General features: G+C 55.1%; 3 protein-coding genes across 4 annotated transcripts; 1 reads left to right on the top strand and 2 right to left on the bottom strand.

The window, feature by feature from the left end:
- The first annotated feature begins 326 nt into the window (after positions 1-326).
- ERN2 (endoplasmic reticulum to nucleus signaling 2) lies at positions 327-30,033 on the top strand. Of its 2 annotated transcripts, XM_030577033.1 has the most exons (22): positions 327-432; positions 6,458-6,575; positions 6,998-7,031; positions 8,309-8,381; positions 8,706-8,778; positions 9,206-9,328; positions 9,793-9,894; positions 10,501-10,762; positions 11,133-11,211; positions 11,326-11,476; positions 12,264-12,385; positions 12,648-12,824; positions 13,414-13,633; positions 14,030-14,120; positions 14,891-15,080; positions 15,802-15,901; positions 16,185-16,384; positions 17,165-17,312; positions 18,171-18,298; positions 26,041-26,164; positions 26,515-26,582; positions 26,668-30,033. In XM_030577033.1, the coding sequence occupies exons 1-22, from the start codon at positions 352-354 to the stop codon at positions 26,887-26,889; spliced, it is 2,886 nt and encodes a 961-aa protein (XP_030432893.1). In that variant the 5' UTR covers positions 327-351; the 3' UTR covers positions 26,890-30,033. The 2 variants fall into 2 exon arrangements, with proteins under 2 accessions (XP_030432893.1, XP_030432894.1); XM_030577034.1 differs by lacking the exons at positions 327-432; positions 6,458-6,575; positions 6,998-7,031 and having other exon boundaries at positions 9,793-9,883.
- Positions 30,034-30,120: 87 nt separating this feature from the next.
- Positions 30,121-42,096, bottom strand: PLK1 (polo like kinase 1). The gene is made up of 10 exons (XM_030577036.1): positions 41,779-42,096; positions 41,192-41,360; positions 40,626-40,770; positions 39,472-39,565; positions 38,604-38,823; positions 37,666-37,824; positions 37,373-37,450; positions 36,172-36,326; positions 33,684-33,866; positions 30,121-33,200 (listed from the first exon to the last, which is right to left on the bottom strand). The coding sequence occupies exons 1-10, from the start codon at positions 42,025-42,027 to the stop codon at positions 32,994-32,996; spliced, it is 1,659 nt and encodes a 552-aa protein (XP_030432896.1). The 5' UTR covers positions 42,028-42,096; the 3' UTR covers positions 30,121-32,993.
- Positions 42,097-45,063: 2,967 nt separating this feature from the next.
- Positions 45,064-46,807, bottom strand: LOC115658328 (ras-related protein Rap-2a-like). Its single transcript, XM_030577037.1, has one exon. It carries the CDS (start codon positions 46,805-46,807, stop codon positions 46,181-46,183), a length of 627 nt encoding a protein of 208 aa, XP_030432897.1. The 3' UTR covers positions 45,064-46,180.
- Between the last annotated feature and the right edge of the window lie 14,141 nt (positions 46,808-60,948).

Genomic DNA, 60,948 nt, shown 5'->3' with positions numbered 1-60,948 from the left:
GGTGGCGGAGCAGGAAACCCGCATCCTGGTTCCGCCGCCAGCGGTGAATCATTAACCAGCCGCTGGCCGGGGCGGAGGGCGCTGCCGCGAGCAGCCGGCGGCCTGTGCACCGCGCCCGCGGGCCCCACGCGACCCCCGGGGCTGGGGCTGCCGCAGGCCGCTGCCCACCAGGGCGGCCCAGGGGAGGCGCCGCTCGGCGGCCGGGCCCAGATCCGCCCCCCGGACGGTGCCAGCCGGAGCCCGCGGAGCGGCCGGGCGGGATGCGGGGCGGCCGGCGGCGCTAGCGGCCTCGGGGCATGGGGCGGGCGAGCAGCATGTCAGCCCCTGCCCCCGCCGAGCTCGGCCACCACGATGGGCGGCGGGAGAGCCGGGCCGGCCCTGCCCGGGCGGCTCCTGCTGGGGCTCTGGGCACTGGCGGCTCCCCTGGCGCAGGTAAAGGCCGCCCCCGCGGGGGGGCTGTCAGCGTGTGTGGGGCGGGCCCCGGGGTCACCCCCAGCAGGCGGGGGAGGCTGTCAGCGTGTGTGGGGCGGGCCCCGGGGTCACCCCCAGCAGGCGGGGGGGGGGGAGCTGTCAGTGTGTGTGAGGCGGCCCCGGGGTCACCCCCAGCAGGCGGGGGGGGCTGTCAGCGTGTGTGGGGCGGGCCCCGGGGTCACCCCCAGCAGGCGGGGGGGAGCTGTCAGCGTGTGTGGGGCGGGCCCTGGGGTCACCCCCAGCAGGCGGGGGAGGGCTGTCAACGTGTGTGGGGCGGGCCCTGGGGTCACCCCCAGCAGGCGGCGGGGGGGGCTGTCAGCGTGTGTGGGGCGGGCCCCGGGGTCACCCCCAGCAGGCGGCGGGGGGGCTGTCAGCGTGTGTGGGGCGGGCTCTGGGGTCACCCCCAGCAGGCGGCGGGGGGGGAGCTGTCAGCGTGTGTGAGGCGGGCCCTGGGGTCACCCCCAGCAGGCGGGGGGGGGGAGCTGTCAGCGTGTGTGGGGCGGGCCCTGGGGTCACCCCCAGCAGGCGGCGGGGGGGCTGTCAGCGTGTGTGGGGCGGGCCCTGGGGTCACCCCCAGCAGGGGGGGGGGGGGCTGTCAGCGTGTGTGGGGCGGGCCCTGGGGTCACCCCCAGCAGGCGGCGGGGGGGCTGTCAGCGTGTGTGGGGCGGGCCCCGGGGTCACCCCCAGCAGGCGGCGGGGGGGCTGTCAGCGTGTGTGGGGCGGGCCCCGGGGTCACCCCCAGCAGGGGGGGGGGGCTGTCAGCGTGTGTGGGGCGGGCCCCGGGGTCACCCCCAGCAGGCGGGGGGGAGCTGTCAGCGTGTGTGGGGCGGGCCCTGGGGTCACCCCCAGCAGGCGGGGGAGGGCTGTCAGCGTGTGTGAGGCGGGCCCTGGGGTCACCCCCAGCAGGCGGGGGGGGGAGCTGTCAGCGTGTGTGGGGCGGGCCCTGGGGTCACCCCCAGCAGGCAGGGGGGCTGTCAGCGTGTGTGGGGCGGGCTCTGGGGTCACCCCCAGCAGGCGGCGGGGGGGGGGCTGTCAGCGTGTGTGGGGCGGGCCCCGGGGTCACCCCCAGCAGGCGGGGGGGAGCTGTCAGCGTGTGTGGGGCGGGCCCTGGGGTCACCCCCAGCAGGCGGGGGAGGGCTGTCAGCGTGTGTGGGGCGGGCCCTGGGGTCACCCCCAGCAGGCGGCGGGGGGGGAGCTGTCAGCGTGTGTGAGGCGGGCCCTGGGGTCACCCCCAGCAGGCGGGGGGGGAGCTGTCAGCGTGTGTGGGGCGGGCCCTGGGGTCACCCCCAGCAGGCAGGGGGGCCCTGTCGGTGTGTGTGGGGCGGGCCCCGGGGTCACCCCCAGCAGGCGGCGGGGGGGCTGTCAGCGTGTGTGGGGCGGGCCCCGGGGTCACCCCCAGCAGGCGGCGGGGGGGCTGTCAGCGTGTGTGGGGCGGGCCCCGGGGTCACCCCCAGCAGGCGGCGGGGGGGCTGTCAGCGTGTGTGGGGCGGGCCCTGGGGTCACCCCCAGCAGGCGGAGGGGGAGCTGTCAGCGTGTGTGGGGCGGGCCCTGGGGTCACCCCCAGCAGGCAGGGGGGCCCTGTCGGTGTGTGTGGGGCGGGCTCTGGGTTCACCCCCAGCAGGCAGGGGGGAGTCTGGGAGAGCTCAGGGGTCATCCCCACCAGGAAGGGGTCTGACAGAGTGAGGAGTCTGTGAGGGGGAAGCTTCAGGATAAAGCTACTCTGCACTCAGGGGTAGCTCACCCAGCTTCCAGTGGTAAAAGTGACAATGGCCAGAATACAAGTTGTCGCCAGGTAGTTTTGACAAACACCTTTTGTTCATGACTCTTTACTGCCGGGGCAGGCTGAAGTGAGCTTGGCCGCTCTGTGGTTCTGTTAGGGTTTGTCTACACTGCTGTGGAACACCAGTGGCTGGCCTGTATCTGCTGACTCGGGCTGTGGGGCTGTAGAATTGCTTGTGTAGATGTCGGGACTCATGCTGTAGCCCAAGCTCTGGTTCCTGTGAGCCGGAGTCAGCTGACGTGGGCCAGTGGCAAGTATTTTATTGCAGTGTAGATGTACCCAGAGTCTGGAGAGATGTGTCCTGGAGTTGCCTTCACTCGTCCTGTTCCCTGAGAAGCTGTAGTTCAGCTGCAGCAATGGCTGTAAGGTAAAGTCTATTAAGGATATATCTCCAGGGCTCTGGTAGAAACCTCCAGCCATTTGACCCCCGAGGGTAAATAGAAGCCTGCATAAAATCTGGTTTAGTAACTGGTGGGCAGTCTAGCCTTTCAGTGCCTGGTATAAGATTGGCCAGAACATCTCTGTCATGCATGGCAGCCTGAGAATTGCTGGATGTAAAGAGAGAACCACCCTATTTAACAATGAAACTAACAGGCTTAGCAGCTACTGGGATTGACAGGTTGACGATGATGATTTTGCAGTTGTATGAGCCTGTCTCTAAGGCATGTGCAGGCGCTTGGGGCTGTGTGCTGGGCTTGGGCAGCTCCTTAGTTTGGGCATCCTTCACAGAAGAGAAGAGAAGGGCTTTGGAGGAGAGGTCAGAAACTCCAGAGTGCCTAGGGAGGGAAGAAAGGGGCAGAGAATGTTATAGTGACTGCCTGCTCAGGGGCCTTTGTGAAATGAGTTTGTTGACAGCCCAGTTTCCATCAGACAGGTGGCTTCACCACAAAAGCCACCTTCTCCATTAGCCCTCCATTAGCTCTCATCTGCATTCTCAGCAGAGACCAAGGGCTGAACAGTCCATGAAGACTGACCACTGCCTGCTGGCACCTACAGCACAGTGGGTGGGTGGGTGGAGGCCTATTGTTGAGGGACAGTGAGGGGGAGCTTGCCCTGCTTCTGCCTGCGCTTAACTTGTCCTGTTGATAAAGTGAGGGCTACCAACCCAGCACTAAATGTACTTAAGATTAAACAAGAAGGAATGATAGACGTGGGGGAGAGAGAGAGATGGCTGGCAGGGGAGTGAGCACGGAAGCATCTCTGCTAGGTGGGTTGGATGAGAGTAATCTATGGGGATAGAAGGGAGAGAACCAGTGGGTTGACCGAATGGCTTTTGAGCTGTGCTGGGTGATGATGGCTTTTATTTATATAGTTACTGCTGGGTGAGTTTCAGCAAACAATGGCCCAAGTCCCTCTCTGGTTTGGTGCTCCCATGGATAGCCTGCACAGCCATCCCCACAGAGGCTACTGGAGGCTGTTGGCTAGTTCCTGTTCTTGTTCTCTTCACCTTGCCCAGGGTTGGATTTTCTTTTCAGTCTGGGTTTCTCTGCCCTGTCTGGGCTGTACTCTGGCTTCTAGTTGTATTTAGCAGACCTTAGGGAGTGAGAGGTGGGAGCTGGGCCACCAAGTGACAGCATCCAGAATCCAAGGCAGATACATGGCCCAGTGAGCCCTCTGGGCTGGTGATCCACTAGATAAAAGACAACCGACTTTACCACCACCAGTGTAATCTCCTGGCAGTGCCCAAGAGCCAAGCAGGGGTCACCTCCAGATCCCAGGCCACTGTCACCCTTTTTCCTGTAATGCGGTGCCGAACACAGCTGCTGTTCCTGCCTTAGTCAACGGAGGCAGTGAGGATGGCAGAATGGCCTGTTAACTGAAGCCTGTACAGGAACTGGAAGCAGTGTGATCTGGTGCTCTGAGCAGGTGGGCTGATTGGCAGGAATTCAAATCCTAATTCTGATTCCTGAGCAGCAGGAAAGAGCAGGTGGTTCACTCCTCAGCCTAAAGTGCCTTCTGCCCCTCCCCCCGCGTGCCCTAGTGCTGTTTGCTCAGCCTCCGTCCTGTTTGCCGATGGGTGTGGCTGGTTTGTGTTGGAAAGCGCAGTGTTGCCATTGGCAGTGCGAGTAATGCACACAGAGCATTGTTTCTGTGGGGATTTGAACTTACTGTCTCAACGTCAGGGTCACTAAAATCCGTGTCATTAAAGTCCTGAGCCAGGATCACTGGCATTTCTGGCAGGAAAAGCAGCCCAGCCAGTTTGCTTCTGGGAGAGGCCAGTATATGGGTGAGCTTGTGTCACCCTTTAGCAAAGCATCCAGGAAAACAGCCACTCCATTCTATAGCTCATCCCCAGCACAGCAGCAGGAGGAGGAGGAGCATGCTGGTGTTGATTGCCCGTTAGCCCCATGTTAAATTATGTTCTATTCAGAAGGGCAGAAAATAGGGTTCAAACTACTGTGTGTTTTTGTTAGTACCATTTGTAGTGTGAGTAAATAGAAAGCATTTTACAAATTCAGTAGGCAGTTCTGCAAGGAACCACTTCACCCACTGTTGAATTGCAGCCAATCCTGGGGTAGATCATGACAGCTACCGACATAGCGCAACAAAGCTACACACAGTTGAGGACAGGAAATTGAGAGGAATCCCATATCCAAATGCAACTGCAGGGGGAGATTTTGGGAAGTGAAATGTAAATATCCAAACTGGAATTTGGCTAAAAAAAAATATTGGGGTCTACATCCTGACTCTTAGGAAAACTACAAGATTTCTAATACATTCAGATTAAGGAAGTAAGGGAGAGGGCATTTTGTGTTTGATTCTTGTGCTGTATAACTATGTAAACACACTAAGCTCTACTGATAGCTATTTTCAACAAATCTCAATAAAGAGTGGACTGAGAGTCAGGACTCCTAGGCTCGGTTCCCAGCTCTGGAGTGGCAGAGTAGGCTGGCTCCTAAGCTCAGTTCCCAGCTCTGAAGGGGGAGGGTAGGCTGGCTCCTAGGCTCAGTTCTCAGCTCTGGAGGGGGAAAGTAGGCCGGCTCCTAGGCTCACTTCCCAGCTCTGGAATGGGAGGTTAGATTGGCTCCTAGGCTCAGTTCCCAACCCTGGAGAGGCAGGGTAGGCCGACTGTTAGAGCAGGGGACTGGGAGACAGGAGCTTTTGCTTCTGCTGCTGGCATTACCACTGACTGTTAAATAGTCCGTTCCTTCAGCACCACAGTGCCTTGTCACACTGGGATGGGGCTACTGGGGACATGTCTGCTGCTGGCCTGTCTTCCCAGCACAGGAAGGACTAATGCTATAGCCAGAGTCTGTTCAGACCATGCCTTCAGGGCACAGTTTATTCGTCAAATGTGACACTCACAAAGTAACACAAAGCAGGCTGCAGAGGGCCCCTTGCATCTCTGCAGCTCCCTTTTCAAATGAGCTCTTTCAGCCCTGACCCCTTCCAGCACTGTCTGATTATCCCCTCTGTTCTTCAGAGGGCTCTGACTCCAAATAGGGCTGGCTAGCCTGAAGACCAGGGCTTCCGGGAGGGGCGGGGCAAGTGGGGCAATTTGCCCTGGGCCCCGCAGGGGCCCCCACAAGAGTTGTTTGGGGCCCTTGGAGCAGGGTCCTTCACTTGCTCCGGGGGCCCCAGAAAACTATCAAGGGGCCTGGGCCCCCGGAGCTTCTTCCTCTCCCAGTCTTCGCTGGTGGGGGGTCCTTCTGCTCCAGGGCGGAAGGACTCCCCGCCACCGAATTACCACCGAAGCAGGACCCGCCGCCGAAGTGCAGCAGGGTCTTCGGGGCACTTCGGCTGCGGGTCCCGGAGTGGAAGAACCCCCCACCTCCAAATTACTGCTGAAGCGGGGTCCCCCGCCACCGAACACCCCAGGCCCCTGCAATCCTCTGGGCAGCCCTGCTGAAGACCCTGGCCAGTAAAGAGGCAGACACCCTGTCACAAAGTAGCACAAACTCAGTAAGGAGAACACCCTCTATAGCACCAGTTCCTGTATTTGTTTTTTTTTCCGTGTTTTCCTCCCAAGGGGTGACCCATCCTGACTCTGCTTCAGTTATGAGACTTGATGGGATTACAGTACAGGGTGGTATCAATTTAGGGGGGAACCTTCCGCCGCCCATTTCTTGACCCATTGGACACTTTCTCAGTGACACAGTGGAGTGGTTAGCTGGTGTACCGGGGGATGCGGTTGGCAGGCCCATTAAATGGATCTTGTTGTCTTGGTGAGGCACTGTATTATTTTTGCCATGTTTCTGCCTTCAGTGTCTCGCTGGCAGCACAGTGACTGTCCCAGAAACACTGCTGTTTGTGTCCACCCTTGATGGGAACCTTCACGCTGTGAGTAAGAAGACAGGCGACATCAAGTGGACTCTGAAGGATGGTGAGCAATGACTCTGGAGGGTGTTTATTTGGGGGTCAGGTCCACTGGGATTGCCATTGTCTGTGGGGGTACCCCATCCCAGAGACTCTCCTCCTGGCTGAGAAGGGCTGGAGACACTCCCTCCAGTTCAGATCCTGCCAGTGCTGCTCTGAGCAGGGGACACTGGAGAATCACACCTTGTGCACATCCCAGTCCCAGGGGTCTTGCTGTTTTAAGGGGAGTACATGCACCACACTGGGCAGCTTCACACAAGCAGCTGTGACTGTTTGGGGCTCCCCGCTGGGTCTGAAATGCAAATAGGTAAATGATCTGAGCTTGTAACCATGTGATTGCAAATCCTGCTGTGAATGCTGCCACGTGGCCACCTCTGGCAGGGACTTTAGAGGAGGCACCTGACGTGTCTCTTTCACTCTCTCTTTCAGATCCCATTCTTCAGGTGCCTATTTATGTGGCAGAGTAAGTATCATCTCCCCTCACCTCCCCAGGGTGTGCCTTGCAATAAATAGGTTTCAGAAGGAGCCCTGTTAGTCTGTATCAGCAAAAACAATGAGGAGTCCTTGTGGCACCTTTAGAGGCTAACAAATTTATTTGGGCATAAGCTTTCAAAGTGGTTTCTAGCCCATGAAAGCTTATGCCCAAATACCTTTGTTAGTCTCTGAGGTGCCACAAGGACTTCTCGTTGTCTTTGCAATAAAGCCTCCCACTTGTCATCCACCCAGACCTTTGCAGTAACTGACTAAGGAGCCCTCGCTGCTCCCCAGGGAGGTACAAAATGAGGAAATGGAGGCTGAGAGGTTGAGCACCCTGCCCAGGCCAGGGCTTTTTCTTAAAGTCTTTCCCCTTTTGCTAGCACTGGTGCCACTTTGCCACTGCAAGCTCTGTCGTAGACAAGTCCGGCAGCTGTGTCGTCATGTAACCTTGCTCACAACTGGGCTAAACAACATGCTGGCAGCCCCCGAGCCCTGTCTAATCTTGTGCTTCTACCAGTGGAAGCAACAGTAGTAAACTTACTGAGAGACCCTAATGCAGCCAAAGCCTGTGTGAGTGCAAAAGCAGGCATTTGCTGGTCGGATTCTCTGCAGGGTCTTCAGAAACTTGCCATCAAAGCCAGAGCTCACCTCCTCTGGGAGGGGGTGTTTATCTGAGGGGCCTTTGCTAATGGATCACTCACTGGCTCTCTAGTACTGGGCTGCTTGTGTCTCTGAGGGCATCTCCCAAGCTGATAGTCCAGGCTTCATTCACTCTTAGTTATGATTCCTGATTGACTTTCCTCCCCAAGGAACCCTAAACTGCTACAAATACCAGCAGCATAGGGCTCTCTTCCTCCACTGCTGAATGTGCAGCCACCTCTAGGGTGGACACAGCAGCTGTCTAACAGCGCACTGAAACACACCACACAAGTTTAGGATGAGAAATGAGGAAAAATTCTGCATCCACTTGAAACTGAAGGGGGAATTCATGGAGACAAATAGAATGACTCCAGCTGGGATGTGCCAGGACATCAGAATGGGGTAGATGTGGAGTGACTGTAGGAATTGCTGTGTATTGGACAGACCAGTAGTTCATCTGGTTGGTATCCCATGCCAGGAGATCCACCAGAAGGCCTACCTGCCCGCCGTAGCGAACAATCATGGAATAACCTGCGGAGGGGGATCCTTGCCATAACCCCTGTGCGTAGCTGGCTTGTGCCCTGAAGCAGGACATGGCTGGCATTTCGTTCTCCTTCCTTTCAGACCGGCATTTCTTCCAGACCCCAATGATGGCAGCCTGTACATCCTGGGAGGCAAAAACAAAGAAGGCCTGATGGTCAGTACCTGGGGCTAAAGAGTGCTGCCCTCCATCCTTCCTGGTGGGGGTACATGGAAACAAGGCAGGAGTTGGCGGCTCATGTTCTTCCTGCTAACCCTCGCCACCTTAGGAATGGCCTCTGGGAGAGACAGCAAAGCCATGTGGGTCTCCTCTCTGTCTGCTTTGGCTGGTCAGCCTCACCCAGGACTACTCCTGTGGCTGGCTTGTTTCTCTGCGTCGCAGGAGGAGGACCCCCTTCTTGGGGGATGGGCCATGATGCATGTGGCTGTCTCCCCTGGCTGTTTGTCACTCACAGGCCGCTGCACTTTCTGTTTGTTACAGAAACTCCCATTCACCATCCCAGAGCTGGTCCAGTCCTCACCATGTCGCAGTTCGGATGGTGTCCTCTACACGGGTATGAGCAACCCCCTCCTGTGGGAGAGAGGAGGGGCTTTCTCTGTGCATAAGGCAGCCATTCCCACTCCCTTCTCCAGACTGCCATGGAGATGACTCTGGGACAGCCTGGCACCACAGGGGTTTAAATTAGTGGGATGTGGATCTGTGTGCAGGAGCCATAGTCAGTTCCCTTTTAGAGCCAAGAGTTAGGCAAGATCTGAATTTGAGTATGAACGTGCCAACCCCTCTGGGACAGGGGAGCTCTCTGGAGGTGGGTGGGGTAACCCTGTCTGGGGGCAGGTGGGAGTGACTGGAGATTGACCTGAGGGGAAGATGGGTTGATGTTGTATGGGAGAGGGCCTAAGGAACCTGGAGAAGCGGTGGCTTCTGAGAGAAGGGTGCCAGGCACATGGGAGATTGAGAGAGAGGCATTTCTGACTTTCCAGGGAAGAAACAGGACACATGGTTCGTCGTGGATCCCAAGTCGGGAGAGAAGCAGACGACGCTGTCGACAGAGGCCTGGGATGGCCTGTGTCCCTCGACTCCTCTCCTCTACATTGGCCGCACCCGTAAGCCAACCCCCCTTTCTGCTGGTTGCAGGCGCAGAGCCACAAGGCTGAGGAGCCGTTTCCTGTGTTGAGTCAGGCTACCATTCATCCTTACTGTTGGAGGAGGTTCCCGGTTCTGCTGTGCTCGAGCAAAAAGCCCTGCTTTCCCATTACAAATGGGGAGTGGAGACCTTTGGTTACCCAATGGAAAGGGATAATCCCTGTAGATCTTCTGATGCTCCTTGACCTCCTGGCAGTGCTTCTCCTGGGGGCGGCTCTCCTCTGCTTTCCTGACTATGTAATATTATTAGTTCACTGTTGTCTAGCAACATTGTGGGGTGGTTCCCTTCTGAAGTAGTTAGCTGAATGATCAGCATCCCATTCCTGTTCCTCTGGACCATCCCTTTGGAAGGCCCCTCATTCTGGATAGAGTAGCTGCCTGAGTTCCAGCATGGTGATTGTAGCTGTTATTGTCTGATCCCCAGAATATGTCATCACCATGTACGACACCAAGTCACGGGAGCTGCGTTGGAATGCCACCTACCATGACTACTCAGCGGAGCTCTACGACGAGGCGTACGAGTACAGTGAGTCCTGGGCACTGCAGCATGTGTGCAGAGGCAGTCCCAGCTTTCCAAAGGGAGAATGGCCCCCCTCACCTCCATCGTTATTAGCTCCTCTCCAGCTTTGCTTGCACATGGAGCCTTGAAGCAATGTTATGCCTGCATGGGAGGCCCCCATTTCCAGAAGGATTGATCTGAAATCAGTGCTGCCTCCAGGAGCCGTTTCCCCCCACAATAGCATGCAGGGGGCAGTGGGTGTGTGGGCAGCCTTCAGGACTAGAGCTTGCCTGACTGGAGAGAGTGGGATGCTGTGACAGGACATGTCTGTCACAAGCGCTGTGCCAGCTGATCAGTGCTCCAAGCTGTGTGCAGCTCTCCTGGGTTGGGGGAGAGTCACTGACACTTCTGAAGGGCAGACTAAAGGGCACACGTGTCTTGGAAAACCCCCTTCCTCCCAGCTTTGTTCCTTGCAGTGACCCAGCTAATGGTGCATGCACCAATAGCATTAATGAACAGCATCCCCAACCTGTGTGTAACTGGGGAGACTAAAGAGTCTGTGAGAGGCGGTGTGGGGGAGGTAACCTTCCCCAGGAAATGTTGTGGCACTAGCTGCCTTGTGTCTCTGGCTAGAGATGGCTCACTTTGCATCGAGTGGGGACGGCCTGGTAGTGACTGTGGACAAGGAGAGCGGTGATGTCCTGTGGATGCAGAACTACGGCTCCCCTGTGGTGGGGCTGTACATGTGGCACCAAGACAGTCTGCGCCGGGTCCCCCACCTCAACGTGGCCATGGAGACATTGCGCTACCTGACCTTCCACTCACAGGACATCCGCCTCATCAGGTGGAACTACCCGTCCATGAAGGACTTCTCCACCACCAAGACCCAGCTGCTGTAGGTGTTTCAGGGGCCTTCCAGATCGGGGCAGGAGGGTAGCAGCATGCTGGGGGCTGCACCTGGGTACCTACGGGTGGGGATGAGGGTGGCAACGCACTGAGGAGTGCTCTGGAGATGCAGTCGATGCTCTCTTGGGTAAGAGGACAGGGGCTCCCCAGGAACAGGCTACGGTTGGAATTTAAGTTAAGATAGATCAAATGCTTTCCTGCCCCTCTCCACCTTGGAAGGAGCTGGCCATGTCTCAGAACTGGGGGTGTGGCTGGGGTCCCCCAAGCCTGTTTCATTGGGAGGTCTCACTCCATTTATGTTGCTCAGTTTATCCCATGCAGTGGCACAGGCTGGGACTGACACTGTCTCTGCACCACAGGCCGACGCTCTACGTAGGGAAGCATGCAGCCAGCTTCTATGCCCTGACCTCCTTGGTCCATGAGAGCGTGGCACTTGTGGTAAGTGTCTCATATCTCCTCCTGCCCCCTATGTGCCCTGGACTGGCAAGGCGAGTGGGTGTGAGTGCCATGCCTGCCCTGCCTGGTACTTACTGATCTGTCTGATTCTTCTAGCCCCAGGGGATTACGCTGGCCAGGATCGATGGCCCCACCACAGATGATGTGACAGTGAGAGAGTCCGGCGAGTGTGAGATCACACCAAGCACAGATGTCAAGTATCCGCAGGGCAGCATGAGCTCCCTGCACAACGAGTGGCTCCTCGTAGGTGAGGGCTCCAGGGCAGGACAGGGCATTCCCTGTCCTGTTGCTCTTGGAGACTGTCCCAGTGAGGGGGAGCCAGGCTTGGGGATGTTCTTTACTGTGTCAGAGTAACCTGCTTGGCATGGTACTTTAAATAAAACCTGTGCTGTGATCTGCACCTGCAAGACACTGCAGTGACTTAGGGCTGGATTCCCTTTCCCAGGAGCTAGTGTCACTGCATCTCTGGCTCCTGGCCAAGAACAGCTTCCTGTGCAGGCATGGGGGGCAGAGTCTCACCAAAGTGAGGCTCACAAACGTACATTCAAGTGAATGCATCATCGCACCCGATTTGCGTGCACAGAGATTGTGCCTGGGGAATAGCAGTTGCAAACAGTAGGTGCATGTTCTTGCCCCGATACAGCAGCATGTTTGAAACTTTGGCCCATGTTGTGAAACAGCAGCAGGGTAACCGCAGGTAGTCACACCAGGCGAATGGGGTCAGGCCCTTGGGCTGAGGAGTTTCCAAAGAGGTCACTGCCTAAGCTGCCACTAAAGGTAATCTTGTGTGGGCCACTCCTCCTCCGTGGTCTGAGGCCATAGCCTTCTGGGGCCCTTGCCCACTCCCAGGGATTGAGTCAACAGGATGTTGCTCTGATTCCCTTCATGCATGAGCCGGGATGTTTCCCATCCTGGCAGACATCCCCATGCTGTGTGTCTGGCTGGGGTCCCTGCTGGGCTCAGTTTGGAGCTGTGAGCAGATAAGCAGACTGAGGTGTGACTGTAGTCAGGTGAGCGTTTTCTGCATCCGACAGGGCACCATGAGCTGCCTCCTGTGGTCCATACCACAATGCTGAGAGCCTTTCCAGAGACCCTGAGGAAGACTACAGAAGCCATCATCCCCAAGAGCTCCCCTCCCAGGACTCTGTTTGATGACGTGAGTAGTGTGACTGTCTGAGGGGCTGCCCAAAGGTCTGTGGCACATGGGGGGCACCCAGAGGGGCAAGGAGAGATGTCTCGTGTGCAAAGCAAGCTGGTGTATCCTGGCATGTGGGGTCTACCAGGGGAGCGAGGAATTGGAGGCATGCTCCATGTGCATTCCTGCATGGAGGTGGGTAGCTGTTGGGGATGGCGTCTAGAGCACAGATTGCCTGGGGGTCCCCATTGGTGTAACCCGTTACCCTGGCTCTGTATTGCAGTTTCTGACCCCGAACGGTATGGAGGATCAGGCCAGGATGGAGAGCGATGGGCGATATCGTTGGGATTCCTCCCAGGCAGAGCAAATGGAAATCTACCCAGAGTCAGGCAGCTGGGACCTTGTGGTCACTGCAGTGCTACTGGGCGGGGTCATTCTGCTCCTGAGCTTCGGTCTCAGGGTGAATCAGTGTTTCTTCTCTCTGTGGTGCCCCTTGCTGGCAGCTGCAGGAACTGATTGCTGCAGCAGTCCCCCTGGTTTGGGGGCTAGAAGTTCCCTCTGGTCCCTGCTTGCCCTATTCCTTGGTACACACAGTGTCCTGCTTAGCATCGCCATACAAGGTGCTATGCCGTTCCTGTCACCAGCCCTCCCCATGCTGCCCCAGAGGAATCGGCAGCCATCAATTAACCCTGCAGGCCTCTCCAGGGTCATATTAAGTACCTCTAAGAACCGCCTATATTACAGCTCTGCCATTGTCCTGAGTCATGGCCTCCAGCACTCCCTGCTGCCTTAGCCCTGACTCTTCCTGCCCCCCACAGCTCTGCTGGTTCAAGGGTCCGGGAGAGAAAAGCTCATTTTCCCATCACTGCGCAGAGCCCACCCCCACTGGAGCTGTTTGACCCCAGGAGGGGGTTTGCCAGTTTCCTTCACTGTAATGTGAGAGGGATAATTTTCGCGTTGCTGCCCTCAGGGTGGTAATGCCTCAGAAGCTTCATCTGCTTCACCTCCTTTTCCAAGAAACTGAGACATCCATGCTGTTTGTGCACCAGAAACTGCTGGAGCAGCAACTGCAGCTCTTGCCACAGCAGGGACTGCTTTCCCCAGGCCGGGCCTCTGGGGAGAGTCTTCCCCCAAGCTCTGAGGAATCGCTGAGTGGGAGCCAGCGAACATCTTTACAGCCGTCACGGAGCTCAGGCCCATCCTCCTCACAGAAGGACCTGCCCAACGGAATGGCCGACCAGGATCTGGCTGTGTCTGGAGCTGCTGAAGGTCTGTGCTGGTGGGCAATGGGGAGGTGTCTTCTGTTCTGTGGTCCAGCTTATGGGAGGCAGGTTGCCCGTGTCCCCTTCCCCAGAGTGCAAAGGGGGCCGTGTTAGGAGGGAAAAGCCAAGGCTCGGAGGCAGCACTAGGTTCTAGAGCTCAGGTCAGGATGATGTTTTCCCCAAGGCATTCCAGAGCAGGGCATCAGGAGAGATGGTGCCATCCACAGTAGGACCAGGGGGTGCAGAGAGGAAGGCTCTAACATCACTGGGGAGACAGGGGAGGCTGGGGTGCTAGACTAGCACAGGGAAGAGGAAGGAAAGTAGAGATGGGGCCTGAGAGTGATAAGTGGGCAGTGAGTGAGGGGATGGTGAGCGATGTTAATCCAGTTTGCCCTCTCTGCAGATTTGGAGCCTGATGTGATTGTAGTTGGGAAGGTTTCCTTTAACCCCAAGGAAGTGCTGGGCCATGGAGCCAGGGGAACCTTTGTATTCAGGTGAGTAGTTCCTCCCCGCACCCCCCCCGAATGCCCTGCTTTTTGCTAATGCTGTGTCTGGTTTGGAGGAGTCATGACTGTTTCCTCCCTGGAGCTGAGAGCCATGGCAGTAACTTGGAAGGACCTTATAGGGTGGAACTGGCTGGCTGTGTGGCCATCTGGTAATGGGGTATCGAGCTGTCCTGTCTCACCCACATAGATCAAATCAGATGGTTCCTGTTGGACTGGAGTTCAGTGGCCTTTGTAGAAAACAAAGCTGGCAGCTACCAGCCCTGCCCCCCTCACACTTGGCACAGCAGGCCCCCCAGCTGGCAATCACAGCCAAGGACTGACATCCCCTCTTGGCTGGCATCTAGACACACTGGAGGAAGCCTGCACTGCACTGTGCTGCCCTGCCCATGCTGTATCTGCTCTGGTGCACAGAAGGGCTTTGTTGCTTGGTCTGCCTGACGCCGAGCAGAATTCTGCAGGCTATGGCTACAGCACCTTTCCCCAGGACTGAACTCACTCTGAAGGCCAGGGGGACTTTATTTCTCTGAGAAAAGGCTCAACCAAACCTGGTCCTTCCCGGTGGCTGCAGAGATTTCAGCCTAGGCCCAGTTGTCCTCGTGTTCATGGTGCATCTCCTGATGTCCCACTGGGGAGCCCTCGGGGACTAGTTCTTGGGCGAGGCCAGAACCTGGGTGGATCTCTTTGAGAGCCTCTTGTGTGTCTGGGCTGGCTGGCCTGTGGGCAGGGTGTGATGGTGGCTCTCTCTCTCCTGATCCCAGGGGGCAGTTTGATGGCCGGAATGTGGCTGTTAAGCGCCTTCTGCCCGAGTGCTTTCACCTCATCGACCGGGAGGTCCAGCTGCTTCGGGAGTCAGATGAGCATCCCAATGTCGTGCGCTACTTCTGTACAGAGAAGGACAAGCAGTTCCATTACATTGCCATTGAGCTCTGTTCTGCCACGCTGCAAGAGGTGAGCCAGCGGCTGCTGCTGCAAGGAGGCTATTAGCTCTGTGTCGGTTCTGCTCTGTGTTTGTGATGCAGTCCAGGTGAAGGGGTCCTCGTGGAACTATTTCATCGCTTGTTTGTCATGGGTTACTAATGGCCCAGCCTGCCATATTGTCACAGGAGGCAGCATGTTCTAAAGGTGTGAGTGTGGGGATGGGACCCAGGAATTCCTAACTTCCTGTGTGGCTTAGGGTAGGTTGTTCCACCTCTTTACACCTGTTCGCACACCTGCAGAACAAGAGAGAATTGATAATGGGATAATGTTTGCATCACTCCCGGGGGTGTTGCAAGGCACACTGAAGATATAAATTTATACATTAGGCACCTGTCTTCATTCACTTGCTTATTCGATCCCCTTTGCACTAGGTGGCAGTGCAGCTAGTGCTTCATCATGCTTCCTGTGCACACCGGGCAGCTAATTGGGCATGCTCCTGTTCCCTTCTGTAAGGCCTGCAGTGAAGTATGGTGCTGCTGCTGCTTCTGTCTGCGTATGAACAGAGAGGTTCTGCCAGGGGAATGCAGATCTCAAACCCTAGCTTGGTCCTTTTCTTTGACATCTCAGGATTTAAGCTGGGAAAAGATGTGGTTTATGGTTGCAGAAGAAAAAGTCCTTATGAATCTCTTACTCTGGTAAATGCAGACCTGGGTGAACTTTCTCTTTTGGTTTTTCTCTCACCTGTTGTTAGTATGTGGAAAGCCCCAGCTTTGATCGTCGGAACCTGGATCCAGTGTCCCTGTTGTATCAGACCACATCAGGCCTGGCACACCTGCACTCCTTGAACATAGGTAAGGGAGCTCTTTGCCCTCAGCTTTGGTTGGGATGCCTGTTGCCTTAGAGCAATCGGTTCAGTTCTAGTGAATTGTCTGGAAGGGAATTCTCCAGCCCAAAATGCTGGGTCAGGACTTGAACCCACAGCCGTCAGCTTCAGAGGCAGGAATGCTGCTCACTGACCAACGCTGTGCGGTGGCATTGGCGGCATGCATGATGCTCTAGCTTCACCCCCGCCCTCCAGCTGCACAGCCTTTTCTGCAGGTAACTCCAGCTCACTTTGGACAATGTTTCTTTCAGTTCACCGTGACCTGAAACCCTGCAACATCCTCATCTCTGTCCCGAACAGCCATGGGCAGATCCGAGCTGTCATCTCAGACTTCGGCCTGTGCAAGAAACTGCAGGGAGGACGGCACAGCTTCAGCCTTCGCTCTGGAATCCCAGGCACGGAGGGCTGGATCGCACCGGAGGTGCTGCGAGAGAACCCCCAAGAGAACCCCGTGAGTGTGCTGTTGCCATGTCCTCTCAGCACTGCTTGCTGAGCTCATTTTCTGTCCCTGCAGCTTCCTCCCCTGCACCTGCAGCGGATTGCTCATTCTGCCCACACCTGAGGCTCCAACTCTCAGCTTTGCTGAAAGGCAGCGACTGTGCTGGGCATCCTGGAGGGAGGGAGGGAGGCAGATGCCCTCAGAGCTGGTGCCTCAGTCACTGCTAGAGGATCAGAGAGTTTGACATTAAGATTTGGAAGTGCTTGTGTTGGCCCCTGTGCTACTGGTCTGTGTGGGTGTCTCTGAGGGCCAGAAGCCTGTTTCCTAAAACCCTGCACCTGTTGCTGTTAACCTGAAATCCCCACGACAGACAAATGGCAGCTAGGGGCCCTACTCCCATCTGAGCCTTTGAAAATCTCCTCTCAGTATTTCTACTGCAGTGTCAGCCGAAGGCTCCAGTCAGGATCAGGTTCCCATTGCTCTGGGGGCTGCACAGACACAGAGAAAGGGACAGTCCCTGCTCCGAAGAGCTTCCAGAGAGAGCTATTTGCATACATCCAGGAGTTCTGTTAAACACCCTTCCGCAGAGAAGAGTCTGGTCCCAGCAGGCAGCTCGTGCCTATCAGAAGAGAGACCACTAGGTGGTCATTCTTGGAGCTCAAACTAAGCAGGTGCCTGGCTAAATCTTTAGTCAATCAAGTGTTCGCTTTCGGAAGTTGAGACAAGGGGGAAGTTCGAAGGCCCTCCCCCACCAACGCCGAGTGCTCCCATGGCCCTGGTTGTGTTTTGCAGACGTGTGCGGTGGACATCTTCTCAGCTGGCTGCGTGTTTTACTACGTGGTGTCAAGTGGGGAGCACCCCTTTGGGGACAGCTTACGGCGACAGGCTAATATACTGTTGGGCACTTACCAGCTGGCATGTCTGTTGGAAGACACTCATGGTAAGGACCCTTCTCTGAGGCTGTCTGAATGTTTATAGAGCTCCCAGCCCTGTAGAATCTGGATGCTGCAGAACTGCTCTGGCCAGGCTCCTCTGCGGCATCTTCCATCTGAGGATCTCAAATCGCTTTGCAGATGTTGATTTATTCTCGCCTCGCTAGCGCGTGCAAGGAAAGCCAACAGGTCAGTACTGCTAACCCTGTTTTACAGTTAGGGAACCTGAGGCACAGGGAGATGAAATGACCTGCCTGAGGTCACCCAGGAAGTCATGACGGAGCCTGGTTTCCTGATTCTGTCCCATGCTGCAGCCACAGGACCAGCATTTTAGATGCCCAGAGGACAGAGGCTGCATGTCGAGCAGCAGCTCTAGAATCCGAGAACTATGGGAGAGGCCTGTTAGGTCATGTCTAGTCCATTCTCTAATGGCCAGCAGTGGATTATCCTCAGCAGTGTAATCTCTGGGGCTGTAGCTAGTTGAGTTGTAAATGTCTCAAGCAGTGGGGTTCTTCCTTGGCAGATGACTCCACAGCCTACTAGACCTCACTACTATTTCCAGCTACTTGTCTGAAATGTTTCTTTGCCCCCTTACTTGCCTATGGGGCGCTGTCAGTGAGTCTGGTGTATAGAAGGAGCCAGACATATTTTGTTTTATTTCATGGTCTTGCAATGATCTGGGATTCAGTCCTGCACATGCACGTTCCCTTTTTGGGAAGCTACTGGGACTATGCAGGACGGAGAGAGTTAGTAACCTGAGTTGAGCTGTGACTTGTAGTGAAAGCTCTGAGCTCGAGGTGTGGACGGCTCCCTTCAACCCTAAGGGTGTTAGTAACCTGCTCTCTGCTTTCACTCTCACATCCAAGACAACGTTGTTGCAAGGGAATTGATTTCAGTGATGATCAGCAACGAGCCCCAGGAGCGCCCATCAGCCCTGCAGGTCCTCATGCATCCCTTCTTCTGGAGTCGGGAGAAGCAGCTGCAGTTCTTCCAGGTGAGAACCCTCTGCTTGAGCAGGGTGGATCCCAGTCCTTCTGTCCCCATTTCCAAATTCAGCAATGAAAGCTCTGTTCTGTGACATCAGAAAACAAGCTGTTTGGTGCTTTTCCTGAAGCCCAGGATTCTGGGCAGTCCCCAGCTGGTTGGGTGCTCTGTGGTTATAAAATCCACCCCTGCAATGACTCTGCCTTTTTGTGAGCAGGGCTCCTTCTGTTCCGGGATTCTTTAGCTGCGGGATCCGTTCCATGCTGCAGATTCTGAGTTTTCATTTAAGACAAGCAACCAGCTTTTGGTTACAGAGATCTTGAAAATATGATCAGGGCATAACCAACACAGTGCTGTCTTCCTGAGTCTGCAACGAGCCTGAAACAAAAGCTCTGAGAGGTGTGAACTGTCCCCTTTAGCTCAATGAAGTATTGGCTCTGAAATCTAAAGATGACAGTTTATTTCGCTGCTGATCAGTTTTTTAGAAACATCCAGCTAATATGGTGATCCCACAGCCCCAAACTGCTCCCTGTGCTGTTCAAGGTGCCAAAAGCCCTAGCTGTCCCCTAGCCAATTGTCAAATCTCCAGCATCCCACCTTCATTGTCAATGCAGAATTTCGCAGCACTCTGAAAACTGACAATGTGGAGAGGATCAAATAGATTGAATTGAATGCAAAAATAAACACAGACTGAAGTGCTGATTGTATCATACACTTGTGTATATATCAGTAAAACACACACACACACACACACACACACACACACACACACACACACACACACACACACACACACACACCTTTAAAGCTAAAAGAATTCAGGGTCCTTGCCGTAGAATGTAGGTCCAGCCAGCTGTCTGCAGAGTGCAGGGGGCTTTAATTGTGAGCCACTGACTTTCATGCAAGGAGAGAAGACGGTTACTCACCTTTGTAACTGTTGTTCTTTGAGATGTGTTGCTCACATCCATTCCAGTTAGGTGTGCGCGCCGCGCGTGCACGTTCGTCGGAAACTTTTCACCCTAGCAACTCCAGTGGGCCGGCAGGTCGCCCCCTGGAGTGGCGCCGCCATGGCGCCCAATATATATCCCTGCCGGCCCGCCCGCTCCTCAGTTCCTTCTTGCCGGCTACTCTGACAGTGGGGAAGGAGGGCGGGTGTGGAATGGATGTGAGCAACACATCTCGAAGAACAACAGTTACAAAGGTGAGTAACCGTCTTTTCTTCTTCGAGTGATTGCTCATATCCATTCCAGTTAGGTGAATCCCAAGCCATACCTAGGCGGTGGGGTCGGAGTGAGAAGTCACGGCATGGAGCACTGCAGTTCCGAAGGCCGCATCCTCTCTCGACTGCTGTACCAGGGCGTAGTGGGAAGCAAAGGTGTGGACCGATGACCAGGTCGCTGCCCGACAGATTTCCTGGATGGGCACACGGGCAAGGAAAGCCAGCGACGACGCCTGCGCCCTGGTAGAATGCGCAGTCACACGGCCCGTAGGGACATGGGCCAAGTCATAACAGGTCCTGATACAGGACGTAACCCACGAGGATAACCTCTGGGAGGAGATAGGAAGCCCTTTCATACGGTCCGCTACCGCCACGAAAAGCTGGGGGGATTTGCGGAAGGGTTTGGTCCTCTCTATGTAGAACGCGAGAGCTCTACGGACATCCAGCGAGTGGAGCTACTGCTCCCTGCCTGAGGAGTGAGGTTTTGGGAAAAAAACCGGGAGGAAAATCTCTTGGCTGACGTGGAAGGCTGAGACCACCTTGGGTAGAAAGGCAGGGTGCGGTCTAAGCTGCACCTTGTCTTTGTGGAAGACCGTGTATGGGGGGTCTACCACAAGGGCTCGGAGTTCCGACACCCGTCTAGCTGAGGTGATAGCTACTAGAAAGGCAGCCTTCCAAGAGAGGTAAAGCAGGGAGCAAGTAGCTAACGGCTCAAAGGGGGGCCCCATGAGCCGGGACAACACCAGGTTAAGATCCCAGGTTGGAGCAGGGGGACGGACGTTAGGGAATAACCGTTCCAGCCCTTTAAGGAATCTCGACACCGTCGGGTGAGAAAAAACGGAGCGACCGTCCGCACCCGGGTGAAAGGTGGAGATAGCTGCTAGATGGACTCGCAACGACGATAAGGCCAGACCTTGCTCTTTGAGGGACCAAACATAGTCTAAGATTTCGGTTACCGAAACTTCCATAGGGCGGAGATTTCTCTCTACGCACCAACAGGAGAAGCGTTTCCATTTCGCCGAATACGTGGCTCTTGTGGACGGTTTCCTGCTGCTCAAGAGCACCTCTCTCACGGGCGTGGAGCAGCGCAGCTCGGAACCAGTTAGCCACGCAGGAGCCACGCCGCTAGGTGCAGCGACTGCAGGTCTGGGTGACAGAGAGACCCGTGGTCCTGGGTAATCAGGTCCGGATGAAGGGGCAGGGGAACTGGGTCGGCTACGGCCAAGTCCAGCAGCATGGTGTACCAGTGCTGTCTGGGCCATGCCGGGGCCACCATGATCACACGAGCCCTGTCTCTGCGCACCTTCAGGAGGACCTTGTGAACCAGAGGGAACGGAGGAAACGCATAGTACAGGTGGGTCGACCACTGGATGAGGAAGGCATCCGCTATCGACCCCGGCTCCCTGCCCTGAAAGGAGCAGAACGCTTGGCACTTCCTGTTCCCCTTGGACGCAAAGAGGTCCACCCGGGGATAACCCCACCTCCGGAAAATGGAGAGAGCGACGTCCGGGCGAAGGGACCACTCGTGTGACAGGAAGGATCTGCTCAATCGATCCGCCAGCGTGTTCCGTACTCCGGGAAGGAAGGAAGCCCTGAGGTGAATGGAGTGGGCTACGCAAAAGTCCCAGAGTCGTATAGCCTCGAGGCACAGGGAGGAGGACCTGGTGCCGCCCTGCTTGTTGATATAATACATGGTCGTCGTGTTGTCCGTGAACACGGCTACACAACGACCCTGAAGCTGATGACAAAACGTTTGGCAAGCAAGGCGGACCGCTCTCAACTCCCTCATGTTGATGTGTAGCCCCACCTCCTCCTGAGACCACAGGCCCTGCGTCCGCAGGGTCCCTAGGTGGGCCCCCCAGCCTAGATCTGAGGCATCCGTTGTCAGGGATACCGAGGGCTGAGACGGGTGAAAGGGAAGACCCGCACACAATACGGACTGGTCCAACCACCAGCCGAGGGAATCTAAGACCTTCTGGGGGATTGTGAGTAACATGTCTAACGGTTGCCTTGCCGGCCTGTAACGACTGATAAGCCACAGCTGGAGAGGCCTCATGCGGAGCCGAGCGTAGTCGGTCACAAAGGTGCACGCCGCCATGTGGCCTAACAGGGTTAGACATGTCCTCACTGACGTCAACGGGGCTGACCGCAAGCGTTGAACGATCGCCGCCATGGTCTGGAACCGCTGCAGAGGCAGCGAGGCCCTGCCCACAGTGGCGTCCAGGACGGCCCCGATAAATTCCACCTTCTGAGTGGGCCTCAGGGTGGACTTGTCTGTGTTTATCAACAGGCCCAGACTCGCAAACATGCCGGTGATCACGCGGACATGGCTGGTCACCTGCTGTTCCGACGTGCCCCGAATCAACCAATCGTCCAAATAAGGGAACACGTGGACACGGTTGCGCCGAAGATGCGCCACGACAACTGCCATGCATTTTGTAAACACCCTCGGGGCCGTGGACAGGCCGAACGGGAGGACTGCAAATTGATAATGAAGAGCCCCCACAACGAAGCGGAGAAAGCGTCTGTGGCGCAGCCAAATGGCAATGTGGAAATACGCGTCCTGCATGTCGAGGGCGGCGTACCAGTCTCCCGGATCCAGGGATGGAATAATGGTCCCCAGGGATACCATGCGGAACTTCAACTTCACGAGGTATTTGTTGAGCTCTCGCAGGTCGAGGATAGGCCTGAGGCCCCCCTTGGCCTTGGGGATCAGAAAGTAGCGGGAATAAAACCCCTTGCCTTTCTCGTTTTCCGGAACCGCCTCTATAGCTCCTTTGCTGAGGAGCGTCTGCACCTCCTGCCGAAGGAATTGCTCGTGAGAGGGGTCCCTGAAGAGGGACGAGGAAGGAGGGCGGGAAGGAGGAAACGAAACAAACTGCAGGCGGTATCCTGTCTGCACCACGCTTAAGACCCAGCGGTCCGATGTTATTTGGGACCACGCCGGGAGGAAAAACGAAAGGCGGTTGGAAAACGGGGGGGAAGGATCCATAGGGGAAACTGTTACTGCGCCCTCGAGCGCACCTTCAAAATGAAGGCTTAGGACCAGGCGGGGGTTTTGAGGAGCCTTGGTTCTGCCCCCCTTGGTTCCCCGACTGCCTGCGCCTCCCGTTCCTGCCGCGGCGCCTGTAAAGGTCCTGCCGCTGGCGGAACTGGGAAAACGGCCTGCGTTGTTGTTGTTGTTGTTGTTGTTGTTGCGGCCGGAAGGGTCTACGCTGCATCACGGGAGTGTGCATCCCGAGGGACCGCATAACGACTCGGTTATCTTTCAGACTCTTGAGTCTGGGGTCTGTTTTGTCAGAAAATAGGCCCTGGCCTTCGAAAGGAAGGTCCTGTATAGTATGCTGGAGCTCCGGCGGAAGGCCGGAAACCTGCAGCCAGGAGATGCGACGCATCGTAACACCTGACGCAAGGGTACGGGCAGCCGAGTCCGCAGCGTCCAAGGAGGCTTGCAAGGCCGTGCGTGCGACCTTCTTGCCTTCGTCCAAGATGGCCGTAAACTCTTGGCGAGCATCCTGTGGCAGCAGCTCCTTAAATTTGTCCACTGCCACCCAGGAATCAAAGGCATATCTGCTCAGCAGGGCCTGCTGGTTGGAGATCCTGAGCTGCAGCGCCCCAGCCGAATACACCTTACGGCCAAGGAGGTCCATCCGCCTGGCCTCTCTTGATTTGGGGGCCGGAGCCTCCTGGCCATGACGCTCCCTATCGTTCACCGATTGAACCACCAGTGAACACGGGGTCGGGTGTACATGGAGATATTCGTATCCCCTGGAAGGGGCCATGTACTTCCTCTCGACGCCTTTTGCTGTCGGAGGGATGGAGGCCGGAGACTGCCAGATGGTGTTGGCGTTGGCCTGGATGGTTCGTATAAAGGGCAGGGCGACCCTGGTGGGAGCATCAGAGGAGATGATGGTTACAATTGGATCCTCTATCTCCGAGACCTCCTCCGCCTGCAGACTCAGATTTTGAGCCAATCGCCTGAGGAGGTCTTGGTGCGCCCTGAGATCCAGCGGGGGGGGACTGTTGGAGGAGGTACCCGCCACCGCCTCATCCGGGGAGGAGGATGATGAGACCCCCGGCACGAGAGTGTCTAACTGAGGGTCTTCCTCAGCCCTCGCCTCTGCCTCCGGAGCCACAGCGGAGTCCTGCTGCTTGGACCCTTCCTCCCCTTCCGGGGAGGGAGGGGGGCGAGACAACGAGGCTTCCGGGGCCCTACGTTCCGCAGTCGCCGGCCTAGGAGGGAGCTGCTGGGGGCCCTGGGCCTGATGGTATGCCCAGGGTGTCCAGAATCCCCACTGTTGTGGGCCTTGGTCCTGCAGCGGCGGATCACCAAACAGCGCCGCCTGCCGGTCGGTGCCCAGCGCATAGCCGCTGTCCGTCTGGGAGGATACGGACGGCTGTCTCGAGGGCCACGGTGGGGCCGACCCTGGATGGTACGGGTCTGCGCGGGCCGGCACGGAGGATCGTCGCGGTGCCGGGGACCGGTACCGGGAGTCATACCGGTGCCGGGATCGGGACCGGGACCGGGATCTGTCACGGTGCCGTGATCCTGATTGGTGCCGGGCGCCGCTTCGGTGCCGGGCGCCGCTTCGGTGCCGGGCGCCGCTTCGGTGCCGGGCGCCGCTTCGGTGCCGGGCGCCGCTTCGGTGCCGGGCGCCGCTTCGGTGCCGGGCGCCGCTTCGGTGCCGGGCGCCGCTTCGGTGCCGGGCGCCGCTTCGGTGCCGGGCGCCGCTACCAGCTCGGTGCCGGGCGCCGCTACCAGCTCGGTGCCGGGCGCCGCTACCAGCTCGGTGCCGGGCGCCGCTACCAGCTCGGTGCCGGGACCTGCTACCAGCTCGGTGCCGGGAGGTCGACCGGGACCTGCCACCAGCTCGGTGCCGGGAGGTCGAGCGAGACCGGGACCGGGACCTGCCACCAGCTCGGTGCCGGGAGGTCGACCGGTGCGGCGAGTAGCGTCGGGACCTGCTCCTGGAGTCGCGGTGCCGGTGCCGACTGGAGCCTGACCGCGACCTTCTCGATGCCGACCGGTGCCGCGAGTGCGACCGGTACCGCTGAGGGGAGCGGTGCCGGGACTGCGAGCGGCGTCGGGATCTGGAGCGCCCAAGACGTCGGGACCTGGATCGGGAACGACTGTCTCTGGGCGGTGCCGACATCATGGGCTTGCCTCTGGACACGACCCGCACCGGAGGTACCGGGGGTGGCAGCCGAGTAGGCTCAGTCAGGGCAATAAGGTCCCGAGCCGAGGCGAAGGTCTCCGGTGTGGACGGGACCACTATCTCAACCCCAGATCTCATGGGGGAGCTCGGCGGCACCGGACTCAACGGACCCGCCGGGCCCGGAGTCAACGGTGCTGACGGTGCCGGCGGCGCCGCGGCCGATGTCGAGGCCGGGCGCTCTAGCCGGGTCTGCCTGGCCGGAGTATTAGACTTCGACGGCCTTGGCTCAGGCTCCAGTGCCGGAGAGGGTCGGTGCCGAGGAGTCTTCTCGGTGCCGGAGCGATCCGGTGCCGGTGCCGATACCACGGCCTGCGAAGCCGTCGGGTCAAGTGCCGCCTCCATTAGGAGAGTTCGGAGCCTTTGATCCCTCTCCTTCTTTGTCCTCGGCTTAAAGGCCTTACAGATGCGGCACTTGTCGGATCTGTGCGATTCCCCGAGGCACTTCAGGCACGCTTCGTGGGGATCGCTGGTAGGCATGGGCTTCTTGCAGGCCGCACACTGCTTGAAGCCCGGCGAACCAGGCATGAGCCCGGTGCCGGGTGCCGGGAAGGGCTAAGCCCCCGGCGAAGAAGTACTTTACAACTAATTAACTTAACTATCAACTTAACAAACTAATTAACAACTATAATGAAACTAGAGATAACGATAGATAACGATAGATAACTAGGAGAGCTAGGGACGTGGAGGACAGCTATGCCGCGCTCCACAGTTCCAACGACCGACACGGCGGTAAGAAGGAACTGAGGAGCGGGCGGGCCGGCAGGGATATATATTGGGCGCCATGGCGGCGCCACTCCAGGGGGCGACCTGCCGGCCCACTGGAGTTGCTAGGGTGAAAAGTTTCCGACGAACGTGCACGCGCGGCGCGCACACCTAACTGGAATGGATGTGAGCAATCACTCGAAGAAGAATGAAAAGCTTTCTCTCAGGTTTGTGGGCAGTGACGCTGCAGAGGGAAGTGCCTTGGCGTGGAGCCATCTCTTCTCTATTAAAAAAAAAAAAAAGTTTCAAATACCTCATGTCACCATGATGGATGCTGGGGTCTGTCAGGGGCCAGGTTTCTGCTAGACCTCATTGCAGCCAACTGTGGGGGGCCTTTCCCAGAATCCTCCGGGTCCCAGCCGACAGGCCTCACCTTCGATTACAGTCTCTCCTGTAGGTGGACCGTGATGCTAAGTTCCGTTGTCACCCAGTGTTGAGCGGAACTAGCCCTACATCCCTTCAGCGTCCATAAGCCTTTGGAAAATGTCAGCACTGGAGCTCCTCTATTGCAAAGTGAGGTTTCCATTGACTCCCTCACCCCTTTCTGGATTTCAGGACGTCAGCGACCGTATTGAGAAGGAACCTGCCGAGGGACCCATTCTTACTGCCTTAGAGTCCGGGGGGCGCTCGGTCGTGAGATTGAATTGGAGAGCTCACATCTCTGTCCCGCTGCAGACAGGTAAAGACTCAGGTGTCAGGCTCACCGCTTGGCAGTAACTTCACAGAGCCATTTCGTGCTGAGCCAAGTGGAGCGTTTGCATGGAGCTTTCCAGCGCTCACGTCATGCTCTCATGTAATGACAGCAGTCACTTCCTGGCAGCTGGAAATCAAGTGACCAGCGCTGAAACCCATGGACCCTCGTCAGGGCTTTGTTCTGCCCAGTCTTAAATGCCCCAAATAGATCTCCCTCGGGTGACACTCCCACAGCCTAGTGCATCCCCCCATTGGGAAATCTTTCCAGCCCTGATAGCAAATTAGTGCAGAGACCCAACATTGCTGATGCTTATTTGGGTATCTTGATGTTTCCAGACTTGAGGAAGTTCCGAACATACAAGGGCAGTTCAGTCCGTGACCTTCTGCGGGCCATGAGGAACAAGGTACTGTCAGCCCCCAGCAGCGTGAGGTCCAGTGTGCCCCGTGCAGTGACCCCGGGTAATGGTGTTTAATCTGTTTCCCATGTAGAAGCATCACTACCACGAGCTGCCAACAGACGTCCAGGAGACTCTTGGGGCTGTGCCTGATGAGTTTGTTCAGTACTTTACTTCTCGTTTCCCCCAATTGCTGCTTCACACACACACAGCCATGCAGATCTGTGCCACAGAGAGGCTCTTCCACGCCTATTATCAGCAGCCGCTAGGAGATCTTGGAAATGAGTGTAGAAGCCACGCCTGGGAGAGAACTTAGACTGAAGGCCTGTGCTGCCAAGGTGAATCCTGCTGAAACAGGGATCCCAGCAAGTGGCTCACACAACATGTGCCTCAATTTTATCTTTTTTTTAATGCAGAGATTTCTGCAGGATTTTATCCCGCTGACTAAGCTGCCAGGACCCAGCCCAGCTTCACTACCCCACCAGCTACCCTAATCTGGTTCTGGAGCTCCATTTCCCCTGGAGAGCAGCTGGATGGCATCTCCGGACGCTCCCTGGCTCTAGCATTCTCGGGATGTCACTGCCTGCCTTTCCAGGGAGAGGCCTGTGGTGGGAACCCAAGGCCGTTTTCTCGGCAGTTCCTGGGTGGTTTCTCTCTGGGGCTGCTCCTTCAATCACACAGAGCCCAACTCCTCATCTGTGGGGAAACAGAGACTCCGGAGGTGGGGTGGAAGGGAGTGAGGCCCCTCTCTGCAATGTCTTTTAAATAATAACTGTATTGGCCAGGCTATTTACAGGATGTTACTGTAGTTCTTCCCAGAACTGGGCAGCTGCAGTCCAGGGCAGAACCAGGACTTGTCAATGGTTCTGTGGCCAGCCTGAGAAGTCCTCTTGCTGCTTCTCTTCACACGTGTGCTGGTTGGGCATGGGGTCCCACGGTAGTTAGTTGATCTCAGTAAGCTTGCAGTTCCACGGCTCCTCTACAGTCCCCTGAATCATCTGGGCTAGAACCCTACCCCTCAGCAGGGCGCCTCTTAAACTGTCTAGAGTCTGAAAGCTGCCTTGGCTTGAAGATCCCAACCCTAACACCTCCGTTTGCTGGCTCAGCCAGAGACTGGCCCGAATGTCCTGTGTCCATCCTGCTCATTCTCTGCCACTGTTGATCCTGAATCATTTCAGAGAACGAAAAATCTCTCCCAGGGAGGTGACACGTCCCGAGGAGTCTGAGCAGATTGTAGTGCCTTGTGGGAAATGGGTTTGTCAGCAGGACCGGGGCCACCGAGAGCAGCAGCTAGGGACGTGTCTGATTCATGGACATTCACTTGTTTGACCCAGGCTGTAGTGTCCCAGCTAGATAACAGCACGCAGTGTGGGCTTGAAGCAGACAGGGAAGTACAAGCTGTGCACACCCAGCGTGCAGCCTCTTCTCTCAACCATGGGTGTGCCTGGCCCTGACTGAGGCCTGGTCACTAAGTGTAAAGCTTTAAATCCAGACTGGGTTGGTGTGGCTCCCGAGCAAGGCCATCCCTGGAGGGGTAGGTATGTGCATGCGCACACACGCCTGTAGACAGAGTCTCTCTTTTTTCTCGGGAATATCTGAATGGATTTTATCCAAACGTAAATGTTTGGTTTAAGCTCTGTCTTTCAGCTCAGAAGATAATAGGAGCGGGGGGATTAGAATGGAAGAGATGTCTCCTGTAGGGCTGTAGCGTGGCAATCATCACACCACCAGCTGCATCAAGATTTTTACCATTTTTAACTGAAAATGTTTTAACCTATTTATATTTTGCTTCCAAGACACTGTCTTTCCTGTGCCAGCCCTTAAGCATCAGAATGGGAAACAGCAAGGTCCTCTGTTGCCTGTATGCATCTGCTAGAGCAGAGGCTGATGCAGCAAACTTTTCTCTCGTTGATTCCTTTCTGTGCTGATCTGTTGGAAGCTGGGGTCTGTCTGATTGTCTATTTAAGACTTCAATGTGAATGGCAGGACTGGTGTGGTCTTGACACTGGATGTGGTCTTATGCCCTGGCTGGACAACATACCCGCCTGGCATTTGGACTGGTTTTTTTGTCCACTATCTACAGAAGATGTAGGCCACCGGCAGTGCTGAAATGAGAGGTTTCTCCCCTCTCTCACTGAGGCTCTTCCCCACTGTTTTATGGCCCAGTAGAAGTCACTGGGGCTGAACCGAGTGGATTTGTAGAAGCTCAGCTTACAGGATGTAACCTCAGGACCTGGGTGCAGGAGCACCTCATGTTGCCTCTTTTCTGCCCCACCTGGCCCCTTAAAGGAGTGCGGTTGCCCAGCTCTAGAGGCAGGTAGGAGAGGATGCTCTAGGGAACATCTCAACAGAATCTCAGTGATGAAGTCCCTGTGTCTCTGGCTGAGTCAAATGCTTTCTCCATTCTCAGTCTGCAGCAGCCCATATTCATCACATCACAGCTCACAGGCTTGAAGGTCTCAGATGAATGCCTGATGTCACATCTATGGAACCCCAAGTGGTTGTTTCCCATTTTATGGGGGATGCTGCTGTTCATGAGAAGCCCTTTGTATAGAGAGGGCCTCCTCATCTGTGCAGAGAGCCCATCCCTGGGAGCATAAGGTGTACCTGGCCTTCGCCACTCCCAGGGCCTTGAAGAATCTGGAGAAATGGCCACAGCTTCCAAATTCTTTGGTTGTGAGGATCCTTTTGTGGCTGCTCTGGCTGTAGCATCTTGGCAGCATCTGATCTGAAATCTCTTCACCATGGAGGCAGAATCTGACCCATGCCCAAGAAAACATGGAGGTGGAGGTAGCATTTTTTCCTCCTTCTGGGACCCAATCAGTGAGCAGGTCTGGCTTGCCTGGAGGCAATTCTCTGCAGGACTGGGGTTGTGAGTGATGAATTACAAACTAGATGTTTCTAACTCCTTCTCAAGGGCCTGAGTCAAGAAATGGGCGAGGAGAGATTACTGGAGCCTTCCCACTAACAGGGCATGCTCCAGCCCAGCAAGGACAGAAAAATACCCCTTCAGCAGAGGTGGGATGTGGGCATCCTCGAGGTCTGACCTTGTATCCCCTGAGCCTGGAAGCAGCGTTTCATTCCACTGGGATGCAGCCCTGGCTAGACTTCAACTCGCATGCAGTTTCCACTGATCCCAGCTGGAGCCAGTGTAGGAGGAAGAATTGATAATGGGTCTGTAAGCCCCTTCTGCATTCAGTAGCCTATAGATAACTCATGCCACTATTGCTGCTGGGTCTGGGGGGCCCATTCCTGAATATCTCCTGCTAGCTCTGCTCCCCTGGGCAGTGCTTTCCACTCTAGGGTCATGGGCTTTGTATGTTTTGATTTATCTTTGTGGGTGTTGGGGGTCTGTTCCTTTGGTGACAATCAGTTTGTACCTGGTGTATATTCAGAACATTTTATATGACAGAGATTATTTTATACAAAATGTTTGTAAATAAAAATGGTTTTGAAAGTTTGAACTTGTTAAAATTGGGAAGAAACTCAGCACTGAATGCTGGCTGAAAGCCCTGCTTAGGAGCTGCATCGCCAAAAAAAAGGGCCAGGGATAGGTAGTGAGGCCCCAAAATGTACATTTTCAGCACTGCCAGAGTTGAGTCCTTTTGGCTCCTCCGTGACCCACACAACACTGCTCAGGCCTAAATTACAGAACTGCCTTCCAAGAGTACTGGAGACCTGGGCCCAAACCAGGTAGCTATTGTCCTCTTGAGTGATTGACCAGATGATCAAAAATGTGGGGGAGGGTCCTGCTCTGGAAATGGTGATGGTTTGGGCAGAAAGTTTGAATATTGAACAATGTTGGGCAAAAGCTGCAGCCTTGGACGTGTCACTGTGATGCATCATGTTCCCATTCACCATTAGAGGTCAGGCTGCCTGGTTGGACTGCATCTCCCAAGAGCCACCAAGGTCTCAGCTCTGGAGGAGGGGAGGCAGTGCATCATGGGAGGTGCAGTCAGGCCAGGGACCTCAGCCCATACAGGGCAAAAGGCACCATTTCCAAATTGAAATGTCTTTTTTCAGATCTGAAAAGTTTGATTTCTCAGAGAAGAGAGAGAGAGAAAACAGCCATTTCTCACAACTCTCTTCACTGAATTCTCCATTTGCCATCAAAACCTGTTTTGACAGGAAATTCTTTGACCAGCTGTAGGATTTGATGATAATGAAGCAGTAGCACTGGAGGTAACAGGTGTGTGAGTAGAGAAGGAGGCTTCTGCTCACACCTCTAAACCATCTCACTGAGATAAGGCAGACGCACTGCTCCTGTTTTCAGGGCATGCTCAGATTCCCTCTGGGCAGATTGGATTTTGGGGGTGGGCGAGAAGAACACTGGCCCTTTAAAAGACATCAGAGGAAGCTGTTTCCTCCTACTGGTGGGTTAATAATCCAGCTTTCCTGGCTCTGTGATGAATGCAGTGATATTTTTTTTGAACTGCAGGTTGATGCTGCCTGACAAGCTGAAGGCCTTGTGCTGGCATTGCTAGCTTCCATGGGCAACAGCTGGCATCACTTCCCCAGGCAGAGCTCCCTCTACAGTGGAGGCTGTGCATGGCTGACCCAGCACTGCCCTCAGCAGTTATAGAAGATTCCTGTGCATGCAGGGAAATCAGTCGGTAGCTTCCCCAGGGCTTCAAGGGGCAGCACCCAGCCCCTGAAGTACTGGTGCCAGGCTGTGCAGGGTTACAACTAGTCCCAGCTGTAGGGGATATTTAATATCCATTTCAAGCTCAGAGGAGCACTGTCTCACTCTGCTGGGGGAGACAGCTCCATGTTTTCTACACTGTTAGCTTGGAGGAACTGGAGGTGATGTGTGAGGTAGAGCAGTTCCTGTCCCTAGGGCAGAACTCCCCCAATCTTGCCTGTGGAGACAGCAGGAAGGGGCAGTGATCACCTCATAGAGAGTCCTGCCCTGCACAGATTCTTCAGGGATGAGCCTTCATCCTAAAGCATGGTACAGACCTCACCCCTTGCCCCTGAACAGCAGAGTTAGGCAAGGAAAAGACAAAACCTGTAACTCAGTTCCCCAAGGGAAGGGGGGTAGGGGAGAGAATTACTCAGGTTGGCTTCAAATGGGCAGAGGGGCTCCCTGCTGAGGTGCTGCCCTCCACCCCACAGAGCCCAATACTGCACCTTAGTAGGGGAAGATCAAAACCCTCCCTGCAGCTGTTACTCAGAGCACCCAGCACCAGGCCAAGCAGGTGATGGTGAGTTCTTTGAGAGGTACCAGGGCCTTGTCCTACAGCTGAACAGTGGAGCTCCTAGAAGCCATGCTTTGGGCTACAGGCACAGCAAGGGCCAAAGCCAAGGGGATGCAAGACTAGGAGAGCCCCTGTCCCTTCTAAAACCTCCTGTGGGAGGAGGGGACAGATCATTTGTTACTCCTGCAACACAGCCACAAGAGGTGAGGCAGGGCCTCTTCCTGTTCTTATGGGAACAGACACCAGAAATACAACAGCCACCACAGTGCCTAGAGGGCGAGAACTACCTCACTTACATGTCTGTCCAAGAACTAACTGCAGTCCTGGCCTTTCTTGCATACACTGCAGGGTGCTTGTCTTGACCCCCCCCAGGACTGCTGCAGCATGCAGGGGGAGTCCCCCCACAGGGTGAAGAAAGGCAGATGGCCCTTCACTAGCTTTGACTGGAGCAGGCAGGTATGTGTACAGACTGGATGGGCACTGCAGGCTAGAAAGCTCCCACAGCTGTGGGGAGAGCACATCACAGAATTACACAGCAGCTGCCTGGAAAAACTGGGGATTCTTTACAGACTGCATTAACAGATCACGTGCCGGTGAGTCCTCCCTACCTCCCATGTTAGAGATGGAACACAGCAGAGTGGGAAAACTTCCTTCTACCCCATACTTAGAGTCTCCCCCCTGGACCAGGCAAAGCCCTTCATCCAGAGGGGGCATTGCACATGATGTGGGAAGGAGGGGCTACAGAGACCAATCTTTAATCAAGTTACGTAATATACAAGAGTTTAATTTGGTGCAGATTAGTTTCAATATTAAAAGGCTGATTGCTCAGAGTCAGCATATGAGCACATTAAATATCTTACAGTCACTACAGGAGAGGGAAGGGAGCCCCACAGCATCACAAACATACAAATAACTTACAGAACTCTGCTCTGTTCTCCAGGAGGCTGTGTCAAGGCTGTAGAACAAGGGCTGGGGGGATCTGACAGTTAGAAAAACTAAATATTCAATAAAATCAACTTTCTAATGGGTGCTGAGGGGCCAGTCTGGCCATGGCATAAAGACACATTTCTCAGCAGCGGCCCCTCCTGTGGCCCCAGTGCAGCTGGCAGCAGAGGTGGCCAGCTGGTGGGAGGTTACAGTTTGACTGGAGGGCATTGCAGAGGCCCCTCCGTTGGAGGCTGTAACAGTTTGGCACAGTCACGGAGTCCATTCCAGCTGGGTTCTAAGCAGAGGGCTTCATACGGGCTGAGCCCGACTTGGAGCTGAGCAGCTTCTCCACCATGGTGCGGGCGTAGCGTAGCCGGCTGGCCAGCTCCTTGCAGCAGCCGTGCTCTTCGATCAGGCTCAGCTTGTACGTGCGGAAGTCCCGCTTCTCGTCGATGTAGGTGACCGCCGCCATCAAGGGGCACAGGATGATTTTAGTGTGGTCCTGCAGAGAGAACGCACAGAGCTTGAGAGGTCCTCGGCAGGCTGAGGCCACGGGGGCCCCCGGGCTATCCTAGGTGACCCGTTCCTCAGCAGCATGTCCCGTGTGCACCCTTGCCAGTCTCTGCTGCCGTGAAGCAGTGGGACCACGAAAGCACCTGCTGCACTTGGTTCTTTTAAAGGATTTCAGCAAGTGACAACAGAAAAGGGAGCCAGAACTGCACAGGCTCCCTGGCAAACAGCGGCACTAAGGATTAAAAAGGCACAATAGCCTTGGTTAGTGAGCAGTGCTAGGGAGTCTGGGTGGCTCAGGTATTGAGAAAATGGACTGAGGGGCCTTCCAGTCTTGGGTCAGCTAGTCTGAAAACTGGCCTAAGTTGTGACCACTTGATAGCACCATCTTCTGCATGTTACAAGGCCCCCAAAGCGGGTGGTGAGCTGCTGACACTGGAGGTTTTGCTCCGGCTACCACACGAACAGCTCTCACCTGGAAGAAGTTGATCTGCACGGTGCCGTTGCTCAGGTGCAGAATGATGGCACTGCGAGTCCGGAACCAGGTGCGGAGGTAGGGGAGCCGTGCCAGCTCATCCCCCTCTCGGGGCGTGATGTTGGCTCCAGCCTTTAGCAGGTGCTCACTCATGTAGTTCCGGAAGTATTTCAATAGTGTTATCTAGAGAGACAGCTACATGGGTTAACAGAACCAATGAGGCTGGGTGGGGAAGATCATACTTCCAAGGCAAAAAGAAGAGGAGTACTTGTGGCACCTTAGAGACTAACAAATTTATTTCAGCATGAGCTTTCGTGAGCTACAGCCCACTTCTTCGGATGCATAGAATGGAACACACAGACAGGAGATATTTATACATACAGAGAACATGAAAAGGTGGAAGTATGCACACCAACAGGAAGAGTCTAATCAATTGAGGAGCTATCAGCAGCAGGAGGGGAAAAAAAAACAACAAAAAACTTTTGAAGTGATAATTAAGGTGACCCATAGAAGGTGTGAGAACTTAACATAGGGAAATAGATTCAATTAGTGTAATGACCCAACCATTCCCAGTCTCTGTTTAAGCCTGAGTTAATTGTATCTAATTTGCATATTAATTTGAGTTCAGCAGTCTCTCTTTGGAGTCTGTTTTTCAAAGTTTTTTTGTTGCAAAATTGCCACCTTCAAGACTGTCACTGAGTGGTTAGAGAGGTTGAAGTGTCTCCCACCGGTTTTTGAATGTTATGATTCCTGATGTCAGATTTGTGTCCATTTATTCTTTTGCGTAGAGACTGTCCAGTTTGGCCAGTGTACATGGCAGAGGGGCATTGCTGGTACATGATGGCATATATCACGTTGGTAGATATGCAGGTGCATGAGCCCGATGGCGTGGCTGATGTGATTAGGTCCTATGATGGTGTCACTTGAATAGATATGTGGACAGAGCTGGCATTGGGCTTTGTTGCAAGGATAGTTCCTGGGTTAGTGTATACCTATACCGGAAACCCACTGACCACTATACTTACCTACATGCCTCCAGCTTCCATCCAGGACACACCACACGATCCATTGTCTACAGCCAAGCTCTAAGATACAACCGTATTTGCTCCAATCCCTCAGACAGAGAAACACCTACAAGATCTCTATCAAGCATTCTTAAAACTAAAATACCCACCTGCTGAAGTGAAAAAACAGATTGATAGAGCCAGAAGAGTACCCAGAAGCCAACTACTACAGGACAGGCCCAACAAAGAAAATAACAGAACGCCGCTAGCCATCACCTACAGCCCCCAACTAAAACCTCTCCAGCACATCAAAGATCTACAACCTATCCTTAAAGATGATCCCTCACTCTCACATCATGTGCCCACAATGCCCCTCTGCCATGTACACTGGCCAAACCGGACAGTCTCTACGCAAAAGAATAAATGGACACAAATCTGACATCAGGAATCAGAACATTCAAAAACCGGTGGGAGACACTTCAACCTCTCTAACCACTCACTGACAGACTTGAAGGTGGCAATTTTGCAACAAAAAAACTTTGAAAAACAGACTCCAAAGAGAGACTGCTGAACTCAAATGAATATGCAAATTAGATACAATTAACTTAGGCTTAAACAGAGACTGGGAATGGTTGGGTCATTACACTAATTGAATCTATTTCCCTATGTTAAGTTCTCCTCACACCTTCTATGGGTCACCTTAATTATCACTTCAAAAGTTTTTTTTTCTCCTGCTGCTGATAGCTCATCTCAGTTGATTAGACTCTTCCTGTTGGTATGCATACTTCCACCTTTTCATGTTCTCTGTATGTATAAATATCTCCTGTCTGTGTGTTCCATTCTGTGCATCCAAAGAAGTGGGCTGTAGCTCACGAAAGCTCAGCCTGAAATAAATTTTAGTCTCTAAGGTGCCACAAGTACTCCTGTTCTTTTTGTGCATACAGACTAACACGGCTGCTGCTCTGAAACTTCCAAGGCAGTGTCTGCTTCCACAGCTGCACGGCCCAAGTGGGCCGTAGTTCCATTGCCCTCAGCAGTGAAACCTGAAGAGGCAGTGACCCAAGAGACGAAATCAGGACTTGCATCCTGACATCAACCTGTCAGGTTATTTTAAGATGTGAACAAACCAGAACAGTGTGCTTGGACAATGGACCTAGACTGGTTATTATACCTGACCTCATCTCATGGGTTTATTCTTTAGTCCAGGTTGTTTCCAGCATTGCAGAGAACTATTGTTAATATTTCTGTGAAACTGCATTCACATTGGGTTTTTACAAAGTGGAAACTGAACCTGAACTGCTGCCAATGCTCTTTGGGGGGTAGGGAGGGGAGGGAGGAGAAAGCAAACATGTAGCCCCTCTAGCCTAGATATGCTGATTATGTTTTGTCTGCTTTAATAGCCATTCAGACCCACAGCCTGGCAGGGGGAGGAGGAGGACAGAGCTCCTAGCTGCTGTTAAATGTGCATCTCCAGAGTGACTGACCTTCTTAGTCAACGTCGAGGGGTATGATCTCACAGTGAAGTAGGACTCGGTGTTGTTTTGCTCAATGTACTGTAGGCTGTCCCCATCGTTGTACATAATGAGACGGGTGGAGTCATTGAAGAGAACCCCAACGCTGTTATCACACAGCTGGTAGCCTGGTAGGAGAAGGGAATGCATTAGATCTCCAAACACTGAATGTCTCCAGACTTGGGATGCTATAAGCTACATGCATCTGACGAAGTGGGTATTCACCCACAAAAGCTCATGCTCCAAAACGTCTGTTAGTCTATAAGGTACCACAGGATTCTTTGCTGCTTTTATAAGCTGTAAGGGTGTCTTAGCAGAAGGCCCCCACTCTGGCTGACCCTGGTGCCTCAGCTGTCTAGAGCAGGGCCTCTCAACCTTTCCAGGCTGCTGTACCCCTTTCAGGAGTCTGATTTGTCTTGAATACCCCAAGTTCCATCTCACTTAAACTACTGGCTTACAAAATCAGGCATAAGATTACAAAAGTGTCGTAGCACACTGTTACTGCAATATTGTGGACTCATTTTTACCATACAATTATAAAATAAATCAACTGGAATATCAATATTGTAACTTACATTTCAGTGTATAGTAAATAGAACAGTATAAACAAGGCTGTATGAAATTTTAGTTTGTACTGAATTCACTGGTGCTTTTTATTTGCCTAGTTTTACAACAGGCTACGTATTTAGAGGAGTTGATGTACCCCTTGGAAAACCTTTGCATACCCCTGATTGAGAACCACTGCTCTAGAGCTCCTGCTCTCAAAAGGACTATGTGGGGAAACCTCCCCTGCAAGAGTTAGTCATTTAACAAATGAATACCAATGCCAGTGCTGTCTCAGCTGGATCTTAGCACCATGCCCCTCATCCCATGTGTTCGCTGGGGCATAAGGTGTTCAGTGCCTGCCAGGATGCGGATCTGAAATCCTATGCTCTTTAGATTGTAAGGGGTTGCCACAGGATGTTCATGGGTCCTTCGATCAGCTGAGTATTTTGTGCTGCTCTCAGGGATGGCAACATTTGAGGCACTGCACATTAACTGGTTAACAGGGTATAGGAACCAGCTGCATCAGATAGAAGATTTGCACCCTGGCCCATTCGATCTCACCCCCCGGGAAGTTGGGGGAAGCGACTGAAGTGAACTCGGCTGCTGGCAATGCCAAGACGCTCCCTACCTAATCCATACTTGTCCGAGTAGTCCACCCATTTACTAACCCAGAAGATGGGTATGCAAGCAGGATCCTCAGCCTCCTCTGCAATAGAAATGGAGTTTGTTAAATAGTGTTTGTAAAGCAACATGTGAAACCCTCAGCTGACTTGCTGGGTGTAAGGGAGGGGGCTAAGGGAGGGGCGAGTAGCTCCTCCACCAACCCTTTGCTTTGGAGTTTTTAATCCAAGCACCTCGTAGCTCTTGTAGGATCCCTGCACAGCCTGCCTTGCTATCTGTCAGCCCATACCCGTAGCTCACCTTGTCTCACTACTGCCCTCTCCGAGGGTTTCGCTGCATTGGCCACGCTCAGCTGCTGTAACATGTCAGCTAGGTGGCAGTCGACAGGCTCTCCCAGCTCCCGCAGTGCTGCTTCGTCTTCCTTTTCATGGGCTTTATCTAAGGCAGGGCTGTCCAGGCCTGACGCAGAGGAGAAGAGCACCGCGACAGCTGTGTTAGTAGCATGAAGGCTAAAGCTGGTGGATAGTTTCAGGAGAAGTTAGATTTACCTTCAAGCCCAGCTGTAGCAGGTGCATGACACCCCACAGGGCTGAAAGCAGACACCCATCTCTGCATGGACAGAAGTTCTGCCAGCCTCATCCTGTTGATGAGCCGCCTGCTCCATTAGAGCAGCATTACTGCAACTAACGCTGACGACCTTGTCAGCGTCCATGCCTCATGGGAGGAGATGGTCTTACCCTGCTTGGGATACTAGCCACTTTCTCTAGTGGGCAGAGGCAGGAAGGAAGAGAACGGAGTTAAGAGCTGCCAGGGGGCACCATCTTCCCTTAGGGCATTAGCCTTCTGTGTGGTGGCAGGACACCTAGAGAATTAAACTGGCATAAGGCCTCAGCCTGGGTCGGGCGTTCCCAAGTTATTGCCAATGGGAAGAAGAGGATCCAGTTCTGCAGTGGCTGCCCCAGTGAGGCTAAAAGAGCAGTGAGCTGCCACCCTCACTCACTGGCACGAGCCAGAGCACAACAGAGAAGCAGGGACGGCGAGGAACAAGAGGCCCAACGTGCTCTGGGTACCAGGACCAGGATGCTCCATTTGCAGTATGTTTCACAGAGAGCCACGCAGGGTTTTCATCTGTAATTTACTCTCACAGTCTTCTCCCCCTCCCCACTGTAACCCAGGGCTCTCTTGTAATTGCCAGGCACTGTTAAAACCTACATCCCCGCCACCTCCCCAAATCTTACCTTTGTTGAGAGCGATAAGAGGTTTCCGTCCACTTGGGTCAAATCCACTGGGGGCAATTGAAAACCTAGGTGGGATGGTTAGACAGGTGGTGGGCAACCGGGTGGGGATGTAACCTGATGTGAAGAACTCATCATTCAACAGTTCGTCAATAGTAGGGCGGGTGGCAGGGTCAGATCTCAGCATCTTCTGGATGAGATTAGCAGCTACGGGGTTGATGTGCTGAAAGAAGGGACAGGCAGGGTTCACAAGTGAAGGCCAGGGCATAAGTACAACCTAGCACTGGTGTGCACAATGGATAGGTCAAAGACCCACAACTAGTAAGGCTCTCCTGCTCCAAGCAGAGGGCGTGCATGGCTGGGAGACTGGGACTTAAGCCTGGAGGAGCTGAGGAGGATTGGGGTTCTCAATGGCTATTTCAGTAAGAAAGCTCCTGGTACAAGTAGGATGATTGCAGAAGGGCCTGGGTTTGATACCCAGACCAGTTCTCTGTGGCTGGACTCAGAATTTGAAGGAGTCCAGTGGTAGGAAGGGAGTTCGAGCCACTTATGCGCCTACGATATCACTCAACAAAATATGGTAATGCATCTCCGTGCCAGTATGGGGGGCTAGCTCCCCCTCCTTCCCCTGGGAAGTTGGCCTTTCAAATTAACACCCCTGCACTAAGGCCTAGAAAGGCTTAACACAAAATGTATCTCCTTGTCGGGTGTCTTCTCATCTGTACTCAGGATGCTGGAAGCCATTTCCATGGTTATGAGCAGGCACCAGAGAAGCCATTTGGATTCTGCACAGCTCTGTGATACCGGCTCTTTCACTAAGGTGACAAAAATCAGCCAGGACAAACGCTCCACTCTGCAACAGGCTCCATACCTTGGGGATGTTATACTCGTTCTTCTTAATTCGGATGTATGTTTCTTTTAGACAAGAGGTTTCAAAGGGTGGCTTCCCTACCAGGAGAGTGTACCTGTATATTTAAGATATAAAAGCCTGTCACAAGGAGGAGACCGCAAGATTTCCACAAGGTGTCTTTTGCAGCGGGTGGGGGAAAGTCACCACACACCCAGGAGATGACGGGCAGCAGACAATTGTATTTGAAATGCCAGTTCGATTTCCAGTTCCCTGCTCCCTTACGGAGGAGACTGGAACCTGTTACCCTCTGGAGAGAGTTCCAGCTAGAAGGTGGCACTTGGGACTTTAAAGAGAGAAGTTTCAAAATAACCTGCCCTACAAAGAGAAGTTAGCCTGCAAATGCAATGGGTGCACATACAGGTGGGTGCACACACAACAGCTGGCAGGTCAAGGTAAGCAGAAAAACTGCAGTGATGGTCAGATCTGAGGAATTTTCTGGAGATAGTCAAACCCCAGTTGCACAGCAAACAAGCCATGAAGGAAGCGGAGAATCATTACCCATCTCCACCCCTTGATTACTACCTTTATGGGAGTAGTCCTGCTAGGGCAGCCGAATTTTCAAACCATTAATTTTAAATTGTAACATTTAAGACCTAGAGAACAGCACACAGCTGGATCTCAGGGTCGTTAGAGCCTTAGTGTAAAAATCTGATCAACCTAGCTACTTCGCTCAGGGCTGTGAAAAATGTCATGCCCAAGTGCTGTGGTTTAGACACAACTAAGTCAGTGGAAGACTTCTTCCATAGACGTAGCTGATGCTCTCTCCTCCGAGGAGTGGATTAACCCCATTGACAGAAAAACCCTTCAGTCGATGTAGAAAGCATCTGCACTGTAACACCACAGCAGCTCAGCTGCAATGCCATAGCTAGTGTCACATAGACGTACATTTAGGCTGCGCTTGACCAATTCCAAGCCAGGACCTGGTTATCTTTGTTTTATGGTGTCTCCTTTAAGAAAAAGGCTCCTTACAATCTAAGATTAAACTTGAAACCTGGAACCAATCGCGGTCTAGTTCACTGAGCTGGCTCATCTCAGCAGCCTTAAGCCCATTACATGCTGAAGGCCCAAGTTTAAGGGCACACAAACAAAAACTGAAGATTTGTCATAAAACTTACATAATGCAGCCAATGGACCAAATGTCCACTTCAAAGCTGTGTCCCTTCTTGCCCAGCACTTCAGGAGCTATATAGTTTGGCGTCCCACACAGGGTCTTCTTACGCTCACCATCATATTCTACTTTGGTTGCCAAGCCAAAGTCACCTTGAAAGAATGTTTGTGCTGGTCAGGGTTATGCACCAGGAAGACAAGACTTGTTTCCTTAGCTCAGCAGTTGACAGTGGTCGCAAATCTTGCTGCTGAGCCACAAGTGGCAGAATTATAGGCAACATCCTCCAAATATTGAGTCTTAAACAGCCCGAGAAAGGCTGGTTTCAGGGTAGCCCGCCCAGAAAGGGGGAAGTATTCCGACATAAGTTAAGAAGCTATCATGTGGTTTTGTGGTAGCAGAGCATCCTGCTCTCTCTCCTGTCCCTTCTACAAGCGAGCACTCAAGGGAGAGCAACCCAAGGAATCTTTGCAGCAAGAGACTAAGGGAAGGGGTCCCTGGGCTGTGACAGATTCCTGGACATGCTTCTCCCCTCCATAGGCAAGTGGATAGGGATGTCCCTGCAGGTGTCCATACCTATTTTCACCTCCATGTCATCGTTGAGGAAGAGGTTGCCCAGCTTGAGGTCCCTATGAATGACCTGGTTGCCGTGCAGATACTGGCAGCCCAGGATTGTTTGCCGCAGGTAGTACCGCGCTTCGGGCTCTGTCAATGCTTTCCTCCGCTTATGCAGCTCCAACAGGGACTGGGGGCCAGGAGAGAAGCAGGATCATGAGCACCCCCCAGCTGAGAGCCAGTTAGCGGCCCCCTTCCCACCCCACCCCACCCCACCCCATCCCATGAGTGTCCCAGGTGAGACATCCCAGCTCCCCCTCCTGAAAGCCAGGCATCCTCAGCCCCGGGGCCAGGCCCTACCCATCCTGCCTCCCTCACCGTTCTACGCCCGGTGCCTGGACTGGGGGCTCCGCCGCGGGCATCGCTCCGCTGAGAGGCGGTGCCACGGGGAGCGCCCGTCCCCGCGCTGCTGGCCCTTTAAGGCGCTGGGAACGCTCGGACACGGCGGAACGCAGAGCGCGTCTGGGGTTCCGCCGGTGGAACGTGGCCCCCGGCCCCGGCCCCGGGCATCCAAGGGCCGCGGCCCCTCGGGCCCGTGGCCCGCTCACCCTCCGGCGGCAGAGCTCCAGCACCACGAAGACAAAGTCGCTGTCCTCGAAGAAGCCCTGGAAGCCGACCACGTGGCGGTGCGCCAGGCTGCGGTGGATGGAGATCTCCATGGACATCTTCTCCTTCTGGTGCGGCTTCACCAGCAGCGACTTGGGCACGATCTTGCCCGCGAACACCGCCTGGCCCTCCAGCTCCGTGATCTCGTAGCACTTGGCGAAGCCGCCCTTGCCCAGGAAGCGCCCGCGCATGTAGCTCCGGCGGGTGCGCGGATCCACCAGCACCTTGGGGATCTCCCTGGCCGCCCCGGACCCGGCCCCGGCCCCCGCCGCCTTCCCGGGCTCCGCCGCCGCCGCCGCGCTCATGATCCCGATCCCGATCCCTGCCCGGCGCCGCGCCCCGCTGCTCCGCGCCCCGCTCCCGCCGCCGCCGCCGGCCGCTCCGGCACTGGAACAATTTCAAACCTCGAGCCGGAGCGTTACGAGCCCCCAGCGCGCTCCCCATTGGTTGCTAGGATTTAAAATCCACGCCGCCCGCCGCTAGGCACCATGGGAACGCCCCTCCCGCCCGGTTTAAAGGGACAGGCGCGCCGCGAGCCGCTTCCAGAGCGCCCGGGCTCCCCCCGCAGGAAGCAGCTCTCCTGCCCCCAGCTGTGAGCCAGCCGCCCGCCCCCAGCTGTGATCCAGCTACCCCTCCCCAGATGTGTAGCTGTGATCCAGCCACCCTCCCCAGATGTGCAGCTCTAGCCCCTACCACCCTCCCCCAGATGCAAAGCTATGAGATCAGCCCTCCCTTCCCCCCTCACACTTTCACTGCTTCCCTCTGTAGCGTTGCTGGAGCCTAGTCACAGGCTCTGGGCTCCCTGAGGATGTGCTTCCTGCACAGTCGGAGCTAGTGGCTCCCCTGCCCTCTCAGTGAGGCACTTTTGTGGTGTACAAATCGCTAGTGGGGAGGAGCACGTTCTCTGTTTCAGGCTCTTCAAGCTTTCCAGGCCTTAGGGGAACAGACCTCTCCCAGTAAATCTTGTCCCTAACTTTTCCCCTTGCCTACTGAACTTATCAAAGCCTTGCTACTTAAGGACCATTGAAAAGCCTCCTGCACAATTAAAACATAGATTCTAACTGTGGATATATCCGTATATTTAAAAAAAAACAAAACACAACCACAGCAATGAAATGCTACCTTAGTAAATATCCATTTAACTAATGTGGTCTAGGCCATGCTAGAAATTGACTGTTCCACAGCTCAGACCTGGCTTCAAGTACATTTAGGTTGGGTACTTTTGTTTTTAATTAATCATATTACACACACAGGCTATGAAACAAACCCAGGAATGATATTGCCACATAAGAATCACTTCTTTTCAGTCCACAGTTGAGTGTTTAACTATAGGCACAGTTTTGAAAATGGCATTATTGCAAAGTCTTAGTATATTTGAATTCTGCAACTTACTCACAACTGATTTTTTTGATGCAACATGTCCCTCTCCCCCTTTTCTTTAAAGTCTGAGTTAGTGGCAGCTGTTGAAAGTAGGGAACTGGCTTTGGTAGATTAAATAATCTGATCTGGTGCAGCAAAATCTATTAATTTCCTCAAAGAAGAACAGGAATACTTGTGGCACCTTAGAGACTAACACATTTATTTGAGCATAAGCTTTTGTAGGCTACAGCCCACTTCAATCAGATGCATAGAATAGAAGATTACTAAGATCTATACACCTACAGAGAACATGAAAAGGTAGAAGTAGCCATACCAACTGTAAGAAGCTAATTAAGATGAGCTATTATCAGCAGGAAAAAAAAGAAAGAAAACAACACCACAACACACTTTTGCAGTGCTAAGGTGCCACAAGTACTCCTGTTCTTTTTGCAGATACAGACTAACACGGCTGCTACGCTGAAACCTATTAGTTTCCTGTTTGTTATTTGAGTTAACATTAAAGACCAAAATTTAATAACTGCCATAAATTCGTTACAAGATGCAAGTCTAAGTCTTCATCTGTGCAAGCTAAGGCATGGAAACATTCTTTCCAGTAAGACTGATGTGAACATGAGTTTCCTTGCTCTGTCTCCATATTTGAGAGCTCTTTTTATCTTGCATCAGTTTGTGCAGTTAGCAGAGGCCTTTCCCCCCATAAGAAAGGCATTTGGGATGGAATGGTGCCAAAGGGAAATTAAACAAGTTCTTAACCAAACACCCTACATGCAACCCTATTCCAAGCAGAGATTTTATCCCAAATAATAGAGTTCCCAGCACTTCACCTCTGTGGAAGATGTTCACATAACTATAGTGACAGCCAGTCATATAAAACCCTAAAATAGATAGGAGCAATCTGTTACAAGAAGGCCAGACTCACCCTTCACAGTGGCATGGGCTCTGAATAAGGATCTATGTAACTCTGAGCTGTTGCTGCCGCCCAGGCAGAGGAGTAGGTACTAATGGGCAGTGGAGTTTGGATTCCGAGACAGTTTTACATTCCTAAAATCTTGGGCCTAGAATCATGAATTAGAGCTCGTACAACTTAAATCGGGGGCAGCAGCTCCTACAGCAGATGAAGAGTGAGAAGCAGGGAGCTAGAGAACAGCACTCTTAGGGCTCATGGGCCCTTGCTAACAGGGCTCTGCCTTCCCCAGCTGGCGACACTTTAAAGGACCAAGGCACTAGAGACACACACACTTGTTCCACAGTGATTTATTACAGGAAGCCAAAGTTGTCATGTAACACAAAGAAACAAGTAGCTTAACATATGCTCATTACAGTGCAATTCCTGGAGCAGTGATTTGGTGGGGGCAGTGTTCTACAATAAGTCCCCTGCCCCCACTTCATTTCCTCACCTTTTCACACACTCCCACCACAGCTGGCTAGATTTCTAGGCAGCTGCTAGTCCAGCAAGAGGGCATCCTAGGGAGCAGTGCCAACCACAGCTGCCATCTCCCATGAGCCACGGCAGGTAGCAAGGGGTAGGGTGATCCAGCCCGATTGTAGCACATCCCCTGCCCGAACCCTGCTCAGGGCTGCTCCCCTGGAGTAAGAGGCGCTAGAGGCCAAGGCACCTTCATTCCATCCTTGTGTCTCCTTCAGTCTGACTCAGGAGGCGCAGCGCTCTGGGAGCAGCAGCTGGAAAACACATTTGGCCTCTCAGCAGAGGAGCTTCCCAACCAGCGCTGCTCCCTCTGCAGGGCTTAGTTTGTGTCAGGGCTGAGCCCTAGCCAGCCCCACCCAGCCGGGCCAGGCAGTGCAGAGCCCCTCTCCCCCCGGGCGAGGCAGTGCAGAGCCCCCGCGGCCGGGCCCTCTGGGCCTGCTGTATTAGTTATGCATGTAAACAATCGCACGAGCCCCAGCAGCTCCTTCTGACACATTAAGCACTGCCCCTCCCTAGCTGGTAGCTCAAGCCAGCTTCAGAGCTGCTGCTGACCAGGCCCCTTCAAGGAAAGGGGTGGGGGGCTGTGCCTTTGTCCTTATGCGAGGAGGTGGGTGATGGACTGATGCAGGACAAGGAGCAGCTGGGCTGCTCTATTTTGATATTAAATTCAGCTGCTCCCAGTGACAGAGGGACCCAGGGGAACGAAGTATGGCTGCTGGCAGCTGCAGCCTGTGCAGGGAAGGGATTTTGACCCAGCTCTGGTTGAAAAGGCCTTGTAGCCTCAGCGACTGAGGTGGTTGTTGGAGAAAGTCAGGCTTTGGCAGAGGTGAGACCTGGCCTGCAGTGGGGGGTGAGCGCTCATCCTACTGATGCAGGGACTGGGAGACCCCCAGCAGCATCCCCAGAGGTCAGGTACAAGCTCAGGGGAGGCAGGGAGCTGCCTTGGAGGCTTCCCCTGCCCCCAGAACCCAGCAAAGGGGAGAGGAAGCCACAGCTCCGGCACTCTCCCCAGGCTGGTTGCTGGGCTGCCACCTTGCTCCCAAAGCTCTTTGGCTCAGCCAGGCTGAGTGTCTCCATGGCCAGAGCACCCAGCCCCTGGGCACAGGAACACCCGGAGCCTGCTGCTGCAGGCAGGGAGAGGCAAGCAGGGACCCGGTGGCACAGGGGTACATGGGGAACAGAGTCTGCTCCCCCCCTGCTGGCACTAGGCAAGTGATTCTCAACCTTTTGTACTGATGGCCCCTTTCACCCAGCAAGCTTCTGAGTGCCCCCCCCATGAATGACAAACACTCGTGCATCTATTTAACACCATTATACATGCTGGGGGCAAAGCAGGGTTTGGGGTGAAGTTGACAGCTCGTGACCCCCTACACAACCTCAGGACCCCCTGAGGGGTCCCGACCCCCCTCTGAATCCCCTGACCGAGGGGAACAATCGGACCAGGCGCGCCCTGCAGGCGGCCCCGGCCCAGCGCTCTCCAGCTGCCAGGGGACTCCTCTACCGCCTGGCGCCCCGGTGGCCGCGCTCAGCCCCGCCGGGCCCTAGCAGACCGCGCAGCCGTGGCTCTTGGAGCTCCGGCGGGGCGGCTCCTTGGAGCAGGTCTGGGGCTGGCGGCGCTGCAGGGCCGGGCTGAGCCGCCCGGGCAGGTTGACCTGGCTCAGCAGCTCCTGGAAGAGGCCGACCACGTTGCGTCCCTGCTTGGCCGACGCCTCCAGGCAGGTGCAGCCCCAGTCCCGCTGCGCGGCGGCGATGCGCGGGTCGGGCTCGCCCGGCGCCAGGTCGCTCTTGTTCCCCACCACCACGACGGGCACCGCGCCCCGCTTGGCCTCCAGGATCTCGTCCCGCAGCCGCTGCACCTCGGCGAAGGAGTCGGGCTCCTGCAGCGAGTAGACCAGGGCGAAGGCGTCGGCGCGGCCGATGCAGAGGCGCCGCATGGCCGGGAAGCTGTAGCTGCCGCTGGTGTCCAGGATCTCCAGGCGGAGGCGCAGCCCGGAACCCGCCCCCAGCTCCAGCTCCAGCTCCAGCAGGTGCAGCTCCTCCACCGTGCGCCGGTGCCGCGCCTCGAACGAGTCCTGCAGGAAGCGGCGGATCAGCGCCGTCTTGCCCACGCCCGCCGCCCCGAAGAACACGAGGCGCACGCGGGCCTCGGGCGCGGGGCACAGCGCCATGCGGCCGGGCAGCGAGCACCTCCTGCCGGGGCAGCCTCCGGCCCCGCTCGGTACCTGCTGGGAGCCGCCCGAGCCCGCCGCTTTATCGCCGCCCGCCCGCGGCTCCCGCCGGCAGCCAATCCGCCCGCGGGGGCGGCGCTCGGCTCGGGCGGGGACAGTCACTGCGGGCCGCCCCCAGGGAAGGGCCCGGGGGTCGGGGCTGGGGGCAGGGAGCGATGGGGACGGGAATGGGGGGGGCACAGGGCGGAGGAGTGGGGGCGGGGCTGGGGGCAGGGAGTGATGGGGACGGGAATGGGGGGGCACAGGGCGGGGGAGTGGGGCCGGGGCTGAGGGCAGGGAGTGATGGGGACGGGAATGGGGGGCACAGGGCGGAGGAGTGGGGGCGGGGCTGGGGGCAGGGAGTGATGGGGACGGGAATGGGGGGCACAGGGCGGAGGAGTGGGGGCGGGGCTGGGGGCAGGGAGTGATGGGGACGGGAATGGGGGGGCACAGGGCGGAGGAGTGGGGCCGGGGCTGGGGGCAGGGAGCGATGGGGACGGGAATGAGGGGCAGAGGGCGGAGGAGTGGGGGCGGGGCTGGGGGCAGGGAGCGATGGGGACGGGAATGGGGGGGCACAGGGCGGAGGAGTGGGGGCGGGGCAGGGGGCGATGGGGACGGGAATGGGGGGGCACAGGGCGGAGGAGTGGGGGCGGGGCTGGGGGCAGGGAGCGATGGGGACGGGAATGGGGGGCACAGGGCGGAGGAGTGGGGGCGGGGCTGGGGGCAGGGAGCGATGGGGACGGGAATGGGGGGGCACAGGGCGGAGGAGTGGGGGCGGGGCTGGGGGCAGGGAGCGATGGGGACGGGAATGGGGGGGCACAGGGCGGAGGAGTGTGGCCGGGGCTGGGGTCAGGGAGTGATGGGGACGGGAATGGGGGGCACAGGGCGGAGGAGTGGGGGCGGGGCTGGGTGCAGGGAGCGATGGGGACGGGGAGGGGGGCACGGGGCAGAACGGGGGCGCAGCCCCCCAGCGCTGCACCCTGCGGAGTTTGCGGGAGTTTCCTTTCCGCCCCCGAACAGCCCCAAGTTCCCTCGGGCTGCGTCCCCTCAGAGCTGCTAGGGGTCGCTCCCGGGCCGGGCTGCAGGGCCCCGGGGCCCCTTGCACCGGGGGGCTCGGGCCGGGCCTGGGCGCCTTTGGGAACACGGGGCGGCCCCTTCCCATAGCCAGTGCAGGGTTTACAATGGCTCCAGTGGCCCCATGGAGCCAGGCCCATGCTCAGAAGGGGCCCCGGCCTGCTCCACTTGTACTGCCCCCGAGACCCCACTGGCTCCCACTGCCCACCACTCGCTCCTCTCTGCCCCCGGGCCACCGTCTGCAGATGTGGGGCTGTGGGCAGAGGTGGTGGTGTGCAGGGCACTGTGCATTTGTCTGGGGAGGCGCTGGCCGCAGTGGGTCCGGAGGGTCTCTGGCCATAGGGAGTCAGGAGAATGTTGGGCGGGGGCGGGGGGGACTGTGTGGCGTGACATAGGCCCACCCCCGAGGGAAAGGGACACGCTGGCAGCACAGGGCCGGGCAGGCCGCTGTGTGTCTGGCAACTGCCAGTTTGTAAATAGTGTGGAGCAGGGCTGCCCTTGCCATACCATGCCCCATTGCCTCCGGCAGGCCCCTTGCTCTGGGGACTGACCTCCCTGTGCCATGCTCCATTGCCTCCATGGGGGCCCACAAAAGGTTAATCTGGCCCTGCCCATAGCACCGGGCCCGGCCTGAGCCCAGAGCCAAGCCGCGCTTGGCCCTGTTGTAACGGAGCTGCCCTGGCACTGCTGGACACAGCATGGGGAGCTGGGCATTTCCTGCGGGTCACTGGGGGGGGCGTTCAGCCAATGCCCCGACCATAGGTGCTAGAATTAGGGGTGTTGGCGGGGCTGCTGCACCCCCTGGCTTGAATTGGTTATCATCATATACAGTTTGGTTCATTGGCTCTCAGCGCCCCCAACTCTACACATTGTTCCAGACCCCCTGGTCCCAGCACCCCCCAAGGCCTGGAGCGTCATTGCCCGGGGGGGGAGGGTGTCCCACTGGCCAGCCCCCACCTGGCTTCACACCATCGCACATGCCCCCTGGGCTGGTGCTAAGGGAAACTGCACGGAGATAACTGCGGCCCTCAGGGCTGCGGGGAGGGGTTACTGGGGCAATGCCTTGCGGAGCCATGTAACGGGTTCATGAGCCATAGGACCCAGCCCGGGCACTGCGAGAAGCCCGCAGGGGCTGCCTGTGGGACCCCCGTGCTGGGTAGGGGAGTGCCCGGCCTAGACGGGTGGGTACAGGGAGCTGCTCTTTGCTGCCCTTTCTCCAGGGGAGCTATGCCATAACTGGGTCTCAAAGCACCCGAACTTTCCACGCCCATGCGGAAATGCTGCTAGGGGAGTCTAAGCCTAAAGAGAAGAGAGAGAAATGGGGGTCCCATGCCACAGGGCAGAGCAGGCCCCTTATCCGCCATCTAAAATGCTGGAGGGGGCAGCAGGTCTCAACAGCTGGTCCTGAAGACATCAGGGTTATGGTGCCACTGAGTCTCCCAGTCTCCCCAGAAGACAACAGCAGGTAGGGGGAGCGGGGTCTGTTGGGGGCTGGGGTGGTTTGTGTGTATGGGAGTGCTTAGCGGGAACCTCCATAAGCTGCAGGAAGGGTCTCTGCCCTGACCCAAGCTGGGACTCTCTCATTACTGCTTTGGGCATGTATTGGGGGGGTTCTGTGCACCTTGCAGGGAGGGGAGGTTGCAGTATTGATGTTGGTTTTGCACATGTGTTTCTGTCTTATTGTGACAATCTAAATATCCTCCTCCTGTAATGACACAACATCACGGCAGAGAGGATAGTTCAGTGGTTTGAGCATTGGCCTGCTAAACCCAGGGTTGTGAGTTCAGCCCTTGAGGGGGCCATTCAGGGATCTGGGTCAAAAATCTGGAGATTGGGCCTGCTTTGAGCAGGGGGTTGGACTAGATACCTCCTGAGGTCCCTCCTTGCAACCCTGATATTGGACAGACAATGAAAGATTTAGGGGGCTACTTGTTTGATACATTCTGTGCCTTCTAGGAGAACAGATCCCTTAGAACAGGCTGAGGCCCTGATAACTGATGTAAATATAACGAACACCTTAACAGTCACTTGAGTGTGCGCAAACCCCACCTGTATCAGGGCACCACTCCAGCCCCCTGATGTATTCGGGGAATTTTCCAGTTAAAAGGTTTCCATGAAGTTGTCAGCTACACCCAGTGCTGTGTTAGTTTAAAACTCCCACCTCCCACATCAGGGTGGGCATGAACTGGGGGCAGAGGAATGAATCCAGTTGGTCTTTCCCCTTTCCACCTTGAAAACACCTACAGGGAGCTGGGGAAACAGGGGTGGCCTTGGTGCTCCATTGGGAATGAGCTTTGGAAGGAAGAGTGAGGGACTTAGGGGAAGAGAAGGGAGGCTGATGGGAAAGGAAAGAGCAGAACAGAAGTTGGGGAGAGAGAATTGCTAAGGGGAAGAGTAAACAAGGGGAGACTGAAGCAAACCTGCCCTTGAAGAAGTAACTGCTCTGATTGCGGACAGCAAGTGTGAGCGGCTGTTGGGCACAGTGCCCGGTGAGAACATGTTTGGGGGAAGATGCTGCCTCCAGATTCCTGGTGGGTCCCCATCAGCAGAGCTCCACTGCTTGGGAGTGTGGCCCAGCTGACACCACAAATGAGCAGCTTTTAGCTGAGCTCCTCACAGTGGGGGTCACATACAGATCTGTAAATGCGCACAGGCTGTCAGCCATTCTGATACCACATTGCTTTCCTTCCCAGAACTTGGAGGCTGAGTCAAGTGTGCAACCTGCAAGTGGCTTGGGCTATTTTATCTCACACTTACCAGGATTATTACTCATCTTCCCAAGAAAATACACTGCTGAATGGATTGTGTGTTCCGCCCTTTCTATATTGTTCATCATATGCTGTATATTGTTCTCCCTAGGAGTGAAACATGACATCCTAGTGCAGTGAGTTTGCCAGATAAGGTATGTGAGGGCATGGCCAGTGGCTTGGCTGAGGTGTGTATTGACTGGCCTTGCTGGGTGTGGTTCTCGTGGAATAGTTTTTTCTGCTTTTCATTAAGTGTTGTGTTTGTAAAGCAATCAGATGTTAACACCCAAATGGTTGTTCTTCCTTCCCTGGAAGATGACATGTCACCCAGCCACATCCTTCCTGCGGATTAGCCAGGGTTGACTGGCCATGGGGAGTGGGTGTCGCTATAGTGTAGCACAGAGGGCAGTGATCTTCATCTAGGTCCGAGCTGGTGACCTAGCGGTGAAGAACTCTGTACTGGCTTTCCAGTCCTCCGAGCCAGACTGGGGCAGGTGACCTAGTCAGGAGCGACTCTGGAGCCCATTTCCAGCCCTTTGAGCTCATCTCGCCTCCTTCATTGTAAATGAGTTTTTTAAAAATACTCATTTCAGTTCTCATTTAGTTTGACATTAGGAGAGAAGCCGGCGGGTGGGTGTGCGCATGCGTGTGTGTGTGTATTCAGCTCCAAAGAGCAGCTGGCAGGATGGGGCACATGCCCAGTGGTGTGAGTGTGTCATCAGCTCGGGCTGAGTGCTGAGCCTGGGGTACAAAGATGGCTTGTCCTGGCCCTGTGAGTGGGAGGCAAGAGCCAGGCTACCAAAGGGTGAGTGAGCAGAGGGGCAGCCTTGGGGGGCGTTCAGGAAACCGGCGACAAAACAGCAGCAGCTCCTGCAATATTTTGGCTCCTGCAGTGACCCCAGTGCCCCCGACAGCAGCAGGCACTGGGCACAGCAAGTGGCTGCCTTGGGTGGCAATAGATTGAGCTTTGCATTGTTTAGTAAGTGAGAGGGGCAGCTAGTTTCCAGCTTGCCACTGCTTGCTGGCAGCAGTGGCACAGAAGGCAGACAGAGCAGCTGCGTGCCTCATTCAGGATGTTCTCTAGCCTTGGATCGCTCATTTCAGGCATTCACCTTGAACCCACTTCTCTAGAGGCTCAGTGAATGGGGTGTGCCCCCCTCTTCTTGTCACACACATGGCACGGGGCTTAGACCGAGCTGACCAGGAGCCAGTGCTGCTTCAGCGGTGATAACAGCGAAAGGGATTAAATCAGCGTGCCCTCCTCCCCCTCGCCCCAGACCCTTCCTGGAAACAAAAGCCAGGGCTCTTCCCCTCTGTAGCTAGAGTACTGTGAGCATCTGGTGCCCCACCTGAGCAGACAGGATCTCAGGCAGATGACAGATTTAGCACCAGAACCTTCCCTTCCCCTTGGTGGAGGGGGAGCCCAATCTATCCTCCCCCCGGGCAGGGGTTTCGAGGTAGTAGGAAGGGGGCAGCTTTGGAATCTCATGAAGCCCAAGGACCCGGTTCCAATCCAAAAGTTCTGGGAGTGTCCCCTGTATCCTGTCCTGAGCTTCCCCCCCAGCGTGGCTGGATGCGGTGCTGGGCTGCCATCGATTCCTGGTCCACAGCTGCTTCTGCCTGTCTTCTGAGCCATATAGATAGCCTGGAGGTAAAAACCCCAATGCTGTGTGCCCTTGTCTATGCTAGCTCTCCCACTGCCAGCGGAGCTGCACAGGAGTTAGGCAAAGAGGAGAAAACTAGTACAGACCCAGCCTAGACTGCAAGGATCTGGTATTTTTCACTCAGCTGTAAAGCAGCTCCTCTTCCCACCCTCTGCCACTCCTGTAAGTATGAGGCTGTTTCAAATATAACATCGCTGTGTTGGAGAGGATTCCTCCCCTGCTGCTGGCTTTGAGAGGTGAGATCACGAAAAGCAATGCAGAAGGAGCTCAGAGCAGGGAACTGACCAGTAATTAAACACACAGGTGAGTCAGTGGATGAGTCAGGAGAAAAGCCCACTCAGCAGCCTCACAGGATCAAATACTCTGGGCTGCAAAGGCACCTCCGACTCATCACTCGCCTTTGAGGATGTGTCATGAAACAAGACACATGTAATAAACGAGTGCAGAGGGTGGGCTTCCTTGACCCCAAGAAGGGAGAGGCTTCTAAGGGGCAGCATGAGGCTCTCTGAGTGTGCTGGGGAGTCTGTATTCCCAAGGGAGGGGCAGAGGTGATAGGACTCAGATAGATGCTCTGTGACCGGCTGTGTAGGTTCCTGTCTAGGATACAGGAGAATGCATGGTAGAAGACTATTTGGGAGCTCCTGTTTATCTCCCACTCTACCCTATCATACAAGAACAAGGCAGCATGCAAGGAAATTACAAGGCATCTAATCAAAAATATATAAAAGGACATGCTTGTTGTACAGCGTGTGACTAACCCGTGGGGCTTGCTACTGTAGGATATTAGTGAGGCAAATAGATTTAGCAGCTATCCAAGAGGATTAACTGTGTATAGCAATAAGAACAGTGGGCTGTGCCCTGATCTCACACCAGTGTAAATCCAGAGGAGCTCCATTGACACCAGTGTGAGGGGGATAAGGATCAGGCCTTTGGGGACCAGGAGCAGTGATGAGTCCAGTAGGACTCAAAGGGGTCACTGAGTCAAAGGTCATGGCTGGAAATGGCATCAAGAGCTTCCCAGCTGCCCCCACCTGTCCACTGACAGGTGGGACAGGAGCAGAGTTTACAGGCTGGGTCAATAGAACTGGTGCTAACAACTATTCATTAGGAGCCCATGTAATAGATAAGCCCGAGTATAGATCCCAGCTGCAAGAGGAACCCAGGACGATGCAGCTCCAGCCCATCCCAGAATGGGAACAGTCAATGGGTTTGCTTCTCACTCTGGCCCATGCAATATCTGTCTGAACCCTGCTGCTGTGTATTCCTGGCTGCCTCTTGCAACCGCTGGCCCGTCTGGCCTCCAGCTCTCTCAGCCACAACCTATTGGATGGGATGCTTTAAAAGTGACTTGCAAAGGAAGTTCATGGAAGGATTAGGTGTTTGCCCTTTTTAGCTTTTTTTTTTTTTTTAAATGGGGTGAAAGCTGGAAAAGACCCCTTCCTCCAGGTATTTTTCTGCTCATTTTCTACAGTCGGGATATCCAGAATGTCAAGTCTGGCCTCCCTAGGTTCTGGTGGAGCACTTGTTGGAGGTCTAACATGTATATCAGGAGCTCTCCCACTCCTGTAAAGAGTTAACACCTCATCCCTTCGATTAAAGACACCCTTTCTCCCACAAGTGTACTAGGCATTGCAGTAAAGACGTGTAAACAGAAATAGTAGAGTCTGGCTGGAACGCTCTCCCCTTCTCCGTAGTTTGGCTTTCAGGCTTTGAGCTTCCAGGGCAGAGGAGACTTGGCTTTCTCACGTGAAAAACAAACAGAATCATTATTTTTTTACGGACTCCTTCTGGGCCTTCCCTTGTTGCCCACAAATTAAGAGCTCTGAGGTCCACTGAAATATTCCCTCACCCACTTTGTCTCTAATATCCTGGGACCAAGATAACTACAACGCTGTTTAGTTTCTGACCTTCCCCCAGTTTATGCTTGTTCTGCAGAGTGGGACATTTCGTTTTGGTCCCCTGGGCTGTTGCTATTGCACTGGGGCTCTGAGGTCGGTAGTTTCCCTGGGGAGGGGGGTATTTTTTGTTCTAAAGCCCCATCTAGCTCTGTTTGGAGAGTCCCTGTTGCTCATTCTCTCTGTTCCTGCTCAAATATTTACCTGCAGAATTAATGAGAAACAGTTTTTATTAGTCAGCATGTGGAGGCGAATGCCAGGCCTGCCCACACAGCAGGAGATTAACTGGTTAATGGCAGGAGGGAAGGAGATGGCAAACTGTGGGTCAGGTTGTGTATCCATCCATCAGCCTTAGCAGATGGAGCCCAGTGAACCCTGGCTAGGTCCTGCCACTGCTCCGGGGAGACTTCAGATGCTGCCCTTTGCCCCGAGGCTCACATTGAGCCGTCCCGGGAGGGGCACGGCCCCAGCCCAACTCCAGTGGGTCCATCAGCTTCCTCAGAATCTAAATGACACAGCAGTGGTTTCTATTTTAGCCTCCCTGGTTGGGAAGATCCCATCCCAAGTGTGACCTGGATCCAGGCTGTGAGCCGTGTTCTCATCTCCCCTGTGCTGGTTCACACAGGAACGAGTGAAAGGAGAACTGGGGCCTGAGCCTAGACTGACCTGTTGGGATGGAAGGTGTTAAGAGCACAGGGAGGCTGTCTGCACTGGTGGGGTGGGGTGGAGGAGTTTGGTGATGGGGGCAGGGCCCTGTAATGGCCAGTGGTCAGACCTGCCACTTTGTGGGGCTCCAGTCCTAACCCCTGGCAAAGGGGGCACATGGGGCTCTGAGCTTGTGAAGCCCACAGACTGTAGCAGTGGTCATGGAAAGCAATGCAAGCCGTCCTGTACTACGGTATCACATTTGGGGGAAGGATTGCTTTTCCATCACCTTTTCGTAGGTCAGTTGCTAAGGCTACACACCAGCGGTGTGAAGTGAACTGCCATGGCCATCTCAGTGGACTGTTAACTCTGGGACCTAATGATGACCATTCAGGGGAAGATTTTTCCCAAGGCACAAATAGCTGTCAGGCACCTAACTGCCCTGGAATTTGATTGGGAGGTAGATGCCTATCTGCCTTCAAGGCCTTTGAAAATCTTATACTCTTAAATGTCGACGTGGATTATTTCCCTGCTGATCTTTAGCAGAAACACCCAGCTACTCTGGGGTTGTGAGCAGAGTTTGAGCAGGGTGTCACTACTTCCCTCCCACAAGCTGAGCCCTAATTTGCTAGGGGCCCTGTGCACACTCCTTGCCTGGCCTTTGTCCTTTACAAGCTTTCAGAGAGAGGGTTATATGGAAGGCAGTTTGACCAGGAGGCTCGAGAAGCACGCTGCTTGCCCGGAGCTAGAATTCAGGCTGTGACGGAGTGTCTGCCAAGACTCATCAAGCCCTCGGACTACTACCCCTTCCTACTTCTCCACGTTGGCACCAGTGATACTGCCAAGAATGACCTTGAGTGGGTCACTGCAGACTACGTGGCTCTGGGAAGAAGGATAAAAGGAGTTTGAGGTGCAAGTCGTGTTCTCGTCCACCCTCCCTGTTGAAGGAAAAGGCCCAGATATCATAAGAACAGGAAGGCTTTGCCTTCCCAAACAGCCTGGCACTGGGGCTGGCAGCTCGGCCAGGGGGTGCCTTCGGGGGCAGGGGGGCCGGCAGGGCCAGGTGGTGCGGCCCAGGACATGCTGCCTGGCTTTCCAGCGCTACAGGGCTGGAGGTGCAAGCCTGGGGCAGAGGCCAGCGGTCACAGTGGGGATGGGAATATTGGCCAGGGGCCAGCAGCCAAGTGGGGACTGTGCTCCAGTGGGCACAGAAGGGGCGGGGCCTCAGGCAGAAGGGGCGGGGCTGGAGGACTAGCCTCCCCAAGCCAGGGATTCACCCACTGCCCATGTCAGGTGGAGACCATCAAATTGTGGAAGTAATGCATGGTTGTACAGGTGGTGTTGGAGAGAGGACTTTGGATTCCTCGACCAGGGGATGGGTCCAGGAAGAAGGATTGCTAGGAAGATGGGATCCACCTAATGAAGAGAGGGAAGGGCATCCTCGCAGGCAAGCTGGCTAACCTAGTGAGGAAGACTTTAAACTAGATTCACTGGGGGATGGTGACCTAAGCCCAGAGGTAAGTGGGAAAATGGGATACCATGAGGAAACACAAGGAGGAGGGTGCAACAGGGGAGGGCTCCTGATTCATGCTGAGAAAGTAGGGCAATAGGCTAGTTATCTTAGGTGCCTGTACATGAACGCAAGAAGCCTGGGAAACAAGCAGGAAGAACTGGAAGTCCTGGCACAGTCAAGGAACTATGAGGTGACTGGAATAACAGAGACTTGGTGGGGTAACTCAGATGACTGGAGCACTGTCGGATGGATATAAACTGTTCAGGAAGGACAGGTGGGGGAGAAAAGGTGGAGGAGTTGCACAGTATGTAAGGGAGCAGTAGGATTGCTCAGAGCACCAGTATGAAACTGGAGAAAAGTGTGTTGAGTGTCTTTGAGTAAAGTTTAGAGGCAAGAGCAACAAGGGTGGTGTCGTGGTGGGTATCTGCTATACACCACCAGACCAGGAGGATGAGGTAAGCAAGGATTTCTTTGGACAACTAACGAAGTTTCTAGATCACAGGTCTAGAGGAGTTCTCATGTGGGATTTTAATCACCCTGACATCTGCTGGGAGAGCAATACACCAGTGCACAGAAAATCCAGGAAGTTTTTGGAAAGTGTTGGGGACATCTTCCTGGTGCAAGTGCTGGAGGAACCAGCTAGGGGCCATGCTCCTCTTGACCTGCTGCTCACAAACAGGGAAGAATTGGGAGGGGAAGTAGAAGTGGGTGGCAACCTGGGCAGCAGTGACCATGAGGTGGTTGAGATGGGGGAGATCCTGGGCAACTGGAAAAAAAGCAAATATAGTGCCCATCTTTAAAAAAGGGAAGGAGGAGATTCAGGGGAACTACAGACCAGTCAGCCTCACCTCAGTTCCTGGAAAAATCATGGAGCAGGTCCTCACGGAATCCATTTTGAAGCACTTGAAGGAGAGGAAGGTGATCAGGAACAGTCAGCATGGATTCACTAAGGGCAAGTCATGCCTGACCAACCTGATTGCCTTCTCTGATGAGATAACTGGCTCTATGGATATGGGGAAAGCAGTGGACGTGATATACCTTGACTTTAGCAAAGCTTTTGATACGGTCTCCCACAGTATTCTTGCCAGCATGTTAAGAAAGTATGGTCTGGATGAATGGACTGTAAGGTGGATAGAAAGCTGGCTAGCTTGTCATGCTCAACAGGTAGTGATCAACGGCATGATGTCTAGTTGGCAGCCGGTACCAAGCAGAGTGCCTCAGAAGTTGGTCCCGGGGCCAGTTTTGTTCAACATCTTCATTAATGATCTGGAGGATGGGATGGAGTGCACCCTCAGCAAGTTCACAGGTGACACTAAACTGGGAGGAGAGGTAGATACAGTGGAGGGCAGGGATAGGGTCCAGAGTGACCTAGACAAATTGGAGGATTGGGCCAAAAGAAATCTGATGAGGTTCAACAAGGACAAGTGCAGAGTCCTGCACTTAGGACAGAAGAATCCCATGCACCACTACAGGCTGGGGACCGACTGGCTAAGCTACAGTTCTGCAGAAAAGGACCTGGGGATTATGGTGGACGAGTAAGCTGGATGAGAGTCAGCAGTGTGCCCTTGTTGCCAAGTAGGCTAACAGCATATTGGGCTGCATTAGTAGGGGCATTGCCAGCCCATCGAGGGAAGTGATTATTCCCCTCTATTCGTCACTGGTGAGGCCACATCTGGAGTATTGCATCCAGTTTTGGGGCCCTGTAGAGGTGTGGACTCACCCCTGTGGCACCCTCTGCAGGCCAGTGATCTGCCTGTCCTCTGTCCCCCATGTCCCTCCCTGGACCCCGGTGCCCCTTTAACAGGGGGTGCTACCCCTTGGCAGTATCCCCACAGTCTGGGTCTCCCCCTCTCAAGGGAACCCCCAACCCACTATCCCCACTTCAGCTCAGTTTGGCTACTGCCCAGTCTCCATCTAGCCCCATTAACTGGAGCAGACTGCAGTATCAGCCACTCATCACAGGCAAAGGGCGCTGGGCTGGCTGCCTTTACCCACCCTCCGACTGCCCCTCTGCAAGCCCATGACCTCAGTGGGCCTAGGACGAGGCCTGCAGCCTGGGGAGTTCCTAGCTCCTAAGGTCTTTCCCCAGCCCTGCCTCACTCTAGGTCCCCAGGTGAGTTTCCCCAACAGCCAGACTTGCCTCTCTCTCCAGTCAGAAAGACTGTCCCTGGGCCTCTGGCTGCCCTGGCCTTCTTATAAGGCCCAGTTGCTTAGTTTGGGGCATGGCCCCAGCTGCAGCCACTTCCCCCAATGAGCCGGGAGTTTACTCCCTTGCCCAGCCCTCTGTGGAGCTTTTCCAACCCCTTCTGGGCTGTACAGGCCCCCACTGTAAAAAGGATGTGGAAAAATTGGAGAGTTCAGCAGAGGGCAATGAAAATGATCGGGGGGGGACTGGAGCACATGACTTATGAGTCGAGGCTGAGGGAACTGGGATTGTTTAGTCTGCAGAAGAGAAGAGTGAGGGGGGATTTGATAGCTGCTTTCACTACCTGAAGGGGGTTCCAAAGAGGATGGAGCTCGGCTGTTCTCAGTGGTGGCAGATGACAGAACAAGAAGTAATGGTCTCAAGTTGCATCTATTGGGTGTCTGGGAAGTGGGCGGGCAAAGCCCGCCCACTGCTAAAGGATCCTCCCCCAGCCTAAGGGGAGGAACCACAGGGCCACAGAACCCACTGAGTGCGGGGGACAACTAATAAAAGAACAGGGACAGGAGTGAGGTCAAAGGGTCAGAAGGAGGGAACCTAACGGGGACACCGAGCAGAGAACCCCGGACAGCGCCCACTGCTCCTCGAAGGCGTTAAGGGAGCCAGTGGACGCCGCCCAGAGGAACTCTGCCCGGATGCGTGATCGGACCATGGAGCGGAAGCAAGCCCCACAGTCACCGGAGTCTCCGTCGGCCAACCTCCCCTCCCTGGTCGCGTGGATGGACTTCTTCGCCAGGGCGAGGAGGAGGTTGACCAGGAGGTCCCGGGACTTCGTGGGGCCACGGATAGGGAGTGCATACAGAAGGAGGTGAGGGGAAAAGTGTAACCAAAAACGCAAGAGGATGGCTGTGAGGAGCCGGTGTAGGGGCTGCAACCTGGCGCACTCTAAGTACACGTGCGCCAGGGTCTCCCTCACGCCGCAGAAGGGGCAGGTGTCCGGGACGGGTAAACCGCGCCAAGTACACGCCCGTGCTCACGGCCCCATGGAGGAGCCGCCAACTGATATCCCCAGTGGGCCGTGGGACCAGGGTGGAGTAGAGGGTCTCAAGTTGCAGTGGGGAAGGTTTAGGTTGGATATTAGGAAACACTATTTCACTAGGAGGGTGGTGAAGCACTGGAATGGGTTCCCTAGGGAGGTGGTGGAATCTCCTTCCTTAGAGGTTTTTAAGGTCAGGCTTGACAAAGCCCTGGCTGGGATGATTTAGTTGAGGTTGGTCCTGCTTTGAGCAGGGGGTTAGACTAGATACCTCCTGAGGTCCCTTCCAACCCTGATAGTCTATGATTCTATAAGTGGGTTGGCTTTTGCTGCTGCATCTGGGTCTTCTCCCAGCCAGGGGCCCCAGTGGAGGTGGAAATGGTTGGGATGCCTCCAGCTGAGCCCTAGGGCTCCCCAGGATCCAGTGGGACAAAGGGAGCTACAGGACTGAGCCCATGCGCGCAGATACTGGGTCACTGAACACTAGCTGTTGTGTCAGGATCTTACTGCACCGTTCCCCATTCTGGCCAAACAGCATCATTTTGCACTGCAGCCTTACAAGGAGGGGACGCTTTATAGGCCCCACGTGCTGTCCTGAGGCCTGGCCCTGTTGCAGAACGCAGGGTCACTCCAGCAAAGTCAGGACATTCCCACAAATAGGAGCAAGTGGGGAAGCTCTGGTTTACATTCCATTGTCTCTGATAGATTGGTGAACATGGCAGGGAGTGTTTTGACCACAGTAGAGAAGAGCTGGGTTTATGTATAGAGCTGATCCATAGAACAGCTACTGCCTGTCCCAGGATATTGCAAGCTGGGTGCCTTACCTCAGGCTTGGGACTCAGCTGCTCAGCAATATCCTTCCTGTCAGGATCCCCGCAGCAAAGGAGACATTTCAGCCCTTCCAAACCCTCTTCTGGCTGGCCTGCTGCGTTGGGAGCAGGCCCAGGAAGGCCTAGCCTCCCCCCAGCGCACTCTTGCTCTACCATAATATTTGTGCAGAGCCGGTTCTACAGCTCAGTGTGTTCCAGAGCTTGTGCTGTACATGGGCATGTCAAAAACACAGTGGCAGGGATAACCCAAAGCAAGGCAGGATGGCTCCAAGCCAAGGTCCTGGGCTGGAGAGCTCAGCTACATGCTCCAGGCTCTGTGATCTCCATGGCAAGCTGGACCTGTTTGCAGTAATACCTGAGAAGGTGTAAAACCCCCAGGTCACCTGCGGCCAAGACCCCTGCAGCCTAGACCACCTCCCTCCCTGCCTTCACTAGTCAGAGCTCCCTTTAGCTTGCAAGCTGCTTCGGGCAGGGGTATGTGTCTCAGGCAGCATGTCTGCAAAGCACTTAGACTGTCTGGGGCATGGTGCAGACATTAGAGAGAAGCCCATGCAG

Source organism: Gopherus evgoodei, chromosome 10, assembly GCF_007399415.2.
Source record: "Gopherus evgoodei ecotype Sinaloan lineage chromosome 10, rGopEvg1_v1.p, whole genome shotgun sequence".
Lineage (NCBI taxonomy): Eukaryota > Metazoa > Chordata > Testudines > Testudinidae > Gopherus > Gopherus evgoodei.
Note: the sequence above shows the minus strand (reverse complement) of the source record. Positions and strands in the feature narration are given on the sequence as shown.

What these genes read in the sequence shown, in the direction of transcription:
- ERN2 (XM_030577033.1), top strand. Translation starts at nt 352, where the DNA reads ATGGGCGGCGGGAGAGCCGGGCCGGCCCTGCCCGGGCGGCTCCTGCTG. An exon ending in CAACGAGTGGCTCCTCGTAG is followed by an intron (nt 11,477 to 12,263) that starts GTGAGGGCTCCA and finishes TGCATCCGACAG; the next exon opens with GGCACCATGAGCTGCCTCCT. An exon ending in AGCAGCTGCAGTTCTTCCAG is followed by an intron (nt 18,299 to 26,040) that starts GTGAGAACCCTC and finishes TCTGGATTTCAG; the next exon opens with GACGTCAGCGACCGTATTGA.
- PLK1 (XM_030577036.1), bottom strand. Translation starts at nt 42,027, where the DNA reads ATGCGCGGGCGCTTCCTGGGCAAGGGCGGCTTCGCCAAGTGCTACGAG. An exon ending in TGGTCCATTGGCTGCATTAT is followed by an intron (nt 39,566 to 40,625) that starts GTAAGTTTTATG and finishes TTAAATATACAG; the next exon opens with GTACACTCTCCTGGTAGGGA. An exon ending in TGCAGATCAACTTCTTCCAG is followed by an intron (nt 33,201 to 33,683) that starts GTGAGAGCTGTT and finishes TTCTCTCTGCAG; the next exon opens with GACCACACTAAAATCATCCT.
- LOC115658328 (XM_030577037.1), bottom strand. Translation starts at nt 46,807, where the DNA reads ATGGCGCTGTGCCCCGCGCCCGAGGCCCGCGTGCGCCTCGTGTTCTTC.